Genomic DNA, 72,089 nt, shown 5'->3' with positions numbered 1-72,089 from the left:
TTGGTCTGGCAATATTTCTATCCAAATCCGGACAACAACTGTCTTGCCATATGTACCATATGTAAAGGTGAAATAAGTAGGGGTAGGGATGTTAACCACCTAGGAACATCCTCCCTTATACGTCACCTGCAGCACGTTCATAAAAAGTTACTGTCAAGTTCAGAAACTTTGGCTAAGACCATAAGCAGTCCAGGAACACTTAAATCCTTTTGTCCTGTTGTATCCAAGCACCTGCAAACCACACCGTCAACTCCCTCATGGTCAATTTCCTCCTTAGTCAGGATCGGAAGTAGTCCTGCAGGCCATGTCACTGGCATGACTGACTCTCCTATCCAGGTTTCCTCCGGAGGATCCTGCATTGCTATGCCTACTGCTGCTGTTGCTGCTTGGAGTCATTCATCATCCCAGAGAGAAAGTAGGAACACCACTACTTTTACTAAACAATTGACCCTCCAACAGTCCTTAGCGAGAAGGATGAAGTATGACAGCAGTCATCCTGAAGCAAAACGGATAAATGAGGCCTTGACTGCTATATTGGTGTTAGACGTGCATCCGTTATCCACCATTAGTGCAGTGGGATTTAGACAATTAATCAAGGTACTGTGTCCCCGGTACCAAATCCCATCTAGATTCCACTTCACTAGGCAGTCAATACCGAAACTGTACGGAAACATCAGAAAAAGTGTCCTCAGTGTCCTAAAAAATCCAGTTGTACCCAATGTCCACTTAACCACGGACATGTGGACAAGTGGAACAGGGCAGACTAAGGACTATATGACTGTGACAGCCCACTGGGTAGATGTATCACCTTACGCAGCAACAACAGCAGCGTCACCAGTAGCAGCATCTCAGAAACGCCAGCTTGTTCTAAGGCAGGCTACGATGTGTATCACTGGTTTCAGTAAGAGGCACACCGCCGACAACCTCTTAGAGAAACTGAGGGAAATCATCACCCAGTGGCTTACCCCACTTAGACTCTCCTGGGGATTTGTGATATCTGACAATGCCACCAATATTGTGCGGGCATTACATGTGGTCAAATTCCTGCACATCCCATGTTTTGCTCACACAATAAATTTGGCAGTACAGAATTTTCTGAAAAACAACAGGGGTGTGCAGGAGACGCTTTGGGTGGCCTGAAAAATGTCTGGCCACTTTCACCATTCAGCGACTGCATGCCGAAGACTGGAGCGCAAGCAAACACTCTTGAACCTGCCCCGCCATCACCTGAAGCAAGAGGTTGTGACGCGGTGGAACTCAACCCTCTATATGCTTCAGTGGATGGAGGAGCAGCAAAAGGCCATTCAAGCCTATACATCCACCTATGACATAGGCAAAGGAGGGAGTATGCACCTGACTCAAGCACAGTGGAGAATGATTTCCGTGTTGTGCAAGGTTCTCCAGGCCTTCACACTTGCCATACGTGAAGTCTGTTCAGAAACTGCCAGCCAGGTCATTCCCTTCATCAGGCTTTTGCAGAAGCAGCTGGAGAAAGTGAAGGAGGAGCTAAGATGGAGCGATTCTGCTCGGCATTTGGGACTTGTGGATGAAGCCCTTCATTTGCTTTGCCAGGATTCCAGGGTGGTCAAGGTGTTGAAATCAGACCACTACATTTTGGCCACCATGCTCGATCCTAGGTTTAAAGCCTCTCTCTCTTTCTGGCCAACACAAGCCTGCAGAGGTGCAAAGACCTGCTGGTGAAAACACTGTCAGCTGAAGCAGAATGTGACAAGTCAACAGCTCCTTCTTCATTTTCTCCCGCAACTGGGGTTGCCAGGAAACAACTTAGGTATCCTAAGCAACCTGCTGGTGGTGATGCAGGGCAGGCAGGACCAAGTATGGACATCTGGTCCGGACTGAAGGACCTGGCAACAATTTCTGACATGTCTACTGTCACTGCATATGATACTGTCACCATTGACAGAATGGTGGAGGATTACATCGGTGACAGCATCCAAATAGGCATGTCGGAAAGTCTGTACCTGTACTGGCAGGAAAAAGAGACAATTTGGAGGCCCCTGTACAAACTGGCTATATTTTACCTGGGTTGACCCCATCCAGTGTGTACTCCGAAAGAGTGTTTAGTGCAGCCGGGAACCTTGTCAGCGAAAGGCATAGGAGGTTGCTTCCACAAAATGTGGAGAAGATGATGTTCATAAAGATGAATTATCAACTCTTCCAGGGAGACCAGCCTCCTGAGCGTACAGAGGGACCTGTGGTGGTGGATTCCAGTGGGGATGAGTTAATACTCTGTGAGGATGTACACAACACTGAAGAGGGTGTGGAATCGGTGGATGAGGAGGATGAGGATGACAACTTGCCTCCGTAGAGCCAGTTTGTGCAGGGACAGATTAATTACCAGCTTGTTTTGTGGGGGCCCAAACGAACCAATCATTTCACCCACAGTTGTGTGGCAGACCCTTGTGCTGAAATGATTGGTTTGTTAAAGTGTGCATGTCCTGTTTATTCAACATAAGGGTGGATGGGAGGGCCCAAGGACAATTCCATCTTGCACCTCTTTTTTTTCTTTGTATTATGTACTGTTTGGGGCCTAGTTTTTTGAACTGCCATCCTGTCTGCCACTGCAGTGTCACTCCTAGATGGGCCACGTGTTTGTGCCGCCCACTTGTGTTGCTTAGCATAGTCATCCAGCTACCTCGGTGCAATCTTTTGGATTAAAAACATTATTGTGAGGTGTGAGGTGTTCAGATTAGACTGGAAATGAGTGGAAATTAATGTTATTGAGGTTAATTATAGCATAGGAGCAGAAAAACCCACAAATTCTGTGATTTTAGCTGTTTTTATGATTTAAAAAAAAAAAATACAGATCCAAAACACAAAACCCAGAACCCAAAAAACGGAAGGGTGGTTTTGGAAAAACCAATCCAGATCCAAAACACGAAGAAAGATCTAGATCCAAAACACAAAACATGAAAAGTGGCCGGTGCACACCCCTAGTCTGAATGAGCTCCTCAGATTGATCAATGGTGCGTACTGTGAAATGCCACGGCTGAGTTGTCTTTCGGGAAGTACCGTCCTTAGAGGACAGTAGTTATGTCCATGGGCAGGTACCAGCAGGCCCTTAATATCCCGGATGCTGGTACTTGTGGTTCTCGAAGTACCAGAAAGCAGGGGAGGCTTGCTTGGACCTCTAGTTTTCCTGTAAAAGACAATGTTATTTATAATATTTTTATACACAATTATCTCGCCACCCACAGACCAGGTGTGCTGAGGTTAGCCCCAGGCTATCATCCCAGGTCTGGGGTGTCCTGGAGGGGAGAACCCCTTTATTGGGGGATCCCTGTTTCCTCAGGTATCCCCAGCCTGGGCTCACTAGTGGTCAGGTAAAATGCTTTGGCTGGGGAAATGGTGAAAAGGTACCCCGGTTGTGGCATTACACCCCTGCCAGGCAGTGCTGGTTGTTCAAAATACAGGGGACCCCTATGTCTTTTGTCCCTAGTATTTTCACGACCAGGACTGGCTCAGGAAAGCCAGGTGCTGATTGTGCTGATTGTGCTTATATGGGGGGTCCCCCACATATTTTTTTTTGCAAAATGTAACACTTTGCCACGTTTTTGAACACAGAAGCATGCACGGATCTCACTGATCTGTGCATGCATCTGTATAATTCACACCTGCTCTTGATAAAATGAAACATGGATTCTATGTTCGATTTGAAGTTCGATTTGAAATTGAATATTAGTAAATCAGGGGTTACATGTTGGTCTATGTATGGGTTCTGTTTTATGCTAGATTTTCATTCAATTTTGCCTTTAGTACATCTCTAAATGCAAAATTAAATCAAAATCAAATTCAAATCGAATAGAAAATCACACAAAAAAATCAATATTGAACTTTGATAAGTATACCCCTTGCTGTCTTAGGAGCCTTCTCTTGTATCTGTCTCTCTTTACTGACTGTCTAGCTGCCAGTCTGCCAGCTGCCAGCTGCTGTCTTTTATACCAGACCTCACCAACTCAACTTTGTCATCTCCTCATTGTGTCCATGTAATAGATAATTATTGGCTTGCCTGATCCAGATACCAAAGTGTCATAAAACATGTCAGCTCACTCTACCCCAAGGTGGTAAGAAGGGAAAGTATTTAGGAATCATAAAATCTGGTACTTCTTTATTCATTGTGTGAATAGATCTGCTTTGCCTGGAGTCTTAGCATCAAGAGTAGTGACCCCTTGGTGGTACAGTAGCTAAATTGATCTCCTGTTATCATGGCACCTGGCATGCCCAATAACTGGACAAAAGATGAGCTAGTATATATTCACTAAAGGTATGCTCAATATAAGATTTTAATCTTTAATTATGTATCCTAACACACCACTGTGCATACCAGAATATGTTTGCATATTGTATGGCCTAAGTACAGTGACCTGATGACCCTATTTACAAGAGTCTGGGGGGTAAATTTACTCCAGTGCAGGTTTTTAAAAATGGAGATGTTGCCCATAGCAACTAATCAGATTCTACTTAACATTTATCCAGCACCTTCTAGAAGACAATAGCTAGAATCTGATTGGTTGCTATGGGCAACATCTCCACTTCTAAAAACCTGCACTTTAGTAAATTTACCCCTAATTATTTATTTATACTATAAAATCATGTGATTGACTATGGCTAAAATCACCTTTGGTATTTTGATTCAAACAATTTTCTTTAACCCTAATACTGTACCTACTAAATTATATTTTATTTAACTGGTTACCTACTGTATTTGGTTACAGCAGCTTTCTCAAATTTTTTGCCCATGAAGGAGAAAAAGTGATCTCTCATCTCTACTTTTCTGTGAAAGTTGTATTTATGTAAAGAGAATGATTTAAGGGCCTGATTCAGACCCGCTCGCAAGTGAACAGCAATCGCAAGCGGGTCGATGGTCTCCCACTGCGCATGCGTCGCCTCCGCCTGTCAGTAGTGGAGTTCCTGCTCTAATAGAGCAGGAAGTCCACACGGGCTTGCGGGAGCCAGCTAGTCCGCATGGAATCTGCTGAAAATGGCCATCCCAAAATGGCCGCCGCCAAGGAGGAGACAGACACTAGAGGTCCAGTAAGGACCTCTAGCATCTGTCTCCTCCATGGCGGTTGCAATTTTTGGATGGCCATTTTCTGAATATGCAGCCCCCAAGCCACTGTGAGTCAGCCCTTTTTCACCCCCTGTATTCTGGCACCCGGTGCACGTGCACCTCTAGCCCCCCCTGTTCCTGCAGATTGTGCTCTAATGAGTTAATGCCTCTGGTCATATCAAAGAAAGCAAGTCCCAATAAGTCTCCTTCAGAGTTGGCTACTTGAGGTTATTTTACTAAGGGCTCTATTAACTACAATCCGCATTTGTAATACAGATTGTAGTGTGATATTACTGACTGAATTTGCATTCAGGCAATATCACAGGGATTTACTACAAATCCCTTGCAGTGACAGAGCTTGAGATAAAGCTCTGTCCCTGCAAATCCCCTCCGGAGCCTTATCACGGTATTGTCACAAAAAATACTGTGACAAGTGCCCCGCGCATGCGCCGACCAGCTGCCGCTGCTACCCCCCGTCGCCAAGCCCCACCCCCATTGCTAAGCCCCATCCCCCACGATTGCAGCCCCCCCGTGACCACCCCTCCCTTAATTACACTTACTTGCAGTTATCGGGCCTCCGGTGATGTCCTCTGTCGCTCCGGTCAGGTGACATTCCATACTGCATTGGGATGCTGTCAGGTGACAACCGGGCCCCAGAGCACCATGAGAGACCAGATGACCGGAGGGAGGACATCACTGGAGCCCTGAACTCCGGTCCCTGGACTCAGGTAAGTTTAATTTTTTTTTTTTTACTTTTTTGTACAGTGAATCAGCGTGTGGTCTGTTTAGACCACACAGCTGATCACTGGGGCCAGCTCCGGGCTCTGCTCCTCCCGTTATAGCATAGCAGGAGTCCGTGAACTGGGGGAAACCCTGGATAACGCCAGTTATTATCACAGGGCTTTCCCCGGAATTTTTTCACCATTTATTTTTAGTAACTTTGGTCAGATCACATTTCCCATTACAATTATGGGAAATGCGACCTGATTACTAAAAATAAGTGATAATTAGGGGTTGGAGTAGAATTTTACAAATTCTACTCCAATTGCCCTTTAGTAACTGTAGGTGATACTAAAATAATGTGAAAAGGGTGTGAAAACACCCTTTTTCACATTATTTTGGTAAAAATAATGTTAATAAATAGAGTCCAAAGTCACTTAGTTATCTAAAGGTGGGTACACACTAAAGGTTAAAGGTGCAGCATTGGCCACCTTTGTGAGAGTCACACTCCGGAAGCTATTGGGAATAGAGGAGGAATATAAATATGTGATTGTTGAATTGGGATGTTGAATGTTGGAATTAACACAGGGTTAGTCCCTCTCCTAAGCCATCTGATACACGTCCTAGAGTAATCTTATTCAGGTGTCTAAACTACCTGCACAAATTAGCTATCTGGAAGGCATCTAGAAAACAGCAGGCAGTTCTATGGCAGGGGAAAAAGCTGCATGTTTGTCAAGACTTCTCTATTGAACTTACAAGAGCACGTAAAGCATTCTCTCCAATATGTATCCGCTTAGTCTTAGAGAAAGGAAAATTTGCATTGATTTATCCTGACAGATTATACCTGTTTGAAGGTGACTCCTTTGTTGATTTTACTTCACCAGCAGACACCAAGGCATATCTACAAGAAGTAAGTCAAAGCAATGCTAGAGACATATCTGATCCACTGCAATCCTCTTCTTAATTGTTCCTATGGTTCTCATTGCTGTGTCTTTAAATTGTTCCTCATGTGGGAATCTTCTGACCTAGGCCCTCATTCAGAGCCGCTCGTTAGCGGCAGTACGCTCGTTCCGAGCGATGTTCGCACATCTGCACATGCGTACGGTTTTTAGTACGCATGCGCGAACCACTCAGTGCGGCCGAAAATCGTTTGTACGCTATATAGCGAGTGCCTGCTATTTTGAGTGACAGAATGAGGCGTATGTGGGTGGTAACAGGGTAAGGTGCTTGAAAACGGGGGAGTGGAATTCGAACGCAGGCGTGCTTAAAGGTCAAAACGGGCGTTTTAAGGGTGTGCATAATTAATCCAGCAGCGTCATTGACCACGTCACTTGGTTTTGTTAAACTCAGAACTGTTCGCAAAATAGCGGTTGAAAAAACCAACCACAAGAATAGCGAGCAGTTCATACGCTGTACGATGTACTCGATTAATCTAATAAATAGCGGACATGACGTATGGTGCGAGCGGCCAGGGGGCGTTTTTATCAAATAAACGAGCGTATGTTTTGATCGCTCGTTCATACTTAGAGGTGTGAACAGACTGCAATGTGCGAACGGATCATTTGAATAGCCACCCCTTGTTTTTGAACGAACGACCGCAAATAGCGAACGGCTCTGAATGAGGGCCCTAATTTGTTATATAACGAGGGTTACCGCTTTCTTTTTTTGCTGAGATGGAAACGTTTGGCTCAGCCTATTAATTTTCTGTTTACTAATTTTATGGTTCGTAGTGTGTCTACATTTATGTTGTATACACTACATGTAAGTTTTCCAGAGTTTGATATGCCACACGTTTAATTATGATTATATGCATGCTGCAATATTTGTATACATTTGTCCTTGTACTAAGCCCAGGGCTACCACTATGTAGGAGTACTGGAGTGGTGATATGCTCCGGTCTATTTTTATGGGTCTTTTTTTTTTTTACAAAATTTTAAATGTTTGTATATCTACGGAAATCTGATTTAACCATAATGGGTTTTAGTATGTTGTATACCCTAAATGTAAGTTTTCCAGAGTTTGATATGCCACACGTTTAATTATGATTATATGCATGCTGCATTATTTGTTTACATTTGTCTTGTACTAAGCCCAGGGCTACCACTATGTAGGAGTACTGGAGTGGTAATATGCTCCGGTCTATTTTTATGGGTCTTTTTTTTGTACAAAATTTTAAATGTTCGTATATATTTCTACGGAAGTCTGATTTAACCATAATGGGTTTTAGTATGTTAAGCATACTACTTTATCTTGTGTCTATAAACTCATTTGTCCTTGTTACAGTATGTTTGTTTTCTTTCATTGGTGTCTGTATCCTAACTTTTCTGCAATGTATTTATGCCTTTTTCTTCCAAAAACTATTAGCGATTTTAAGATCGCTTAGTTCTCAATCTTAAATAGTTTGTGGAGTATTTAATCTGATTTCCCACCCTCACCTGGATAGATCTCGTACTACCCATATCCCTCCCCCATTCCCAAAGCCTGGGATCCCTGCATTTATAGTAAGCCTTCAACTGGTAGATGTTTGGAGGGCATTAAACCCGACTTTAAAAGAATACACATGCTAATCAGCAACGCACCATACATTTGCACGTATAGACTACCTATTTCTCTCAGCTATGCTTTTTCCACAGATTACTGAAACAAATATTAAACCGATCATAATATCTGATCATGCATTATTGTGGTTTTCACTGAAGACTTTAGCTGAACAATCTCCCCACACAGTATGGAGATTCCCTTTGTATTTAGTTAATTCTCCTAAATTTAAACAAAGATTAATAGCAACCTGGAAAGATTACAAACTGAACAATTGAACACACCGGGTTACTGACCCACCCCTATTCTGGTAGACAGCTAAATCAGTTTTGAGGGGAGCAGTGATATCCTATGTCTCAGACTTAAATAAAAAAATATTTTGAATCCTATCTTACTCTTCATTTTACCTTATGCAATACCTTATCATCTTAGATGATGGTCCCCTCTCCACAAAATAAGCCTTTTATTTACCAGGAGAAGGTACACTTTGATGAGTTATTGCAAATTATGGGTGATAAATATCTGTTCGCATCCAGTTATCATTTACATAAATATGGCAACAAAACTGGGAAACTCCTTATGAATATTTTAAATAGCATACGTGATCCTATGTTAGTTCAACCACTAGTAAAAAATGATGGGACCTCAACATCATCAAATAGTCAAGAAGCTTTAATAATGAAGGATTTCTATACATAGCTATATTCCTCACCACCCCCTTTGAAACCATCTATTCCTTCATCTACAATTCTGGAAAGTGCCAATATATGGTCACACATTACTTACCCGCAAATATTTGCTGATCTTGTGGATTCGTTGATTAGCCCAATTACACTGAAATAATGATCTAAGGCTGTAGTGTCCCTTAAACTGGCTAAAGCACCAGGGACATATGGATTTGGTGGAGAAACTTTTATCTACATATATTGGTGAGACCTTGTTCAATGTTTTCAATTCAGTATTGTCAATTAAAACTCTCCCCTTATACTTCAATGCAGCTATAGCTAAAGTTCTCCCCAAAAGTGGTAGAGATTTATTTAAACCAGAGTCTTATAGACCCATATCGCTCTTAAATTAAAATTATAAGTTGCTTTCAAAGATTTTGGCAGAGAGGATTAAAGTTCTTCTTCCACATATAATTTATCCCGATCAAACAGGTTTTATATGGGGACAAATTCGGTGCTCAACATCTGGAAAGTTTAAACAGTAATTAAACACCTGCATACCCAACCTTCTGACAATCTCTCCAGTGTACTATTATCGGTCAATGCTGAAAAAGCTTTTGACCTAGTACATTGGTCTCATCTGTTTACTACGATGGAAACAATTTGGCTTCCCTACTCTATTTATTACATTTTTAAAAACGTTATATACCAACCCTAAATCCCAAATATCCTGTAATGGCTTCTTATCGCCCCTTTTTCAATCCAGAGAGGAACTAGACAGGGATGTTCTCTATCCCCTCTCCTATCTGCAATCGCTATTGAACCTCTTGCGATAGCTTTGAGATCAGCTCCTAACTTTCATGGAGTTAAAATTGTTGACGCTGATCTGAGACTTGCACTGTTTGCGGATGATATGATTTTATTCATATCAGTCCTTGCTGAATCTATTCCGTACATTATGGAAACTATATCTTCTTTTAATATAAGGTTGGGTTATAAGATCAACGTCAGCAAATCTGAAATTCTACCATTTTGAGGTTCAATAGAATCTTTACACTCTATACCTGTTTTTTTCCCAGTTTAAATTAGTGTCCTCTCAGATTAAATATCTTGGGGTACTTTTTCTATCTCAAATCTGTATGCTGCCAACTTTTCCCCACTTTTTAGTAAACTTCTCACTCTCCTAGATGGCTGGCGATGCCTTCCCTTCAAATTATTGGGAAGAGTGACAGTATTGAAAGGTATATTTTCTCCAAAGATTTTCTATTTGATAAGGATGTTACCTGTCTCTATTTCCAAAATAGACATTCTCCGCTTAAGAATTTTTATGACATCTTTTTTATGGAATAGGGGGAGATCTAGGATGTAATTAACAAATTAATGCTGCCTCGCTGTTAGGGAGGTTTAGTTATCCCAGACTTTGCAGCTTATAACCTTGCTGTCCACTTCCATTATATAAGAGATTGGTTGCTAGAGAAAACTACTTACACAAACTATGAGTTATTTTTTCACCATTCCCATTGGGTAAAGTATTACACTCTGAGGCGAAGACAATTCCATCCCATATTTTAAGTAATAGATACTTACGCTGCCTGGCTCAGTCTAAATAAGAAATTACAAAGAAACTATTCATTCTCACCCTATATTCCTTTATGGGGTAACCCATTGTTCCCACATCATTAAATAATGCATCATTCTGTAAATGGCGCCATAAGGGATTAAATATTATTACGAAAGTCTTTGATCCAGGAGGTGAAGTTTACTCATTTACTGTATTACCAACTCCCTAATAACTACTTCTACATGTATCTGCAAGCACACCATTTCATTAACACACTACCTAAGGCGATGTCATTGATAGCAGACCCCATAGTCTCTCTGTTACATTCTTTAAAGGTGTTGAAATATAAATGTAAATTCTTTACATTCTTATAGTAAATATTTCCAGTCCAAACCTTCACAATTCTTTGATGAAGGCATGGCAGGAAGACATCCCTGAAATTATACACACCAACTTTTTATTCAAACATTTTTTCTTCTTATCTCCAAGAGGTACATTTTAAGATGCTCTACAGAATTTATATCACTCCTGCGCAATGCAAATACATGATCTTGATGGAGACAGGGGAATGTGTAAAATGTCATATGCACAATCCTTAAGTTTTACATTGCTGCTAGTCATGGTCCAAAATTAGGAAATTCTGGAATAAGGTGCTTATTTTCCTCAATAATTGTTGAAGTAAAATAATTGGTTATGATCGTTCGGAATTATTATCTGACAATCTAGTCATCTGTGGGCTGATAAAGAGTAGATTGGACGCTACTCTTCAATGGCGAAATCCTATTCGCACAAATACGTATATGTATATTTATATCTATGTAAGGTTTAGCCAGTGATGAAAAACAGGTTTTGGGTACATGTCTGTGACTAGTAATTAAAATACGCAAAGATACTATGAGATGTTTAGGAATATTTAAATTGCAAAGTTAGAGACAATTGTCAGAAGTTTGACTATCATTAACAATTGTATGCCTTGTGTTCAATGCTATTGTAGTTAAGAGGGACTGACATTTACATTCTAAATAAGCATAGGGAAGCCTTTATTGAGTTATCAGACTTCCTGACTCCTGCAAAGGCTTGCTATGTCACCTGTGAGCAGAACAACTTCATTGTATATGACACCTTGGAATTAGATTCTGACAGATATAATATTAAAAATGCCAGTTAATGGATAAGGATATATATATATATATATATATATATATTCATGACACATACAATGATGCACATTTGCACACACATATATACATGCATACACATAGACGATCACATGTGTATCCACATGCGTACACATACATGCTTACATGCCTACTCACATACATATACATAGTTGCTATTTCAATATACAGACGCACAACACATACTGATGAATTCCTGTAAATATCTCACATTCACTTATGCAAGCACATATATTAAAGGTTCCCTAGCATTGAGCATAATATTAGAGGTTTTGCTAGCAAATCATTATGGTGTAAAATGTATATATATGATATTTAAGGTATAGAACTTAGTAGACATATCGTGTTTGGTATCATACTGACACCCTGTTTAATTCCAGATATCCAAATCTATCGGTGAAGGAGTTGCATCTTGCGTTCGGTGGTTATGGATTATGGGGAATTATTGGTTAGAATGTGTACTCTGTATGTAGTGTCTTAATCAGTTTTGGAGGGATGGACCATATCCCTGTTGTCACCATATGAACTGTCCTATGGCCTGCATCGTACCAGAATGACAAGAATCAAGTACCAATTAAATCATGTATGCTTGTCTCTATTGTTGGTGTAACACTCTGGAAGGTATATGGGCTTGTGCTTTTGGGGCGAGATCTCAGTCATACCCATTTGATGACTGCACACATCAGGATTGAAGATTGGGACCTGGATCCGGGGTGTATGTGCATGTTTTGGCTGTACCTTTTGTATTTAATTGTCTTTGCGCTAATTGTGATAGATAAAAAAGCGTGTGACTTACTTTTTGTTGCAATAAGAACTTTTTATGCTTTGGAACCACAATAAAAGTCTGGAAAGCCATTATTTCTGTTTAGCGATATTGGGGTATTCATGTAAAATTCTTAATTTATGCTTGACCTTAGATCCAATGGTGTGTCTATGCTTACATTTTCTGAACTGGAATTTTGGAGATGGCAATACAAAAGTTGTACCTTTACTTACTATTGCCCTTACATTGGCTAAGAAATTAATTTTAACACACTGGACAAAAAAGTCGGCACCTAGTATCCAGGAACTTAAGTGTAAATTATTACAACTGGTATACTTTGACAGAAGGTCTACACAACCAAATATTGATAAGCAGGTTGAAAAAATTTCAGTCAAATGGAGTCTCTATATTGATAGTCTTGATGCAACACCCAATAACATATTTATAGAATATGATTCTTTGGATTGTTTTTCTTTTACAAAACATACACCACTTACTGGTTGATCTTGACTAAGTTCTACTAAGGGTCATTATATGATAATATATGGTCTAGCTAACAAGCTTTGTGTTTCATGAAAAAGCTAAGTCAAATATATTCCACTCTACACCTCTAATGACAGCATTAAGTACTTTTCTGATTGTGCTTCATTATATATGATGGTTAGGTCATTCACCCCCTCTGTCTTTTCCTATTGTGCTTCCCCTTGTTCAGTGTTCTATGTTCTCTTATGTTACTCCCTCCTATCTTTTTTTTCCATTGAGTTAACTCCTTTCTTCCACTAAATAAGAACAGATTCTATTTCACTAATGATTATACTGAGAATTATATTGAATTTGATACATATATGGAACTTTGTATTGTTTTTTTATCTTCATCTCAAGAGGATACTCGTGGTAGTTTACTGGACATTGCTGAATGCAGTTATTAATGGGATGACTAAATCCCCTCATCAATGAGATGTAATATCTATAGCAAATGTTATTGTCTATCGTATATATATGCTTATCTGTCAATATTTCTGCCTTCATTATAAGCATTTTGTTATGTATGTTTTCAAGAAATGCTAATATAATGTTTAAACAAAATAAATTAAACAGACTTATTATTATTATTATTATTATTATTATTATTATTATACAATAATCCAAACTAGATGTGAAGATCTGTAGGAGTATGGTGTTTATTGTAAGAGTAGAAGATATTGGTAAAACTGTAATGAAAATAAATAAATTACAATACAACATATTGCAATGCAAACAATTATAACAGGATCAAAATTTACAGCAGATCTAATGGTAGCAAATGTAAGAAAAAATTATTACCATCAATGCTGTGCTGAGGGAAGGAAAATGTATTGCACCTTTTAACTGAGACCATGTGAGAAATCTAAAATGGAGATCTCCACTATCTCCTAACCAGGGTGCATTGGGAGGCTTACTATGGTGGCCTGAAATGTTCAGTTTCAGTTGACAGTAGGTTAGCCACTAGGTGAAGCTTACATAAAACAAATGCATATGTTTAGAATTGCTGAAGGATTTTTAATGTTATTACTTTCCTTCATTAGCCACTTTCTGATAATAGATACTGTGCTATGTTTATTGTATGATAAGTTATAATCCTATAAATTAAATCATTACAATGCTGAGATGAATTAAATATTAACCCTTAACATTGTTTATATTTAAATGACTGCAGAATGAAATTGCACTGTGATTGTGGACTCTTCCAGGATAGTTCTTGAGTGATGGAAAACCTTACAAAAATCATCAATACTTTTATTATTGTAGGATTCCCAACTTCTCACCCTATTCAGATCCTCTTATTCTTCATTTTTCTCTTCATGTACATTTTGACCATTGTAGAAAACCTTCTTGTTATCATCATCATCTGGAAGAGCCCAAAGCTCCACAAACCAATGTATTTCTTTTTGGGTAACTTGTCCTTCCTTGAGACCTGGTATGTAACAGTCACTGTGCCCAAATTACTTTCCATATGTCTAACAAATAATAGGGGTATATCATATACTGCTTGCATGTCTCAGCTTTTTTTCTTCCTTTACTTGGGCTGTACTGAGTGTGTGTTATTAACTGTTATGGCATATGATAGATATGTAGCAATTTGTAATCCCTTGCATTATGTCACAATAATGAACCACCGTTTTTGCTTAATTCTGGCAATGTGCACCTGGCTCACTGGCTTCACCATATCATTTATAAAGATTTATTACATCTCTCAGCTCACTTTTTGTAATTCAAACCATGTAAATCACTTTTATTGTGATGTATCTCCCATACTCAATCTTGCCTGCACGGGCATGAAGGTAACTGAAGTTGTAGATTTCATCCTTGCACTGATTATCCTATTAGTACCACTCTTGCTTACATTTTTATCATATTTGTGCATTTTGGCTACAATCCTTAAAATCCCACATTCCAGTGGGCGCAAAAAGGCTTTTTCTACATGTGCCTCTCATTTGGTTGTTGTGGTCATACTCTATTCAACCACACTGTTCATGTATGCTAGGCCAAGCAGAGCTCAATCTGTTAATTATAACAAACTGGTGTCTGTTGTCTACACAGTGGTAACACCATTTCTCAATCCGATCATCTACTGCCTAAGGAACAAGGAAGTGAAGGATGCTATCTGTAAACTTGTCTATAGTAACTGATCTATAAAAAAAAAAAAAAGAAATACTGATGAAGCCTACACTTGCTTTAAAAAGCAAACACTGACAATCCAAAGCATTCATTATGCCTTTACTTTTAGGATCTAAATTTGCTAAAGGATTATAAATGAATAGATAGGACATTCATCGGCAGCAGAATTGATTTATATTTGCTAATCTAAAAAATATTACTTAAGAGTCCAGGAAAACTCTTACAAAATATGCACAAGGTTTATGTTACCAAAGCAAAGTCCCTGACTGTATCCCCTTTGATCCAGTCAATGTTAAAGGAACTGTGGCATGGTTGGCATTTTTTTCACATTTGGTGGGAGTGGCCTTTGATTCAACAGCTTCCATACATTACTCTTCTTGAATAGATCACTCCTATAACAGTTCCTGGTGATCCACTGGTTCTTCTATTTAATAGACTCATTCATTGAATAAACATAAAAACTGATTATGCATGTCTGCAATGTGATCAAATTGTTTATAGCCAGATGCTGGTAATCCCCCCCTTCCTCCAGTCGTACTGAACTTATCAATGCTATGGCTATATATCTTCAATGGAATACATTATTTGCTGATTAATACCATTCCCAAACACCACAAAGTATGAGAGCCATGGTTTGTGATGATGCATTACTCCGCACTCCCAGGAAGGACCTGAAATATATTTTTTACAAGTTTGTTTTTAATTTAACATTTTTATTTTCCCGATCATTTAATATTTCCAAGACAAAATACTGCAAGTTGGCAAAATGTTTACTCAGGTTTTTACTGTAAGAATTCCAGTTAGAGTGTAATCTGGGACCTTCAATCCATAACATAATGAACTTGTATATGCTTTCCCTAAGATCTATTTTTTTTCCAAATTTTTAGCTAAGATGTTAACTGGCTTTTATAGTATACTGTACATTGAATTAACTTTGACTGTCATTGTTGCAGTGTAAAATAAATGAAAAGCAAATGATTACTTTAAACCAAGAATGGAACTAAATAAATTAAATAATTTAATTATAGGAAAAGCAAAAAAATTGGATAAAAAAATGTAACTTAAGCTAGTACAAGCTGCTTATATTCCTCTTCCTTTGTTGTATGGATTTAAAGAATATTAGAATATGCATGAATACACAAAACTAGAAAAACAATAAGGTACCTTACCAATTAATTTTACCCCATGATGGGTCTTCTCAAGGCAGTAGTAACAGTGTGTGTCAGGCAGTCTGGTATTGATATTGGTAATAGCCAATCAGAGTAAAGTCTTCACATTATATAGTACTATACTATATAATTTCAAATAATATCAATGGACATACATAATGCTCATTTAAAGTATGCTTACATTAAATACAAAATAGTGGTTGCTCATATCAATTTAATTGTCTTTCACAGGTGGATTGGTTTACTCTAGACTAGAAAATAAAAATGTTCTCTCCAGCACATTGCAAAAGGCCAGCAATAAGAATCTATAATAATAGAAATGTAAAGATCTTTGTTACATATCTTTGCAAAGATATGTTTAAGCACTAGGCCGTGCCAAGCCGTTCTCTACCAGTGTCTCTAATGCTACATGATAATAGCACCAATCTGGGTCATATAATTGCATACTGTTGTTCCACATGATAATAGCACATACATTGATATATCTAAGTTGAGAGCCAACTCACCTGGAGGTACCCAAGAAACCTTCAAATAGCACTACAGGAACCAGCACACCCTCCCAATGCTGGTCCCATATATGCCTTTCAGAAGAGTAATACAAAATAGTGGTTACGCCAATCAACTTAATAGTCTTTCACAGGTGCTTATAAAGGGAGGGGTTTACTCTAGACTAGAAAAAAAAGACAAAAAGTAAAACAATGTTCCCTCCAGCACACTGCAAAAGGCCAGCAAAAAGATATGAATACAACATGATAATAGAAATTAGAGATCTTTGTTGCATACTTTTTAAGCACTTAAGCTTAAACATATCTTTGCAAATACACTATATGCAACAAAGATCTCTGAATTTCTATTATCATGTAGTATTCAAATCTTAGTGTTGGCCTTTTGAATTATGCTGGAGGGAACATTTTTTTCTTTGTTTTTTATTACATACATAAAACAAACTAATTTCTTTTAAAAAAACAGATGTAAATTTTCATCCAAATGGGATTGCCAGTACTCATGAAACAACGTCCGGTTACTATGCCTTTCAAATGTCTGTCCTGCCGTTATCAAAGGCAGTGCACCAAACCCAAACCTGTTTCTGTGACATGACGTTATCACTGCACACCTCAACAAGTTGGCAATAAATTTCAGATGCTGATGTGCCCTTTAGGTGCAGAAATCTGATCACACTACACACCTCATTGTTTAACCATGTTTCAACCAGCCTCAGCATCTTACAACTGATGTTGAGACAGTATGGCTGACATAGGGCACAGTCTACTGGCCATGAGGGGAAGCAGTGGTCTACCTGCTCTGGCCTAGCAGGAAATTAGAATGAAATAGAGAACATTACACAAGTGAGAGGTCTTGTTACCTTACTTATTGAACCACCCTCATAGTATATACAGTAATTAAGACAATATACAGTTGATCGCATCATAAAAAATGTCCATATATATAAACTTAAACAATATTTCAGGAACTTACAATGAGCATGTTATAAATATAATAAAACTACTATACCAAACAATGGATATAAACTGAACACAAGATGGCCCATGTATCACAGATAAAGGAACATGAATGTCATGTAAATAAAAAGAGGAATTAGGAAATGCATAAAAACCATTAAAAAGAATTTAAGACCCATGAAACAAATGTGAATGAGGTTAAAATTGTCATGTTTAATTTAGTTTATATATACAGTATAATTAAAGGAAGAAATATCCTTATTAGAAAAGGATTAAAGTTTGTGCACATGCAATAATATAGATAGAAAACAATTTTTAATGGATAATTTACAACACCAGAATTCAAACCTAAGGCTATTTTCCCCTCATGAATGGAAATTTTTGGAAACTTTTAGTTCCTTAGTTTAGGAAGGTTTGGATTAAAAAAAAGGAGAGGGCAGCTTTAAAAAACATACAGTCCAATGAGGTTCTGAAAATTAAACCCACAGACGAGGGTGGTAGGGTGGTTCTTAGTGATGATGAAAATTATGAGAATGAGGGCCTCAGAGACATAGATAACATAAAAATTTACAGGAAAATTAGGAGGGACCTCACAAAAAATATGTAAAACTTAAAGAAACTCAGAGAAGGAATCTAAATTCTTATTTAATCTCAATCCCATGATTCATGTCATACATGTGCTCCTTAAAATTCATACTGACCCACAATATTCCTAGAAGATCTATAATCTCCTGGGTGGATTCAGCCATGGCTAAAGTGCTAATAAATTACATTAAAATAATTAAGGAATTTATGACATTCAACTAAAAAAATGTCAACTATTCACATGTAACAAATTTTCAATTTGACAACATCAAAACCCCTTAAGACTCAAATAAGGGAGCAACTTCAAAACTCCAGCAATAGTCTTGAAAAACATTTACTTTAATACCCTTTAAAAAGAAACACAAATCTTTACCATTAGCTATTTAAAACCTCATGATGATAAAATTAGTTAAGGGTAATTGGTGATATAAAGATCCAGCAAGGCAGTTAGCTAAAACAGACATAAAGTGAATTTATTCTTTCAAAACCCTAACCCCAAAATATATTTAAAAAAAAATTTTTGAATTCTAAAATAAGGCAATTACAAAAAAAGAAAAATCACATCAACATTCAGTACAATAATACATAATCTCTAATACAATATTGAAAGTGATTCTCATACATTAAATTAAAAACAAACTCAAAGAATCATGGCTCATTGACTGTATAGTACAATACAGTAATCAAGGTGAGAAAAAAAATTGAAAAAATAACAGGCTCAACAAATTGCGGCATTTAATGATGAGTGGGGGGGCATAGGGGGGCCTTGGACAGGAGCAGGGGGGGAGGGAACCATACCCAGATGGTGATGATCTGAGCAGGAAATCTAAATAAAGATAAATGTCCATATAAATCGACAATTAGAGTTAAATGAGAATTTAAGGTTATACCTGTAGTGCGATAAACCACTGTATAGATACCATGTTGAGCTATCAAAAACTTTTATAATATACGCTTAAGTTGCAGGGTCCAAATGTTCTATGTATAGACCCTATCTACCATAACATTTTAAAACTCTTTTTTTCTATGTCTGGATAGAGAGATCGTCTCTTTTTCTCTTTTAGTAAAGAAGTTCTATTAAAGTAGATTGAACTTCAATTTAGGAAGGGGCCACAGATATAGTGCATTTTTGAAGGACAACTTTTTTGCCATAGTTAATATTACTGTCAGGAGTATAAATAATGATAAGGCATCTCACCCCTTAAGAATAGGGGCCCAAATATTAAAATTGCAGAAGAGCATATGAATAATATGAAAGGTTAAAGGCGATCAGTTTTAAGGTATTGTAATATTTAATTCCAAAAATGATTAATTCCTATGTACCTAAAGTAATGTTGGAATGTTGCCTCTGGCTGCACACATTTTATACAGCACCCCGACTCCTCAGGAACAAAATGCCTCCTCTGAGCAGGTGAGATATAAGACATATGAAGGAACTTTATGTGAACTACTTGTAACATAGAGCTAAACAAATATTTTTAAGTATTGGTGCAATAATTAAATAAAATATCACATGAGGGACACCCTAGGTGTAAATCATCCAAGACCTTATAAGGTTTGGAGTCAAGGGTCTGAAAGAAACCCAGCTATCAGATCCCAGTATAAATATTTAATTATATAGCGGGTTCGTCTCAGGAAAATTGAGTAAATGCTCCAGTGTATCAGAGGGGGGTAGGGTGAAGCTTGTTGTGGCAAATTATATTGCATAATGGCAGAGATGTAAATACATAAAGAATTGCAATCAAGATATCCCATATAAATCCTGTAATTGTTGGAAGAAATAGAGGACACCTCCAGGGTTGAAGACATAACACATTTTAGGTATTGCAGCCTCTCTCCAGTGCACAAAGATTGCAGTTTGCAAACTTGGCTAGAAATCCAAGTTTCTCCAAATGGTCATATATTTAGTGATATATTTTGTGGTAATTCATGGGCAGCCTATTTTCTTATTAATGGCAGACCAAGATTGGTAGGTATTTCAGAAGATTATTTTATGAAAAATGGTTGGAGGTACTTTAGACCTAGTCACTTGTAGTAGAGTGCCTGGAGAGTATGTGGCAAAAGTTCCTCCTCTAAAGCAAGGTTATGAAACGTAGGCCTATCTAGTTATCGACCGTTAATGAAGCAAAATAGGTTCACATGTTGGAATGCCATTATGTCACTGAAACTGATACCACCAAATGATTTACCTCTAATCCACATGTAGCCTATTCAAGGATTCCTGCCCTGCCACATGAGCCAAAAAAACACCTATGGATTCTAGCTAATCTGCTATACCAAATTGTCACTTAATAGTGTAATGAGTTGCCCAAGAAATAAATGCTTTCAGACTTTGAATGTGGTTCCAAAGCACAAAAAGAGATTATTCAATATAAAAACAGATGGTTACACTCTGTGATCTAATTACAATTAGCGCAAATAAATTTATACAATCACTAGGTACAGTTGATATATATATATATATATATATATATGCCTAAAACAGTGATTAAACTTCAAAATACAATCATACAATGAGAGAGAGAGAGATAAATGTCTGCTGAAAGCACATGTCCAAGATGGCTGGTGAGGGTGTGTGTGTGTGTGTGTGTGTGTGGGGGGGTTGGAATGACACATGCCCTATTGTCCAAACCACATGGTCTCTAGACAAACTCCATTTTGAAAACTCACATAATACACTCCATTTTGAAAGTAAGAAAACTCACATTATGTTGTAACTCTGTAAATCATATATCCATTAATGATCACAATTATAATAAATACAACAACCTATTTGTACTATACAACAACAAAAACTGGGTAAAAGTGTAACTATAATAACAAGACTATTAATTCACAACTTCCATGAATCAAGCACATGTTTCAATGGGGGGAGGGGAGTATCACATGTAATGCCATTGTCTAACCCACTTGCTGGTAACCATCTTTAACAAAAACTGCAGTCTCTATCTTACACACGGTTATTACTTATACCATTCAAAGCTGGTATTAATTAAACTTCCATGATATAACACTGATACCAGCCTATGATTACATTCATGATACTATATAAACTTATTTAGATAGTAAGCACCATATAGTAGCCAAAAAACCAGTACTCACAGTACACAATTCTATCATAACACTGAAATAACACCAAACCTATGCCAGTCTTATAGCCATGATCACACTACTAATAATTAATCAAGTACATGGTTCCAGGCCCTAACACAGCTCACCAGCGGATCTCAAACAATTATATCAACCAGCACCAATCATTACAAATACCATAGTTCTGTTTCACATATTACAAAAACTCCATAATCAATCCCTCTCCTGCATGCTGATAATACAACCAGTATAAACAGACAATTGTACACTGCAGTGTAGATGATAATCTTACAGGCTAGATCACACTATATCATCCACTGTATGCTAACACAGACTTATGAATTCCCTTACCAAACTACAAACTTATTACATACAATCTATATAAGCTAAGAACAGGTTAACACAAAACTAGCTACAGATACCCATATAGGCTAACTGCTGTACAGTTTAACAACAATATACTTAGCCATATTCCAGGAGTACTTAGTCCCATTTTTGGTTGTCTTGTGAGAGGAAGACCTCTCTCTTCCAGTTCCCTGCTCCAAGTGTGTCTGCTAGCATGTGTGTTCTCAGCCTATGTCTCTGTGAGTGTCCACAGTGTGAATGCCATACTCCTTCCCCCTCACCTGTGAGGTTGTTTCCTATACAATGGCAACCCAAACCTTATTGTGTTGTGTAGGATCTCAGGAAGTGGTCTCTATATGTGAACTGGAATAACCAGTTATCTGAGCTCTGGGATAACTGATTCAAATTAATATATATATTTTGATTCTAGTTGTGTAAGGAATTGTTTTTATTATATATTGGTCTTAATATATTCTATATTATATTGTGATATTGATATACACTCTGTACAAAATGCAAACAGGTAAACACAATCTCATTGGCTTTTGATAAGGGTCATAGTAGCATTCAACAGTTTCTTGGAGAATTAGTATGATGTCATTAGGGGTAGTTCTTGGTCTTCTGTTGCTGCTTTGTTCTTGGTTTTCCAGCTCTTGGTATGCTAATCTAAAGGGAAATACTACATACATAGTACATTTCTATCACCTAATATCTTCATAATCCATAACTTGCAAACGCATGTTGCGATCTTCTCACTGATGATACCGGAAATCTGTTGAGACACAGTGGATCAGTACAACACCAAACATGGTCTGCTTACCATGTACTAAACCTTAGATATCAAATAATCTTTATTTCACAACATTACTAAATAAACCTTTAATATTACACTTTAAAACTAGGGAACCTTTTATGTAAGTGTGGCAGTGTGTAAGTATTGGGGAATAGGGAAAAGACACTAGTTAGCGCTGTGCGACTATGTGTTTTGTGGAGTACATTATAGTATGTGTTATGCAGGCATAATCATTTTATATTTTAGTGACTGTCTGTATTTACATGGTGAGGACTTTTAATTTCTTTCTATTGCATGGGAATTGCACAATGCTAAATAATAGCATTGCCGTATGTACTTATACTGGCGAGTTTCACTAAATGGCCCTGGGCGGCCAGTTGCAAAATGGCATCTCATTGCCATTCGCAAAATGGCGTTGCGCAGATCTAATTTTATACCGATCCTGTCTCAGCCAATTATCTGGCTTCGACACACCTCAAACATTTGTGTGCATCAGTTGCTGTCTATTTAATTGGGAGCATCTGCATAATGTAAGTTAACTTCATAAACTGTATGGCTTTCATCACTGTATTCCTGCTTCATAAAGACATGGGAGATGTAGTCAGTTTAATATAATTTTCTCTATAGAAGCCAAAACTGTGGTGTAGTTAGCTGTATACAGGTTCTGAAGGGAACTAGTAAGATAGATCCCCAAATATTTAATTTTATCAGGCATAAATCTAAAGTTAGATGTACAGTAATAGCACTGCAGGAAGACAAGGGGGGTGTGTTTCCTATAGGCAGTGCTTCTGATTTATCACAATTGATTTTATAGCATGCAAATATGCCAAATTGATTTATTACACTCAAAATATTCAGAATAGAAGCTTCCGGGTTAACCCAATGTGTAACCCGGTAATGTAAGGGCAATTGTGCAATGTTGCAGTCAGAGAGTCAAGAGCAAGGACAAACAGTAAATGGTAAAGGGGGCAACCCTGTCTCATCCCCGTGCTCTCACTGAGTTCACGGGTTTGATCTCCACTATGGCCCTAACTGGGTGGAGGTGGTATATTATCCCTCTGCTTGTGTGGGTTTTCTCCACATGCTCTGGTTTCCTCCCACACTCTAAAAATTTACTGGTAGGTTTATTAGCTCCCAACAGAAAATGAACCCTAGTGTGTGAGTATGTGGTAGGGAATAGAGATTGTAAACTCCACCGTGGCAGGGATTGATGTGAATGGACAAATTTTCTCTGTAAAGTATTGAGAAATATGTGTGCACTAATTAAATAACTGGTAACAAAAATAAATGAACAGTTTTTTGTGAAGACTTTAACCTGATTGGCTATTACTGGTTTAAATATACCTGAACATATGAGCTTATTTTCTGCTGAGGCTTACTTGGGTTTACAACTTTGTTCCAGAACGATTTGTTTAAAAATTACTGCCATCTGACATCTGATACTGTAGTAGATTGTTTATATGATTTGTTTTCAAATGTATGTTGTCCTCTGCATTTTATTGCACACTATATTTAAAAAAAAAAAAATTACAGTATTACACTATCCAGTTTTGCTTCGAATTTTTGTGAATTCATGTTGCCTGGGCTCATGAGTATCGGGATACCCCATAATTTATGTGATGATGGAGGTAAATAAAGATTATTGATAAGCCCTGCTAAGCATATTTATAGTATGTGCACTACCTCATACCACAGGGAATGTGTTTTATTCAGAAAAAAACAAGACACAGTTTAGGACCTATCACCCATGCCCCTAGTGCATGTCAATTGAACACAAAGGGCCATTAAACGTATATGAACTTACTTAACTATACCCTGCTCTTGTTTTCTCTCCCTTCTTTGTTTTCTGAGGGCTCATAAACATCCAAGGAAGAAATTATTTTAAACACATGAGACAAATTACCTTTGTGTAAATGTAGGACATATTCTGCTGATATGCTTACGTGCTGGCACCAGTTTGGAATTTTCCATCATTACGTTGTTCTTCAATAGTGGGCATTGTGGATTTATGTGTGTAGTACTGTATTTTTGGATTATGTAAACCCTCACAGGCAGGGGCCTCCTTCCTCATGTTCATCCCTAGCACAAGTACTCCTTGTCTCTTGTGTCCTAGTCCACTTCAGCAACCTTGACCCTGTGTGGTCTCCCTTTATTGAATACATTCTCATTGAGTGCTCATCTGCCTTCCACTTCCTGTGACTCACCTTTATCTGCCCATCATGATACCATGATTTTTCCTGTCCTCACCTCATGTCCACATCCTGCCTAGTTTGTTGGTTTATTGCTCTGTGCTATTCCAAACATATTTTAACTTTTACATTTAATGTACCATTAACGTTTCATGTATTACTGTTACTTTGTATATGCCGTGCACATGATGCAGAATCTTTGTGGCATCGTAAATGGATAATAATAACAATAATAATAATAATAATAATAATAATAATAATAATAATTTGGTTGACTTACATTGTGTTTATATTTATTAAAAGCATCCCCACACAAGTCAGATAGCCAGGTTTACTTTATCCCACTACTACCCAACACTGATGCCACAATTTACCAGGAGGCTACAGGTACAGGGCTGGGTAATTGAGACATATACAGTGTATTTTGCTTACATTTTTGTTTTTTTAATAACTCTATACAACAAATTTTAAATTGAAATCTTTTTCCCAACTTTTTTATTTTATGACTTGTATCCAATGCTAATGGCAATGTACAGATATATCCACTCGCACCTGCGATCCATAGGCATGGCATACCGTGGCGCATGCAGCCACAGCAAATCACATGGCACGATGCATGCACACATTTGCCACGCAAGCGGCAAAGATGCAAGAGGACACATCTGTATTACTAGCACTTTGGTTAGTTGCTAATGTGAAGCAATAATCATTTTAATAAATGAAAATCCATAATAATGGTTAAATAATAAACAAATATTATAGTATTATTAGTAATAAATATTATTAATAATAAAGGTACAAAAATAAGTTGTTTGATTTAAATATTTTCTATACACCTTAAAAGTATATTTTATTTTTTATACTGTAATTTCCAACCTCTATTAGAGATTATTATGCAGAAACCAATTTTGTTCTTATATACAAGCTTCCTATAAGTGGCTACTGCTTAAAGGAAATTGCTGATGACTGAGGACATAGAGTTGCACCAAGCCCATAATATCTCCTCCTTTGTCCATTAAAAGTTAGACAAAGAGGACCAGTCTTTTTAAGTATTTTGCCCTTCTTTTGATTAGTTTTTTTTTCCCCACTGAGGAACCTAATTCCTAATGTAATAAATACAGTATGCAAACTCCTTTACATAATACTAAGAGGGAGATTGGAGAGAGATTAAATTGGAGACAAATTGCACCAACCAATCAGCTTCTAACTGTCATTTTTCAAACACAGCCTTTAAAAAGTGACAGGAGCTGATTGGTTGGTGCTATTTATCTCCAATTTTATCTTTCTCCAAGCTTTATTATTAGATTCTGATTTTTGACAGCAGAACCTTCATGGACATTCTTGCTGCTGCATTAAAAACATACCAGAGAATGGGAAGGGATATCCTAGGTGTTATATACACCAATGTAGGCATATGTTTCCATATTTGTTATTTTTTTAAATCTTTAAATGATATTGCGGTATATAGTAGCAGACAACTTTATCATGGTTTTCTTTATGTACAGTACATTAGGGATAACTTTGTATACTGGCACCATGCAGTTTTATTATGAGTTGTTCCCTTTATTAATGTGTGGTTGTGCTCTCATATGTTTTTATGGGCCTATTCAATTAACTGTCACTTTGAGTACATTTTCAAATACATTTTATTATTTTTGTAATATAGTATTTTAGTATGATATTAGAGATTTATTAAAAATATGGAAAACCAGATTAGTGGAATGTTCCAAACTATACCTTGGTAAAAGTGTATTTTTTCTATGTAAAAAGTTGCCAGTACTCATAAAATATATCTACTGGTACAGTACTTACCTAAAGCTACAAATTGATACAAGATATAATGTAGCTTCCAGTTATATTTCTCATATTACTTCATCCTGTTTTGGTATCTACTGTAGTTATACAAATTAAAAATGATGTATAAAAAGAGGAGCCGTTACTGTGTATCATTGAGAATGATCAGAAAAAAAAACACAGCTTGGAACATTTGCCAAATTCTGAATTTCTGCATGGATTTTTACATACAGTATTTCTCCAGCAGAATTTGGCCTTAAGTGTTTACCCATATCTTTTTGTTCCATTTGGAATTTTCTCCTATTAGACCCCAATATAGATCTACTTATAGACATTAAATTATGTGAAATGTTGAATGCAGAATTCACAAACACAGTGTGGATTGACATTCATCGAAATTGTGCAGCTACAGGAGAACTAGAAGATTGAAACATGACCTGTTCCACTGTGAAATAAAATTTGCATACTGTTTAGTTGTAACTTCACTCAACTCTTCAATAAAAAACCAAATCATCTTTGGCACAATATCTGCACTATTAATAAAAGTTGACCTAAGCAGTTGGTTGAGATAAAAAAGGGAATTTTCTTAAAGCTATATTGATCAACTAACAACCTCTGCTGTGTCGACTTAAATACAAAGCATATTTAAAAAATATATATATGCATAGTATATATATATACATATATATATATATATATATATAAAACAATGCACTAGAAGGGAGTCATTACTTTAAATTATGTTTATTCAATATCTCAATTATAAAATGCTATTAAAATTACAGAAATGGCTATATAGACAAGACATTCCAAAAAACAGCCAGCATTTTAATGTTCCAGTAGGTAAAGAGACATATAACCTCTGTTATCAAAATTGCAGATACATAAAGGATTGCATTTTACTACAATTACAAGTCAGTGTAACCAGGAGAAAGTTAGAGCTTACCTAGTGTATCATATGAACTCCCGTAGGTTTCTGAGCCCTGATTACTGTTACCCAGCTTTTATAATGTCCTCATTGGCTTTTCAATCCAGATAATGGTTTGCAGAAGCAGTTATACAGGTACACTGTTGTTAGCAGGAGAATTCATGGCTGTGACTGGTTTTCCAAATAAAGGGCCTGATTCTGATATTTACGCAATGACAATATTTACGCAGAATGAGCAATTGTTAGCCATAGTGCATGCGTGAAAGCCGTACTGTGCATGCGCAACGATTGGTTTGCGATTAAATTTGCACTGAGTATTCACTTGAAAAGTGATTGACAGACAGCATTTTGGGGAGCTAACTGAGATGGCTTATAGACATTAAATAAATAACTGAGATCTACTTATAGACATTAAATTATGTGAAATGTTGAATGCAGAATTCACAAACACAGTGTGGATTGACATTCATCGAAATTGTGCAGCTACAGGAGAACTAGAAGATTGAAACATGACCTGTTCCACTGTGAAATAAAATTTGCATACTGTTTAGTTGTAACTTCACTCAACTCTTCAATAAAAAACCAAATCATCTTTGGCACAATATCTGCACTATTAATAAAAGTTGACCTAAGCAGTTGGTTGAGATAAAAAAGGGAATTTTCTTAAAGCTATATTGATCAACTAACAACCTCTGCTGTGTCGACTTAAATACAAAGCATATTTAAAAAATATATATATGCATAGTATATATATATACATATATATATATATATATATAAAACAATGCACTAGAAGGGAGTCATTACTTTAAATTATGTTTATTCAATATCTCAATTATAAAATGCTATTAAAATTACAGAAATGGCTATATAGACAAGACATTCCAAAAAACAGCCAGCATTTTAATGTTCCAGTAGGTAAAGAGACATATAACCTCTGTTATCAAAATTGCAGATACATAAAGGATTGCATTTTACTACAATTACAAGTCAGTGTAACCAGGAGAAAGTTAGAGCTTACCTAGTGTATCATATGAACTCCCGTAGGTTTCTGAGCCCTGATTACTGTTACCCAGCTTTTATAATGTCCTCATTGGCTTTTCAATCCAGATAATGGTTTGCAGAAGCAGTTATACAGGTACACTGTTGTTAGCAGGAGAATTCATGGCTGTGACTGGTTTTCCAAATAAAGGGCCTGATTCTGATATTTACGCAATGACAATATTTACGCAGAATGAGCAATTGTTAGCCATAGTGCATGCGTGAAAGCCGTACTGTGCATGCGCAACGATTGGTTTGCGATTAAATTTGCACTGAGTATTCACTTGAAAAGTGATTGACAGACAGCATTTTGGGGAGCTAACTGAGATGGCTAGGTAAATGCCGGAATGTCAAACACAGTTTCATGAGCGTGCATAAATTAGCCATTGCAATCTCCTCCGCAGCATGAGAACTCTCAGCGAGTCAGGAGAGATGCAGTGTTTAAGGCAGGTCAGACTTCACTCAGAAGCTGTGTAGCTGTCTTATCTGCATCAATGTTCCCGATGTTTTTGCTGATGTACGTCTTCAGACAGATATAAGAAGTCAACAGTGGGCATACCTATGCTCAGGTAAATTTAGGAATACATTAGCATATTTTTGCTATTGCAAACCATATCTCAGTTGTGATTGCATTAGTGTAAATATCAGAATCAGGCCCAAAGTGCATCTGCTGTTCAGGTTTCAGTGATCAATGAAGGTAAGTGGGATGCAACACATTAGGTTCCTGATGCGTTTCTGTGTTGGAAACACTTTTTTCAAAGAACATTCCTGTTGAGATTGATGAGCTTGCACGAAACAACTGGCTAGAATAGGGTACTTATGACATTTGTTTGTAAAGTATCAGATGTATATTTAATTTGCCAGTCTCCGTATCTGTTTTCGTTTCTGTATGATATTAGATGACACAGATGTGTTCTCATACATTGCTGCTGCAGTCATGCCATACAGCCCCTCTTGGCGCTTCAGGTCCCTGCTTGTGCTGAGCATCTTTTTTGCATCTTTTCCATCCAAAGATGCATCTTAGTTACAATATGATGCTACTAAGATGCACCAAGTGACTGCTCTGATTAATTTGATATGCAGGATTTGTCTGAATCTGTATACAAAGTTCCGCTGCTTTTTTCCAACTTCCATTGTGCTTCATTTACAGACTCAGTTGCACACAGATATACAAGTGTCGCATATCAGTGCCACATGTGGGTCCATACCACCATACAGAGGGCAAATGACAAGACAGTACATGGTAACAAAGTACAATACATTAAGCAATAAAGTATACTAATAACACTACAAACTTCAGCATAGTTACTGATGTAAGTGGGGCAAGGAGAATAATTGTTACAAGCTCAAACCTGTACCCCATAGGCTAGGTGTCAGGACTGCGACTATTTTAGTACATGAAGATAGATACTTTTTCCAAAGTTCCTTTGTGGTCATTGGAGGAGCTATCATGCTTGCTGGCATTCTTCACATACAGGGAATAGAGAGTTAAAGTGATCATCTGTTTCCAAGGTATTGTCAAGTTGTGGGATTCCTACATTGCTCATTATTTCAAACCTGATTCAATTTGGGTCACATGTTCTGAACTTCCTATGGATCACAGACCTCTAGTATAAAGTCTGTTACTAACTGTGTCTCAGTGTCTGTGCAATGTTACTTTTAGGTCTTTCTTTGACTCCTGCCAGATCACTGGTGTGCCTGTGGGTTGCTGTGGACTTTGCTATATCTCCGCTCATGTTCCAGCTTAACTTCTGATGCCAGTTACAAGCCGCACTACAGAGCTCAGCATAGCCATTGCCTAAGTATTGCTTTCTGCTCCTCTGCTGTGGTTTCACCTTTTGCTGCACTATTTACTTTGCCTGTTGCCTCTCACTCCTGTGGACATCGAACCCATCTTCATTACAGTTGTCAACTGCACTGTTACAGTTATCATCACCGCATCACGGGGCTCAACCCCTTTCCGGATTCTAGTCACATTGCAGGGCTCAACCCTGTTCTGGAACTACACCACTTCACAGGGCTCAACCCTGCTTCAACTTTCATTGTATCGCAAGGCTCAACCCCGCTCCGGATTCTAGTTACACCGCAGGGCTCAACCCTGTTCCGGAACTACATTGCTTCACAAGGCTCAATCCTGCTCTGATCTCACTGCATCACAGGGCTCAACCCTGCTCCAATCTCATTGCATCACATGGCTCAACCCTGCTCTGATCTCACTGCATCACAGGGCTCAACCCTGCTCTGACCTCACCGCATCACAAGGCTCAACTCTGCTCCGATCTCACTGCATCACAGGGCTCAACCCTGCTCTGACCTTATCACATCACAGGGCTCAACCCTGCTCTGACCTCATCATATCACAGGGCTCAACCCTGCTCCGACCTCACCACATCACAGGGCACAACCCTGCTTCAACCTCACAGCATCACCAGGCTCAACCCTGCTCCATCTTTCACAGCATCACAGGCCCCACTCTGCTCTGGATCTCCATCACTACAGGGTTCCACCCAGGTGAAGCTCCTCTATACCATCCTGAGGTGTTAGCCTCATACTGGACTTGGGGTTCACTACCATATTAACATTTCAGTGTTAAAGACTATATGGGGGGTTTTCTGCTAAACTCATTATAGCTTATGTGTACCTCGGTGTTGTTGAGACTTTATGTGAGATGTTGCCATTATATTTCTCCTGTGAATAAATTCTATCTACTTTTATTCCGTTCTATCGATATTTCATGAAAAGGTAATTCCTAAAGCCACCCCAGTTTATTGTGCCTAGTAGGCCTGCCTCCTCCCAGGAGTCTCAAGTGTCAGCAGTCGTGACACTAGGACAGTGGTTCTCAAACTCAGACCCCACACAGTTCACATTTTCCAGGTTACCTAGCAAGTGGAGCTAATTATTTCACTTCTGTGAGGAGACTTGGAAAACATGTACTTTTTGGGTCATGAGGAACAAGTTTGAGAACCTTTGGGCTAGGGCACAACTAACAGGTTTGGACCCACTGCAAGAGGATATGAAGGAAAGACAAAAATTAAGTGGAGTCCCTGGCAGAAAGTCCAAGGAGAAGATAAATGAGTATAGCTGGTGAGCAAGAGTAGTAGATGATGAGACAGTAAGGAGGAAGGCCTTGTTCATAGGAACTTACATATTAAAGGGTCATGGAGACAAACAGATGACACAGGGAAGTTGAGAGCAGGTATTAAGAGTGGGAGAGATGTAAGATGAAAGAGGGTGAGTACATTATGTGGTAACATGGTTAAGCAGTGGGCTGGTATTCTTTTATGAACAGGTGGGTTTTCATCACCCATTTGAAGCTATGCAGGCTAGGGGATAGTCTAATAGAATAAGGGAGAACATTCCAGTAATGGGGGCAGAGAAATCTTGGATTCAGGAGTGAGAAGTAGTAACCAGAGGGGAGGAGAGCAATGAACATTGTCCGATAGTCCAACCAGAGTGGGTGGGAGGGAGTATGTAGGGAGATGAGGATAAATATGTTGTCAGAGAGATAGAAAGTGAGATGGTTTCATACAATCAACTTAAGTATTTTGGATGCAAAAAGGAGAAGAGAGATGGGACGGTGGTTAGAGAGTGAGGAGTCAAGGTTTTTTATTTTATTTTTAGAATAGATGAGACAGAGCATGTTTAAAGGAAGAGGGGAAATGCCAGAGAAGAGGGGTAGATTGAAGAGATGAGCATGGTAGGAGCAGGCAGAGACAAAAAAGGAGCGAAGGAGGCAGAAAGGGATGGGATTCAGGTGACAGGCAGAGGTTGGAGAGGATAAGATTAGGGAATGGTCTTCATCGTTCAATGTGGGGGGAAGGAGCACAGAAGGAGTGGCTGGGGGAAGTGGAGGATGGAGTGGTGTGGGAGGCAGAAAGATGGGAGGAGGATATTTTGTGATGGATGGCTTCAATTTTGTATGTGAAAAAGGATGCAAGTCAGTGGCAGTAAGAGGGAATGGGATGGGAGGATGGAGGTCATGGAGTGTGTTAAATGTGGCAAAGACTGTTTGGCTGTTCAGTCAGTTGGTGGACTGAAAGGAGATTAAAGACTTGAAGAAGGAGTGCTTATCAAGGGAGATGGCAGAACTGTAGGAAAAGAGTATACACTTAAAGTTCAAAAAGTCTGCCCAGGAGCGAGAATTTCTGGTGTTTGGTGGAGCTGGTGCATTTTTGAAGGAATCTGGTAAGATTGGAGTGTCAGGGTTGGATTTGGAGCTGCAAAGTGGGACCGAAGCAGTGTCAGAGCAGAGGACAGGATGAGGTTGTGGAAGGAGGCCATCTGATTGGGTCAGGTCAGGGTGGATAGGGGGGGAGAGTATCAAGTGAGTAAAACAGTATAGCAGGGTCAAGAACATTAAAATTACATCTGATGATTGTAGATTTGGGTGTGGGGAGTGGTACAAGAGAAGTGGAGAGAGTGAAGGAGAGCAGATGTTGGTCAGAGAGTGGGAAGGTAGAATTGGAAAAGTCAGAGATCACACATATGGGAGAAGACTAGGTCAAGAGAGTGGCTGAGGCAGTAGGTGGGGAAGGAGGTTCATTGAGAAAGCCCAAAGAGGAAGAAAGGTTGGGAAGTTTGGTAAAAGCAGTGTAAGTCGGATATCAATTGGGATGTCAAAGTCACCTAGGATAATGGAGGGGAGGTCAGAGGAGAGACAGTGATTAAGTGATGCAGCAAAGTTATCAAGAAATTTTGAAGTGGGGACAGTGGGATGGTAGATGACTGAGACATGGAGATGGATAGAATGGACTTAAAAGGAGGAAAAGAAAAGGGAGGGCTCTGCCTGGGCAGTCATCAGGTCTAACGGACTGGGTGACAAGGAGGCCCCCATAGGAGAGAGCAGTGAGGGAATTGGTATCAGTGGAAGAAAGCCAAATTTCAGTGATATAGAAGCAAACAAGTTGAGTTAGTTGGAGATGAGGAGGTCGTGGATACCAGGAAGTTTATTACAGATTGATCCAGAATTCTTAAATGCAGAGGGGAATGGGACACTGAACATGGCAGATGTAGATGAGTTTGGCTGGGTTGCTGGTGTGAGAGGATGGGCTTGCTCTGGGAGGGAAATGATGGCTGAAGGTCAAGATGAGTATGGGATGGGAGCGAGAAGTCATGCTGACCGACCAGGGGAGTATAGAGCAGAGAGTGGGGAGATTGAAGGCAGAGGTTGGTTTGGAGTTAGTAATGATTGGAAAAGAGGGGGTAGGTTGTAAACTTTTTGTTCAAACTACAGTAGATAGGCAATACTAACAGGAAAAACAAAAATACAGTCAGTAGTGAGACAGTAAGCACAGTATGTACTAAAGTAGTTTATAGACAATAAAATAAAAATAATCAAATGAATCAGTGCAGTTTCCTGGTGCATCATAGTTACATCACATTGCTAAAGTATTTAGACACATTTTTGGATGGAAAGAACTCTCAGTGCTAGCTGTGTCGCACAGGACCTGGTGGCTTATGTCCGGTGTCTCACGCCACATGGTGTATTGAGAATAAGTGCATGAGGACACATCTGTATAGTGGTTTACACACAGACAGCATTATTATGGGTTGTTCTGTATGCATTGAGGCTTAACTTTTAATCGTCAGATGACAGAAGATGCATAAACCAACCTAACTTAATTATCTATAAACTTATCTACAAATAATGACATGAGACAGTATGTTAGTGTTCAAAAATAATGGAAAGCATAATTTATTACAAAGGTATGGTGGCAGAAGAACATACAGCCAGATGCTATATGCAGTGTCTCAAGCTGGCCACAGACATAGCGATGTGCTTACGACCTGACATCGTGTACGATTTGTCGTGAGCTCTCCATGGGAGCTCCCCGGCAGTCGTGAGCATGATTTGGTCCAAAAACCTGCTAATTTGACTTCCAATCTCATGAACCATCGGATTGTCTGAATCGTGAGTTTCATCTTGACTATCCCAAAACAAGAGTAGAGGCTCTTCATGATTGGTGGGAAGTTTAAATAATAATAACAAAAGGAGGGGCTAGCCAGGGTTTATAAAAAGCAGCCACCATTTTAATTCTGTGCACATTCTGCTCTGATACTAGTGAGGCTTGATTTATGCCAGCTGAAACCTGTACATTGCTACTGTGCTCTGCTTTGTATTTGGCTTTTACCTTTTACATAGTGTGTTATCTACCTGTAAGTGTGCATTCTATCCTGTTTCTGAATTCTGTGCTGATGCATCCCTATCAGTATAAAGTGTTGGTCGCCCAAGCTGGGGTCCAGTTGATCCAGGAGAGGGCCCAGCGAAGGAGAAGAACATGCTGGACCAAAGAGTGGCTGCAGCAAAGGGATAGCCGCTCTCACATGTCCCTGCTGATGGAGATCAATGACTTATTTGTGTGCTATACGATTATGGGCCCCTCACTCACATGCACCTAACTGATCGGGATGCAAGGAGGAGTCAGACCAGCAGACAACTACGCTGGGTAAGTAAGTTTCCACTTACCTATCACCACAATAGAGAGTCGCAAGACATCCTGATACTGCATTTCCTTATTCTTGAGGTGGCGTTGCCTACAGAGGAGGAGGCACCTACAGCATACAGTTCCACTGCAACACCCAGCCTACAGTTTTTGTCCACCTGTATTGGTCAGTTATACTGACATTAACTAATTCAAGTGTACAAGGATACACGGTCTCAGTTTCTGGTACACATTAAGGCTACCATCACATCATTTTTTTTGTCTTATAACATCCAGCTGACAGTTTTTGCCCACCTGCTATAGCTAGATGGACTGATGGTTTCAATCACATAAGACATTGTGTGTTTTCACCTTGAGACTAATTCCCTGACCATCCTCAACTTCCAGCCTCAAGTTATTGCCCACCTGTTTCAATTCATTTATCCACATAAAAGACCACATATAGAATACCATCGCCATCAAAATATCAATAATTAGATCTTATACAGATTCAGCCACACATCCTCATACTTTAATACTCCCATACCATGGAGCGCTTTTCTCTCTTTTTCTTGTATTTATTGCTATTAGGGAAGGTTAGGACACTTCCCGAGTAAGCAGCTAGTGGTAACATCGCCCTTTTCTGTGAGCGCTGACTGCTATTTCTTTTCATTTAGAGGTTTTTTTATAGAGTATCTATTAGGTAGATATCTAGATAAATATAAAAGAATGTGTATAATGCATATTATAGCAATGCAAAATAATAATGTTTGATGTTTTATAATTTTTGTTCAGTATTTTCCATGGAAAAATATTTTAAAGGCTTCCAACCACCTTCCTTCTTCACTTTATCTCTGTTTTACCAACATTATAGCATAGTATCATAAAATACTGACTCCATGTTATTTTTTATGCTGTGGTTTATGATCCTTATCACTTTTGCTGTTGCAATGTTAGTCTTTTAGGGGCTGTAGGAGCCTTCTGGGATGTGTCTCCAACTCTACTTGTGAAACTACCCTTAGTGTTTCTGCCTTAGCATAGGTTAATGAGATGTTAGAGTGTAAGCACCAAGCATCCAGGGTCATTGAGACATTTGACAAGCACCGATGCTAGATAGTGGGTGTGATATAATGTAGAACATTGCTCCACCTTCCTTACTTTCTGAGCTGACCAGACAACCCAGGGGAATCTCTACCTGTACTACCACCCCTATCTGTGATACTGAAAGTATCATAGCTTCTACTACTTCAGTGGTTCACTTGCAAATAGTATAATGTTTGCAAACCATATTTTTTACAGCATTTTTTATTGTACAAATACAAGTAATTGTTGCAGACTATATTGTATTAAGCAGGTAAGTAAAATTGGTAAACTACATTTTTGTTTATGGTGGGAATGACATTTTAACCTCTAATAACTTCACTCACAAGATTATTTCTTATTTCATATCTGTCAATTCAGCTTGGTGCAGTTACGGTGAGAATAATAATAAATAATAATAAATAAAAATAATTTACTAAAAAAGATAAATAGATGTGTTGCTTATAGCAAACAATCAGATTATAGATTCAAAACAATATTCTAGAATGTACAAAATAATAACTGGAATCTGGTTCTGGTGGCAACGCCTCCACTTTTCCTTTTCAGATTTTTTTTTTTTAAATGTATTTTATTATATTTTTCCAAAAGACACAGAACTGGAGCTTGTAATGCCATCATCATCTCTTTGTTCCTCACAGTTGTTTTCAGAATATATAAAATCCCAGCCAAGTCATATTTTTTCTTGTCTGACCAAGTCTATCTTACTTAATATAAATCAATAAGGTGAGCATTCAAAACAGTGGTAACGGGTGTGGAATATTTTGTTTACATGAAATGTCTACATGATCATAATGTCATACAGTATATAATTTATGTTGATAATGTAAACATCGACATTCATCATGTCTATACTGATGAAATGTTGACATGAATAGACACCATTACTCAACCCTATAAGAACTTATTTTTTTCATCATCTAAATGTTAATAATATATCAAAATTACTAATCTGAAAATCACAAAAAAATATCAATAAAAATCATTAAATGATTTTTTGGGGTATTTTAATTTGATAGTAAGCATACATATATAATTATAACTAGCTTCAGTACCCAGCTCAGCTCAGGTGGAAGTTGGTGATCTGTCTCTCTCTAGGCAGCCAGCTCCTTCCCTCAGAGGGCTGCACTCTGGTCATCTCAGCCACTTAGACCAGCTCATTTGCACTGAGCCTCTCCTCCTGTACAGGAACCACCACTAGGGACTTGTACTGAGCAGGCCCCTCTGTTTTTTTACGTGACTGTCCTCTGGTATTTTTGTCAATGAAGACAGTGTGCAGCTTCCATTGATTGACAGGAAGCTCCACCGATCACTGCACATAATGGATCCCTGAACAGTAGGTACATCAGCGCTTGTGTAATGGGTCTCATCGAGTGGCAGCTGCCCTCTTTACTGCAGGCTTTGGACCCTTCTCACTGCTCACAGCAAAAGCTCATCTTCGGAGCATAGGGATGAAAATAATTTAGACTTGCTGAGAGCAGTGCTGAGGCCCGCTTCCCATGGAGCACCACCCACAGTCCCCTGACAATTTACCATGATAATCCTAAAACCTGGCTGGGAAAATTACCTACACAAAGGTGAAAACCTCATCACAATTGGTTTAGTGGTTGCAGAGTTTATTATAGTCAGACAAACAAATTGACATTCTCATTTATAAGATGTATAGAGAGATTATCTTTTACTTATATGGTGCCACAAAGTGTCTGTTGTGCTGTACAGGGAAAATTAAAGAATGTTTAAAAAGGCAGTTCAAAGGGAAACATCAAAGTGTGATTCAAAGACAGCTGTCCGTGGAGTCTCTCAGAACGTACTTTATATTTGTGTATATTTGTGGGTGGTTTTAGGGGATATCCCACAAATATTTAAGATTAATCTCCTTAAAATCTTAGGGGTTTATTTAATAAAGGTAAATTTTGTGTTTTTGGTTGATTTTCCTTTGATTTTGCAAACCGACCAAAACATGCAATTTACTAAAATCAAAACCAAAGGAAAACCTAACTTTAAACCACTTTAGAACATTGGACCAACAATCACTACCTGTAACATGGAGAAACCCTAGCAGATAGAGTATTTATGATTCCTATGTTTGTCCATAGGAACTTTTCCTATTAATGGCCACTGCACCTTTCAGAGCCCCTGTCCCTGGATGTGATTGTTGATACATTTGGGCAGTGCATAATTTCATATTACCATGAACAGGGGCAATAAGAAATTATAATTATTGGGTCTAAAACCTGATAATTGCTAAATATGCACCCTAATAAGTTCTCAGGAATATAGTTCCCAATGCCTCTTTCCAATTATACCATTGCCTTTACTGGTTTACAGTCAGACATCCAGAGCCCATGTCCCCATTGTGCTGATGGATAATCTATAATTATATGGCATAAATGATGCAAGTGCCCAAAATAGGAAGATGAAATAAAAGCAAACATTCTCCAATTGTGGGAAAAGTTGCTCAGTACTGGAGATGTGACTACTGTGTACTGTATCTTTTCAAAATGAAGTTAGGTTTATTAGCCAAATGTGTCTTCATCAGGATATAACCATGTTGAAATATAGTTAAATAGTTAATCGCTATGTGCTGTCTCTTAACTGTGTGTTATTCTGCATGCCTCATCAGTCTGTCTGAATTTTATTCAACAAACTTATAGTCCAGGCTGTCTAGACTCCAGGTGCAGGACTTGTTTACATGCCTTTATAAAAGTATCTGCATGTGCACTAGACTGTCACTGTGTTATTGGAGCCTCACAGTGCTGTACTGCTGTACAGTACTTAGCCCAAGAGAAATTTATTCTGTATAATTTTGACTGCTGTTTATCTTCTATCATGTCTATCATGTTATATTGGATAAAACCTACTCTGGTTTGGAATCAACATGTGGCCTAACTTCCTTGCTAACATCAGTTACATTCCTACCAACTTGAAGACATCTGCAAATAAACATCACTTGTTGAAAATATAAACTAAAATTTCATTCCTGGACTGCAGGTGATCCTATAAATCAGAATGGTCTGTACTGTGGAAGTGCAGATGTTTAGAACTTACAAAAATGTAGCAAGTAGAGTCTTCTAGCATGAATTGTATCGAAAAATTTCTCATGACATTTGTATAACTATTTTGTATACAGCATATAACACTACTAATCACTAATTTGCACAGGTGTAGGTGATTAATCTATACCAGTCAAAAAAGTTCAAACCACATATGACAATACATCTAAATGCTATGCATTTGTGTTTGGTACAGTACTGTTTGCCATTTTTGTCACAAGCAGCGTTAACAGTACTCACCACCATGAGTAAGAGTTTCTGTTAGGTGTCTACTGTCTTGGTTGTCTGCTCAGTCCCAGTGACTGGCTTGAGGCTACTACAGGGGCATTACTATGGGGTATATGGGCACTACTACAGGGGCATTACTATGGGGGCACTACAGGGGCATTAGTATGGGGGTATTACTACTGTATATGGGCACTACAGGGGCATTACTCTGGGGGCACTACTATAGGGGCATTACTATGGGGTATTACTACTGTATATGGGCACTACTACAGGGTCATTACTATGTATATATATATATATGTGTGTGTGTAGGGGTAGGGAGCACCAGTCAAAATTTTGCCTAGGGCACCAAATTGGCTAGGGCCAGCTCTGCTCACCTGGAGGACCAAACTGCAATCCAGTATGCTTAAATTTCTTTTCAATATAAGTTTGCATTTTGTAATGTCAAAACTTTTTTTGTTCAGTGTTCTTTTTCATCTGCCTAGATTTTATCCCAAAGGAATTTAAACAAATTTATCTAGCAGCCTAAGTTGCAGTCAACTCCCACTTGTCTGAATCTGCCTTTGTTAATAAATTGGAATAAATAGCGGTGTGGTTGGCATTAATGTGATTGTAATTTTGGTTTGCTTCTTTAGACAGTCAAGTCTTTGCATGGAAATTAAATGATTTTCTTGCTAAAAGTGAACATTCCCATGCTGTATCTAGGTTTTTTTTTCTGCTATGTTTAGAAAAGATGGCTGTTAATTAAAACACTAATATCATTTGAAGCCACCATAGGAGGTAAGGTAATTCATATGATTTACTTTTTTCAGAACATAGAACAAATAGAAATTCAATAGTACTATGCAGAATTACATTGGTTGATCAATCCGTTTGCAGTTACAGTTAGTGAAAATACATTTTGTATATGACAATTGTTCCAATATTTTCATTGACAAACTGTGCAATACCACTTATTCTGTGTTAGATGTCATTTTCTATATCTGCTCTTATTATACTGTATTTAATTATAACCTCAAATTAGTATATATATATAATAATAATAATAATAATAATAATAATAAAATCAAGTATTATTATATTTTTTAAGCATTGTACCATCATGTGCACTAGTAGGTATGCCATGCTGTGGTACATAATGTTCTATGTATATATGAGCCAACAAGAAGTGACCTTGGAAATTGATTAAAAATGCTGACAAGCATGCATCAAGATACTTGTGGTTTGTGAAATTAGAATTAGAATTTCATTGTGGATCATAACTGCAAAAAGGTGATCTGTAGAAATGCTTCAAATTGGTGGAAAGTGGCTCTGGATCTGGTTCTATATTTACAAATTAGAGCTAATTTAAAGCAGTGAGAACTGACCATGTGTGAGCCAATTTCAAAAATATTTCAGCTTTAATAGTTATTAGGGGGTAAATTTACTAAAATGAGAGTTTGTAGATGTGAGTTTTAATAGTGATGTTGCCCATAGCAACTAAACAGATTCTACTTAACATTTAACTAGCACCTTCTAGAAGATAATATAATCTGATTGGTTGCTATGGGCAACATCACTTTTAAAACTCACTTCTAAAAACTCTCACTTTAGTAAATATACCCCTAGGAGTGTATTCCAGAAAGTCAAGACCATTTGCGCATTCCCACCATGCAGGGCATTAACTCTCCTCAATTCATGGTTGGGCATTCTCCCTGACATGTTTTCTAAGTGCACTGTGAGTACAAGCTGTTATGGTTGTTGTTGGCAATGTGTGTGTTGTTATAATGAACCCTACAAAATCCCTCCAACTGTGTGTGGAATGTTATTCAAGTCTTGACTGTACAGAAAGTGAGAATTTCCAACTTTTTCCATCAAATAAAGCAAGTGTATGGTGATAGGAGGTGAGAAAGTGGTGTGAAATGTTCAATAATGGACAAACAAATGTACATGATGGAGATCGACCGTGACGATCCTTAGTTTTGGATGAGAGGTTTATGATCATGCACCCTCATAGTCCAGACCTTACTCCAATCATTTTTCTACATTTTGCTAAACTCAAAGAGTTCCTGGACAGAAAACATTTTCGAAGCTTGCGGTCAACAACTGGATAAATGGACAAGGGGATTCAAAAGCTTGTGTACAGCTATGATAAATGCTTAAATGAAGGAGGTGATTATATGGAGAAATAGGCAAAGGAACTCGGGTTGATGTAGGAAGCAGTGAAAAGAATAGAGAAGTGTGCCATTGGAGAAGTTGCACATGGCAACCAATCAGCTTTGAGGTTGCATTTATCAAGTACATTGTATAAAATAATAGGTAGGAGCTAATTGGTTGATATGGGTAACTTCTACACTGGCACACTTCTCTACTCTTTTCACTGCTTCATACATCTACTCTTCTGTGTCTAATAAAAAAATTAACAAAATGTATTTTATTTTTTTACAGACAAACTGTCTTTACTTTCTGCATTACGTTTGTATATATTAATTTTACATTTGTTTCATGCTAACACTGAATCTGAACCTAAACTTCAAACTTAAAATAATTTAACAGTGGTAAGGATAAACATACCATAAAGTGTAAGCTTGGATATGCAGAAAAGGCAACATATTCTGTTTATTTTAACAATTTTTAGTTACTGAGAATACAGCCATTGAAAGAGTGTGTGTTTTAGCTTTGTTTAATCTAAAAATGTATTTTGATATTTTTGAGAGGATCTCAAGTGTTCTGTATGCAGTGTAATGATAATGTTATAACAAATATCTTTCACAAAGAAACTATGCTTAGGGCAAATTAAATTTGCATGAGATAGTAAAATAAATAATAACAATACAGAAATCTATTGGTGAACAAAAGCATAATATATATTTTAGGATATAATATAGTTAAACTTATGTTTTAGATAACAATTTACAGACTAGGGCAGTGGTTCCCAAACTTTTTGAATCACGTCACCCTAGAGCATCAGCATTGTTTTCATGGCACCCCTAAGCCAAAAGTTTCTTATAGAGAAATTCAGAAAGAAATGTAGTAAAGTGAAGGAAATTGTGCTTAGCTGTCATCCATAGGTTCAGTTATGTGGTGGTGGGCAGGTTTGTGCTTCTGTTTGTCCACATATTTACATTACATTGACCATAAATAATTTGATTTGGGGTGCCACAGCGCACAGTTTGGGAACCACTGGACTAGGGGGTAGAAGATTGTGCACACCATACTGTCCTGAGGCTTTTATAAATATTAATGTTTTTAACTATTTATATATACCTTATAGTTTTTACTGCTCAATTACTGTGTTTAAGTTAAAATTTGTTGTTCACATTGGTATAATGTGAAAAGATCATACAGTAGCCTTTTAAAGCTGCTCATCCACTTGATGATTTTGACAGGCGATTGCACGATAACAACGTCGTTATCGTGCAATCGTTTGCAAATTGTCCGTAAATCGGGCACTTTAAAATTAGAAACAACCAGCGATGCGCGTGCCCACTGGTCATTTCCTACATCTATCATCGGGCAAACATGCTGGACAACCTGACAATATTGTCAGGTTCAGCATGTTGCCAGATGATTGATGATCCTGCACTGAACGTCTGCTCCTTCAGTGTAGGCTCATCACAGACGGAGAAACTACAGCAATGTCGTAATCATGGTCTTGTTTCGCCGTCTGATAGTGGGTGGGCACCTTAAGTTATTTAAATGTGTGTTAAATTGGCTCAAACATGGTCAAACTTGTTCTCTTTACTTTACTTTAGCTCCAATTTTGTAATTTCTTAAAGATTTTTGATCATTAGAACCAGTGGCAGCTCCAGAGGTGGGGATGCAGCGCAGTCCAAAATTCAAATAGGGGAGCCACACCAACTGCCCTTCCAGACACTGCCAAACATCGCCACATGGGATTTGCTGGCAGTTGGTTTGGCTCCCCTATTTGAATTTTGGATGAGCTGCAGCCCCACCTGTAGACACCATTGATTAGAACATATTCAAGAACCAATTTCCAACAATTTGAACTCATAATTTTGTAGATTATGTTCCACAATGAAATTCTGTGGGCACAAATCGCAGGTATTTAGCTGTATGCTTGACAACATTTGTAAGTAGTTTCCTACAGTAGTTCATTTTGTTCTGGTTAGTGTGCTTCACATCATATACAGTAGATAAGGGTAAAAACTAAAACTACTGTAGTAATCACTCAGAAAAGGGGTTAATACTAGTAGTAAGATGAAAATCGCACAAGACTCATACACAATAGGGCTGGGGAAATCAGATTTGCAAGTCACTGATTAAAAAACAGATGGAATAGACAAGTCTACAAACTAGATAAGGACTGTGACAGGGATGGTCAGATCCAATTATACAAAGCAGGGCTGGTCACCTCCAGCTATAGTCAGTGTATTTGCAGGCCTTATATTCACCTGGGTGCTGTTTTAAGTGGGCTACAAATGGCATACAATTACCACATTTGGGACAGACTGTTAGGAGAGTTATACCATAGAGACTATAGCCTAGAGCAGGGGTATTCAACATACAGTCTTCTAGCTGCTGTGGAACTACACATTCCATCATCTCCTGTCACAGTTTTACTATTAGGGCATATTAAAAGTGTGGCAGGGCATGCTGGAATGTGTAGTTCCACAGCAGTTGGAGGTCCGCATGCTGAATACCTCTAGCCTAGAGCATGAGGAACAGGGTCTGGAGTGCAGATATCCTGACCTTAATATCAATTAGAATATTACACCTTACAACCACTAATTTGCATTAGCTGTTCACAATTTTTATTATTTCTAGTTTTCAGAATTTTCTGGATAGTGGATCTTCAGAAAAAAAGAAATCCACATTTAGATAACTAAAATACTAAAAACTAAAATATATTTACATTTGCTGTCACTTGAATATAGAACAGATGATTCAAACAGGAAATCTGTTAAATATCAAAAATTACAAGTATCAAAATTGTAATTGCATAGTTTTCTAGCATGCAAGACTGATTGTTGTTTCTAAAATGATAGGAGCTCTCTTTCAGGATGGAAGAACGCTCCAACTTTACCAGTAGAATCAGTAGCTTTACCCTATTAGGATTCCCAACTTCTCGCTCAATTCAAATCCTGCTATTCATAATTTTCCTCTTCATTTATCTTTCAACCATTGTGGAAAACTTTCTTATCATTATAATAACCTGGATTAGTCCCAAACTGCACAAACCAATGTACTTCTTTTTGGGGCATTTGGCCTTCATAGAATCATGGTATGTCACTGTCATTGTGCCTAAACTACTTGCCATATTTGTAATGGAAAGCAGAGAAATCTCGTACAATGCATGTATGTTGCAACTTTATTTCTTCATTGCGTTGGTATGTACAGAGTGTGTCTTGCTGACCGTTATGGCCTTTGATCGTTATGTGGCTATTTGCAATCCCTTGCAGTATGTCAACATCATGAACTGGAATTTCTGTGTCCTCTTAGCTTTAGGGTCCTGGCTTAGTGGATTCATTATATCAATGATTAAAGTTTACTACATTTCCCGAGTAACATTTTGTCATTCTGGTGTTATAAATCACTTCTACTGTGACATATCTCCCATACTTAATCTTGCCTGTACTGACATGAGGTTGGCTGAACTTGTTGACTTTATACTTGCCTTAATAATTCTTCTTGTCCCTTTGTTGCTTACTTTTATATCTTACGCTTGCATTCTGGCCACCATTTTCTGTATACCAACATCCAGTGGGCGTAGGAAGGCCTTTTCCACTTGCACATCTCATTTGACTGTGGTTATTATATTCTATGCAGCCACTCTATTCATGTATGCCAGGCCAAGCAGGGCTAGGTCTGTTGATTATAATAAGCTAGTATCAGTTATCTATACAGTAATAACACCTTTACTCAACCCAATGATTTATTGTCTAAGGAACAAAGAAGTTCAAGAGATCATATGGAAATTGTTATATATTAAAAATTAAGAAATTTAAGTGGTAGTCACTGTCTGACATACTCACACTTATTAGATGCACAAATGAGAACCTTATTGTTACAATTGTAGCAAATATCTGCAAACTCAAATTAATTATTTGCATATTCACTAACAAGCTACTTCCATATCACAACAACAATGATAACCCTTGTTATGCTCAGATTATTCCCTACTCAATAGTGCAGACAGAGGAGCAGACTCAGAGTTGAAAGCAACTCATTTTTGTAAATAGCATAGCATATGTGAGTAAGGGGTATATTTACTAAAGTGCGGGTTTTTAGAAGTGGAGATGTTACCCATAGCAACCAAATTTTAGCAACTATAGAAGGTGCTAGATAAATGGTAAGTAGAATCTGATTGGTTTCTATGGGCAACATCTCCAATTCTAAAAACGTGCACTTTAGTAAATATACCCCTAAGTGATTTCAAGTAGTAAGTAATTCAGTTGCGTCTACACTATCGGCTGAATGGGTGTAATTGGGCGGAACATAGACTTATGGTGCATACACACGGTACGACTTTTATGAGCGATTTGAATGATGATAACGATATCGTTCATATCATTATCGTTCATATCGTTCACTTTTTAGCAGTCACCAACCTCACAACGACCAGCGATGCGCGTTCCCGCATGAACAAAAACGATATCTATGCTCGACCGTACATGCAGGCCAACTTTGACGATTTTGAAAAGATTTACATGTAAAGACATGGCTTCACTGAAATATCTACAATAGATATCTATCAGTGTGTACAACCAAAATCGTTTGCCCTGCACTACAGAAAGTTGGAGAGAAATCAGGGCCTGATTCAGAGCCGGTTGTAAGCGGCCGCTCGTTCGCTCTCAGCGATGTTTGCACAACTGCGCATGTGTATGGGTCGTAATGTGCATGCGCCAACCAGTCATTGCGGTCGGAAATCGTGCGCTCGCAAAACAGCGAGGGGCTGCTAATTTGATTGACAGAATGTACCATTTGTGGGTGGTAACAGGGAAAGGTGCTTGAAAACGGGGGAGTGGAGATCCGAACGCAGGCGTGCCAAACGGTTAAAAGGGCATTTAATGGGAGTGCATAATTAGTAAAGGAGCATCATCGACCACGTCACTTGGTTGTCTTTTAGCCTGAACTGCTCGCAGTGATAGCGGTAAGAAAAAGCTACCACAAGCACTGCAAGCAGTTCAGATGCCTTTCGATGTACCCGATTAATCTAATGAATACCGGAGATGACGTGTGATGTGAACGGCAAAGGGGCGACTTAACAAAATAGCGAGCGCATTTTTCGTTCGCTCGCTCAGACATAGAGGCATCAACGAACCGCAAAGAGCGAGCGCTCAATTTAAATAGACGGCCCCTTTTTTGGAACGACCGTCCGCAAATAGCGTCCGGGTCTGAATCAGGCCCTCTGTCATTGATATCTTTGGTTGTACAAGTTGTACCGTGTGTATGCACCATTAGTGTTTTAGTTGTGTAGGCAGAACTGTGGACTATGCAGAATTGATTGTATGCAAAGTTTCGTCTGATTTCAGGCAGATCCCTTGCACCAGTGATAGAGCTGGTGAAATTATGATATATTAATGACTGCTACTTCAGCAAGTGGATGGAGGGTGGTCAGGGTGACAGCATGGATATATGCAACTTTGCATACAAGCAAATATCACACTTACTTCCATTCACACAATGCAGTTGTGTCAGGCCCATAATGTTAATAGAGCACAAATAGAATCCATTCCTACACCAATATATACTGCATTTGAACAGACATGTTGATTGAGCCGCAGCGCTACTAGCTAAATATCTGCAGTACAAATACAGTTAGGGTTTTCCCAGGATCTCAAAAATAATTCTTGGGAGTTTCTTGATTAGGGTATGTGGCCTCACAGGGTACACTGAGAACATAATTTTTATATCATGTGTATCTTGTGCTGTGTATAACAGTTCTATTTTTGTCTATCAATGTTAGAATGAATATTGCAATGTTATATTACTCCAGTGCTCAACTATTATTTTTCAACTGGTTGTGTAAGTTGAATATTCACCTTTGGGGTTTGGAATGTATCTATGCCAAGCTCCACAATCAAACACATGAGTACAGTATAAAGTAGGGGTGAGCGGGTTCGGATTTTTGAAATCCGAACCCCCCCGAGCCCCCCTGATCCGAGGCCGATCCGAGTCAGGCTCGACTTTTCCCGCCTGACTCGGATCTGAAATCGAGGCAAAACGTCTTCCAGGGTCTCGCGGGTTTTGGATCCTATATAAGGTACCCGCGTCGGTGCCATTTTCTCACTCGGCTGTGGACAGTGAAGAGGGAGGGTGGGAGTTAGGGCTGGCTGGGCTGTGTAGTGTAGTGTAGTGTAGTGTAGTGTTGTGCTGTGCTGCGCTGTGCTGCTGTTGTCCATAGGAGCTGTGTCCACTCCTTTAAAGTCCATAGGGGCTGGCAGGACTGTGTTGTGCAGTCAGTTGTCCATAGGGGCTGTGTCCACTCCAAAGTCCTGTGCAGTGTCCCAGTCCTAAAGGGGTGCTGTAGTGTTGTCCAGGGGGTGCTCTGTCCATCAGGGGTGCTCCCCCCAAGTGCAAAAAAATATATATTTTTTCTGTGTTTGTGAATTGTGTGCACTGTGGCTGCACGTGCATCAACAAAGGAGCAGCGCCAAGCGTGCGCCTGTGTCCCATAAGTAAAAGGCCGGCTGGCTTGTCCGTTAAAGGGTGCTGTAATCCCCAAAGGGCACTCCAAACAAAATAAAAAAATATTTTTTTTGTGTTTGTGAATTGTGTGTGCAGTAGCCGCACGTGCATCAACAAAGTAGTGCCAAGCGTGCGCCTGTGTCCCATAAATAAAGGGCCAGCTGTATTGACCACTAAAAGGTGCTGTAACCCCCAAAGGGCACTCCAAACAAAATAAAAAAAAATATTTTTTTGTGTTTGTGAATTGTGTGTGCAGTAGCCGCACGTGCATCAACAAAGTAGTGCCAAGCGTGCGCCTATGTCCCATAAATAAAGGGCCAGCTGTATTGACCACTAAAAGGTGCTGTACCCCCAAAGGGCACTCCAAACAAAATAAAAAAATATATTTTTTTGTGTTTGTGAATTGTGTGCACTGTAGCCGCACGTGCATCAACAAAGTAGTGCCAAGCATGCGCCTGTGTCCCATAAGTAAAAGGCTGGCTGGCTTGTCCATTAAAGGGTGCTGTAACCCCCAAAGGGCACTCCAAACAAAATAAAATTTATTTTTTTTTGTGTTTGTGAATTGTGTGCGCAGAAGCCGCACGTGCATCAACAAAGTAGTGCCAAGCGTGCGCCTATGTCCCATAAATAAAGGGCCAGCTGTATTGACCACTAAAAGGTGCTGTAACCCCCAAAGGGCACTCCAAACAAAATAATTTTTTTTTTCTGTGTTTGTGAATTGTGTGCACTGTGGCTGCACGTGCATCAACAAAGGAGCAGCGCCAAGCGTGCGCCTGTGTCCCATAAGTAAAAGGCTGGCTGGCTTGTCCATTAAAGGGTGCTGTAACCCCCAAAGGGCACTCCAAACAAAATAAAAAAAATATTTTTTTTGTGTTTGTGAATTGTGTGCGCAGTAGCCGCATGTGCATCAACAAAGTAGTGCCAAGTGTGCGCCTGTGTCCCATAAGTAAAGGGCCGGCTGGCTCATTTCTTAAAGGGTGGTGTAACCCACAAAGTGCACTAGTCTCCAACAAAAATAAAAAATTATTTTCTGTGTTTGTGTGCGCCTTAGCCGCACGTATATATCAATATAACATAAATGGAGGACCAAACTTTCTCCGATAAAAATAAAATAGGGAAAGATCAAGAACCACTTCCTCCTAGTGCTGAAGCTGCTGTCACTAGTCATGGCATAGACGATAACATGCCATCAACATCGTCTGCCAAGGCCAATGCCCAATGTCATTGTAGAGGGCACATACAATCCCAAATGACAAAGTTCAGGAAAATGACCTTGAAAAAAACATTTAAATCATCTGAAGAGAAACGTAAACTTGCCAATATGCCATTTACGACACGGAGGAATGGCTAATGTCTTTCCCTATGTTCATGACTAGTGGTTCAGCTTCACATGACTATGGAAGCCCTCCTCCCACTAAAAAAATCAAATGAGTTAAGCTGGCAAAAGCACAGCAAAGAACTGTGCGTTCTAAGAAGATATCACAAATCCCCAAGGAGAGTCCAAGTGTGGTGGTGGTTGCGATGCCTGACCTTCCCAGCACTGGACGGGAAGAGGTGGCTCTTTCTACCATTTGCACGCCCCCTGCAAGTGCTGAAAGGAGCACCCACAGTCCACTTGCTGATATGCAAATTGAAGATGTCACTGTTGAAGTACAACAGGATGACGATACTGGTGTAGCTGGTGCTGAGGAGGAAGTTGGTGAGGAGGATTCTGATGGTGATGTGGTTTGTTTAAATCAGGCTCCAGGGGAGACAGTTGTTGTCCGTGGGATGAAAAAGCCCATCACGGTCATGCCTGGGCAGAAGACCAAACATTCCACCTCTTTGGTCTGGCAATATTTCTATCCAAATCCGGACAACAACTGTCTTGCCATATGTACCATATGTAAAGGTGAAATAAGTAGGGGTAGGGACGTTAACCACCTAGGAACATCCTCCCTTATACGGCACCTGCAGCGCATTCATAAAAGGTTACTGTCAAGTTCAGAAACTTTGGCTAAGACCGTAAGCAGTCCAGGGACACCTAAATCCCGTTGTCCTGTTGTATCCAAGCGCCTGCAAACCACACCGTCAACTCCCTCCTCGTCAATTTCCTCCTTAGTCAGGATCGGAAGTAGTCCTGCAGGCCATGTCACTGGCATGACTGACTCTCCTATCCGGGATTCCTCCGGAGGATCCTGCATTGCTACGCCTCCTGCTGCCACTGCTGCAGTTGCTGCTGCTGGGATTCCTTCATCATCCCAGAGAGGAAGTAGGAACACCACTACTTTTACTAAACAATTGACCCTCCAACAGTCCTTAGCGTGGAGGATGAAGTACGACAGCAGTCATCCTGAAGCAAAACGTATAACTGAGGCCTTGACTGCTATGTTGGTGTTAGACGTGCGTCCAGTATCCGCCATTAGTGCAGTGGGATTTAGACAATTGATGTAGGTAGTTCCAAATCCCGTCTAGATTCCACTTCACTAGGCAGGCGATACCGAGACTGTACAGAAACGTCAGAAAAAGTGTCCTCAGTGTCCTGAAAAATGCCGTTGTACCCAATGTCCACTTAACCATGGACATGTGGACAAGTGGAACAGGGCAGACTAAGGACTATATGACTGTGACAACCCACTGGGTAGATGTATCACCTTACGCAGCAACAGCAGCAGCGTCACCAGTAGCAGCATCTCAGAAACGCCAGCTCGTTCCAAGGCAGGCTACGCTGTGTATCACCGGTTTCAGTAAGAGGCACACCGCCGACAACCTCTTAGAGAAACTGAGGGAAATCATCGCCCAGTGGCTTACCCCACTTAGACTCTCCTGGGGATTTGTGATATCTGACAACACCACCAATATTGTGCGGGCATTACATCTGGGCAAATTCCAGCACGTTCCATGTTTTGCTCACACAATAAACTTGGTGGTGCAGAATTTTCTGAAAAGCGACAGGGGCGTGCAGGAGACGGTTTGGGTGGCCCGAAAAATTTCTGGCCACTTTCGCCATTCAGCGACTGCGTGCCGAAGACTGGAGCGCCAGCAAACACTCTTAAACCTGCCCCGCCATCATCTGAAGCAAGAGGTTGTGACGCGGTGGAACTCAACCCTCTATATGCTTCAGAGGATGGAGGAGCAGCAAAAGGCCATTCAAGCCTATACATCCACCTATGACATAGGCAAAGGAGGGGGAATGCACCTGACTCAAGCACAGTGGAGAATGATTTCCGTGTTGTGCAAGGTTCTCCAGCCCTTTGAACTTGCCACACGTGAAGTCAGTTCAGACACTGCCAGCTTGAGTCAGGTCATTCCCCTCATTAGGCTTTTGCAGAAGCAGCTGGAGAAAGTGAAGGAGGAGCTAAGACGGAGCGACTCCGCTTGGAATGTGGGACTTGTGGATGAAGCCCTTCATTCGCTTTGCCAGGATTCCAGGGTGGTCAATCTGTTGAAATCAGACCACTACATTTTGGCCACCGTGCTCGATCCTAGGTTTAAAGCCTATGTGGTGTCTCTCTTTCTGGCCGACACAAGCCTGCAGAGGTGCAAAGACCTGCTGGTGAAAACACTGTCAGCTGAAGCGGAACGTGACACGTCAACAGCTCCTTCTTCATTTTCTCCCGCAACTGGGGCTGCCAGGAAAAAACTTAGGTATCCTAAGCAACCCGCTGGTGGTGATGCAGGGCAGGCAGGACCAAGTTTGGACATCTGGTCCAGACTGAAGGACCTGGCAACAATTTCTGACATGTCTACTGTCACTGCATATGATACTGTCACCATTGACAGAATGGTGGAGGATTACATCGGTGACAGCATCCAAGTAGGCATGTCAGACAGTCTGTACCTGTACTGGCAGGAAAAAGAGGCAATTTGGAGGCCCCTGTACAAACTGGCTCTATTTTACCTGAGTTGCCCCCCTCCAGTGTGTACTCCGAAAGAGTGTTTTAGTGCAGCCGGGAACCTTGTCAGCGAAAGGCGTAGGAGGTTGCTTCTACAAAATGTGGAGAAGATGATGTTCATCAAAATTAATTATCAACTCTTCCAGGGAGACCAGCCTCCAGAATGTAGAGAGGGACCTTTGGTGGTGGATTCCAGCGAGGACGAATTAGTACTCTGTGAGGATGAGGATGTACACAAAACTGAAGAGGGTGAGGAATCGGTGGATGAGGAGGATGAGGATGACAACTTGCCTCCGTAGAGCCAGTTTGTGCAGGGACAGATTAATTGCCAGCTTGTTTTGTGGGGGCCCAAACGAACCAATCATTTCACCCACAGCCGTGTGGCAGACCCTGGTGCTGAAATGATTGGTTTGTTAAAGTGTGCATGTCCTGTTTATTCAACATAAGGGTGGGAGGGCCCAAGGACAATTCCATCTTGCACCTCTTTGTTTTCTTTGCATTTGCATTATGTACTGTTTGGGGCCTAGTTTTTCAAACTGCCATCCTGTCTGCCACTGCAGTGCCACTCCTAGATGGGCCACGTGTTTGTACCGCCCACTCGTATCGCTTAGCATAGTCATCCAGCTACCTCGGTGCAACCTTTTGGACATAAAAACACTATTGTGAGGTGTTCAGAATAGACTGGAAATGAGTGGAAATTAAGGTTATTGAGGTTAATAATAGCATAGGAGCAGAAAAACCCACAAATTCTGTGATTTAAAAAAAAAAAATACAGATCCAAAACACAAAACCCAGAACCCAAAACACGGAAGGGTGGTTTTGGCAAAACCAATCCAGATCCAAAATACGAAGAAAGATTCAGATCCAAAACCAAAACACGAAAAGTGGCCAGTGCACACCCCTAGTATAAAGATGTATGCACCTCATAATGCATGACAGCACATTTAAGCCTTATTCTGAGTTTCAAATAAAAGCGAATATACTGTAGCAGCATCTATTGGCGGTCAGTCATCTGCAACTTTATGCAAATGACATACAAACTCCTTCCCTTGTGTACATCCATGCAGCCAAATATGTAAGGACTGAGATACCCAATTTTAGCGTTTGTGCATGCTACTGTATAACACAGAATGGTGCATCCTTTTATGCCTCCATCGGTCACACCATCAAAAATTGCACAAGCCCTGGCAGAGGCAGTGTCTCTGTCTGACCACAGCCTCTTACACTTGAAGCTCTGCATCTGGAAACACAGATGCTTGTATTGACACGCCCGTAACATGCCCACAGATCGGCCCATTTTTGCATGCACTACTAGCCACCACCCAGTCACTGCCAAAAATACACATCACTTTACTGCCAACTTTCTGATACCATCTGTCCTGATTGCAACAGCACCTTTGTGCATACACTCTGTGGAACAGAATTGGTATGAATCACCTCCGAACCTAAGCCCGGGGGATGAAATACTGTCACCGGAAGGCTGAGAACTGAAGATCTCGACTAAGGTAAGTAACACCCTGAACCCTCCCCTTTTACCCCCTAAACCTCCCTTATGGGTGTCTAACCCTAACCTCCCCCCCTAGTGCCTAACCCTAACCTCCCCCCAGGGGTGCCTAAACTTAACCCCCTCCCCGCACCCTAAACCTAAACCTAGCCCTCCCGGGAGAGTGCCTGAACCTAACCTCCCCCGGTGGTGCCTGACCCTAACCCCTCTTCCCCAAGCCTAAACCTAACCCTCCGGAGGGGGGTGCCTAACCCTAAGTCCCACCGGGAGTCCCTAATCTTAACCCTCCCCTCTTCCGCAGCTAAGTCTTACCTACGATCAATATGCCGGACGTCCGGATTTTGTCATTGGGCTGATGATAGGCATCAGTATTTAGATGCCTATCATTAGTTCCATGCTGGGATTTCACAGTCGGGAAGGCGGCGGTCGGCATTTCGACCACCAGCTTCCTGACTACATCCCCTGTGAAACACATGCTTCCTAGGGGTTTTCCAAAATTTTTTCTCATGTGCAGTTGAAAATAATGGCTCAACTGAAGTGATTATTTGCATTACATGTGTATTGCATGCAGCTGTGAAACAGGTCTTTAAGCTCTCTAGGACATGGATTTGATTTTCTTAACATCCATCTCTAGAAAATGTCAAATTTTTCTTAAAATGTATGCAAACATACACACACAGACACACCTCATTGCACAGTGCTGATTACAGCTTTGGAGAAGAACAGAAGATCCTGGTAATGACTTAGACTGAGTGACAAATTTAAGTGATTGTGAGCGTCTTATGTTTACAGTATTGTGTTAGTTTATTTCTTGGCATATTCAAAGGTAACAGATATGTTGAACTAAACACCAATTGAAGTGATCAATTATTTTGTGTATACTGATAACCCAGGATACTTTAGCAGCTCTTTTTCTCTCAGAGCTAGATGTTATCATTGATACTATATTGCCCACAAGACTTCTACACACAGCTACTGGTGATTTAGGTGTACAGATTAAGAAAGCAGTAGAATGTAAAGTCAACCAAACCTGTGTCAGCAGTAAGATCACCCATGGCAGTATAAAAACATCAAGCACAGTAATGATTAAGGACCCAGCAAAAGTCATGGCTGGTGGATTTCACGCAAAGCAAAGGTTCAAGTTCAGAATATAGAGCACTCTGGTAAGAGAAGTTTATCTTGGTTGACATATACATGTAAGACCAACTGTATACCTAGAGCGCTCCATTTGGTGTGCAAGTGCAGATCATGTTACTGATTACTGCTGATAAATCTTCTGCCTCAAGTCATGTTCAACCACTAAGACACAATGCGGGGAATTCAAATGCAGACGAAGGATACGAATTGCAGTTGCCGCGTTGTTTAAACTCCGGCAATGGTAGCCCATCTTGCAACCTTTGCCTGGCCGACCAAATAACCCATTTGCACAGAAGTGCTTGCTTCCCTATGCACAAGACCCCGCTGCCGTAAAGAAAAGTGGCATCCATGCAGTTTCGGCCGGGCAAACGGATTCACCGTTAATTGAATTCCCCCCTATGTTCGCTGATGCATATAAATGGTCAAACAACTGGTTTACATATGCCTAAAAAGTCAGTGAATAGGTAACACCTTACAGTTGTATATGCGATCATTACATATAATTTTAAAATACATTTACTAAAAGTATGCATGGTTTATTTTCTCCTTATTATCTGTTTCATGATATTAGAGATTTTTAGTAACTCCTGCAACGTCACACAGCACTGCAATCTAGACTGACATCTGGGGTAGACAAATCACTGACACTTAACTCTCCTCTTTGACACTCTGGGCTTGATTCAGAGCCGGACGCTCTGAAAGAGCGCTCGCTCAGAATCAGGGCGTGTTTTTTTCTTTTTTGGACCGGCCTCCTGGCCGCTCACATAGCTGTGGGTGACCACCCACAGCTGTAGCGAGCGGCCATGATGATGGTCGTGATGGACAAGACCATAGCAACCATCGGGCTTGCAATGAGATGCTTGTGGTAGGGTCTCATTCATCGCAAGCCCCAGAGAGCTTTTGGCTCTAACAGAGCCGGAAGCTCTCCACTGACATCACTCGTGATATCAGTGGGGCCACCCCCAAATGGCAAGCATTCCCTCGGGAATGCCTCCATTTGGGCAGCCACCCCCCTGGCCTGCCCACCAAATGGGGTGAGCTGTCACTCAACATCGACAGCTCGCCCCCTTTGGTGCGAGACCCGGAGCGACAGATTGCCTGTCGCTAGCCGGGTCTCGTGCATGCACACGACGGAGTCGGGTCCATCATGCACATGCGCTGTGGGCCACCATCAACCCGGTTGCGAGTGCTCAGAGCTTGCGACCGGGTCTGAATCAGGCCCTCTGTGTCCTTCCTCAACTTCCCAGACCAGGAGGCTAACAAGACAGGGGCATGGATATTCTATTCTTGCCCTGCTACACTTCCTGGGTTTTGAGTTCTGAGTAGTCTATATCCTTCTCCATCTTTGAGGTTCACTCTGTAAGACTTTTTCTACCCAGTCCTTGTTCTGATCACAGTATTCTACACTCCACCTGGTCTTGTCTCCCAAATGTTTGATAACTTTGTTCCCCCATTTCTTATCCTAAGACATCCCAGCATCTTCCTGGTTGAATTCAATATCCCTTTTAATCTCACAGATGCTGTGGCTTCCAGCATCCCACCCAGTTTAATGGTCACTTACTTGAACTCATCTTCTACCGCATCATCTCTGACTCACTCTTCCAACTCCCCATTCACAATTTCCTTTCCTCAACCTTTTACTGCTTACTTCACCACTCTAACCTTCTAAATCTATGCTCACTAAGTGTCATTCTAATGCCCTCAAACGTGCCCGATTTGCGTCCTCACTTGAAGTATTCCTATTTACATTACCAGCCCTGACATACCTTAACTAGTGTCTCCCTTTACAACTGCACTGTAACATCTTCCCTCAATTAAGATGCCATGTCCAAATACTAACAATTGACCTTTAAGCTGCAAAAATATTCTTGCACTGCTAAAGTGCCCTAGTGGGCGGAAAACCCTCACACCACTTCAAATTCATTCTTACACCTCTTTCTTTCACTGCCCCATCTTTCAAGCACTCCTATTTTAAATATTTAATTTATCACCCATCTGTAAACCCAAATGTGCCTCATTCAACTTCCTCCTCTATCCTTCCGGCTAACATCCTGGGCCAAATGTAATAGGGTGAGAGTTTAGAAAATGTGAGAGTTTAGCAGTAAACTCTCACATTGGTCGAGATTTATATTCAAAATGGGAAATCATCTGAAAGAGAGTTTAAGTCATGAGAGATTTTTGAGTCTAAAGACATCCAGGTTTGCATGTTCCAAGACTTTTGGGCGGGTTTAAAATGTGTGAGAGTTTGCTGCTAAACTGTCATCCTCTCTGAGGACAAGTTCCCTGCTCTCCCACCATCTTTTCCCATTTCTAAAATCCCTCTGTAGAAGGTGTGATTTCAGTGCTTCCCCAACCTTGAACTTCATGGTATGTGAAGTGTATGACCGAGAAATTAAATATAAGAAATATAGTGAACACTGTATGTAACAGGAATTGAAGTTGAACAACCAATATAATATCTGCTCACTAGTTAGTTGCTGTAATCACACCTTAATTCTTCAGAAACCTCAAAGTGGCTGTATACCTTTCTTAGAATTCTCAGAAATGGTTACATAAGAATAAATATTGTGTCTACTGTGATGTCAGATAGGCGCACCTTTTTTAAAACTTTGCGGTTGGTAGTCACTCTTTAAAGGTAGAAACCACACATTAGACCATGTCTGGCCAACCTGTGGCTCTCCGGCTGTTGTGAAACTTCAAGGTATTAATTTTAGACCCCCGATGACCACTGTTGTGTGATGACAGGTAATAATGGATCTTACTACCCTAGGGTCTCATTCAGACCCGGTCGCAAGTGCTGAGCGCTCGCAACCGGATCGATGGTTAGGCCCTGCGCACGCTCAGCGGCCGCACTGCGCATGCGCAAGCCCTGGAGCAAGAGAGAAACTATCTCGCTCCGGAGCTCACTACAAAATGGCCGGCTATCGATGTTGATCGACAGTTCGGCCCGTTTTGTAGGCAGGGCGGGGAGGTGGTTTCCCAAACGGAGGCGTTCCTTAAGGAATGCCTACCATTTTGTGGGCGGCCGCAATGACATCAGCAGTGATGTCAGTGGGGAGCTTCCTACTCGATCAGAGCAGGAAGCTCCCTGGGGCTTGCGGCTGCCGAGACACAAACCTTAGGGTCTCGTCGCAAGCCCTGATGGTCGCGATGGTGTTGACCATCGCGACCATCACCCTGGTCGGTCACTAAGCTGTGGGTGGTAACCCACAGCTAAGCTAGCGACCAGGAGTCCGCACTTAAAAATGGAAGCGGCCGCCCTCATTCAGAACGAGGGCTCGCTAGTGTGTTACTATTAGATCTTATGCTTTTTATAGTGTCAATAAGGGATATTGGTGCCTGATTCAGAGATGGATTCAGTGTCGATGTTAGTGCAGTCTACTGAATATTTGCTACTGTACAATGTGCAAAAAGCTCTGGAAACCCCTTCGGCATAAGCATACAACTTAGTGTATGCAGAGACCACTGCTCCATATGAAATCACTTTAATTTGAGCTAAAGATGTGTGGTTCAGTTTACATGAAAACCGAACACACTCAAACTTAGGGGTTCCAAGTTGAACTGAGCCCCAGCTGTGTTGTGTGTTCTGGGCTAGGCACTGTGTTAATAAATAATATCATTAGGTTGCCATTACTAGGAGCACTGTGAGGCACTGTTTTAAAAATATAATTTTCATGGTGTCTTTACTAGGAGTGCTGTGAGGCACTGTGAAGTGTGTTCAGGCACTGGGTTAAAAAAATAAAATCTTTAGGGTGCTATTACTAGGAGTGCTATGAGGCACTGTGTTGTGTGTTCATGCCCTGTGTTAAAAAAATAAAATACAACTGTTGTGTGTTCAGACACTGTGTTAAAAAATAACATCAGTAGGGGGCCATTACTAGTATTGCTATGACGCACTGCTTTGGGTGCCATTACTAAGAACATTGTGAGGCACTGTGTTATGTGTTCAGGCACTGTATTTAAAAATAACATCATTAGGGTACCATTAATAGGAGCACTGTGTGGCACTGCGTTGTGCATTTAGGCACTCTGTTAAAAATATTAAAATGAAACTGTTGTGTGTTCAGGCATTTTATTTCATTTGTGGTTTGGATCTGGATTTGGTTTTGCCAAAACCGCCCTTGCGTGTTTTGGTTTTGGATCTGTATTTCCTTTAAAAAATCATAATAACAGCAGGGTTGTGTGTTCAGGTCCTGTGTTAAAAAATGTAAATAGAACTGTTGTGTGTTCAGACACTGTATTAAAAAATAACGTCATTAGGGTGCTATTACTAGGAGCACTGCGAGACACTGTTGTGTGTTCAGGCACTGTGTTAAAACTAGTGATGTGCGCTGAACCCCGTGTTTTGGTTTTGGATCTGTATTTCCTTTGTGTTTTGGATCTGGATTTGGTTTTGCTAAAACCGCCCTTGTGTGTTTTGGTTTTGGATCTGTATTTCTTCTAAAAAAAATTATAAAAACACCTGAAATCACATAATTTGGGCCTGTTTTTGTATCTACAGTATTATTAACCTCAATGACATTAATTTCCAGTCATTCCCAGTCAATTTTGATTACCTCACAGCTCACAATATTGATTTCATCCAGTTTAGGCCAAAAGGTTGCATCATGCCAGCTGGCTGGCTAAGCTAAGCGATAGCAGTGAGCGTCACAAACATGTAGCAGTTCAGCTTCCAACACGGCACATCTAGGAAACAGAGTGGCATTGTAGTGGCAGACAGGATAGCAGTTTAATAAGCTATATGGCCCCATAGGAACTTAAAACCAAAAATGTGTTTATTAATTAAGAACTAGGTCAGAGGCCGGACAGAGTTAGAGTATGTTTATGGAGTAGTTGAAGACAGGAAAGGAACGGAAGGATTGATTATTGTGTACATTTATTTATAGAAATTTTTTGATTCTGAAGAAAATTTATGAGGGAGGATCAATGTTGGATCAAGTTCTTCAATTCCTGAAAGACATCTTTAATCTAAAGGAGGTTCGGTATTCACACGTAGATAGTTTGTCAGAAGATATTATGCAGTGTCTCCACCATCACAGAGATTCTTGGGGCATATATGGGAGCAGGCTCACTGAAGACCACTTGTGTCCAAACCTATGTGAACCAACCTGATCACCTGAGTGATATCTATAGAGCACCTGTCACTAACACACAGTGAGGGCAGCCAATTTGTGCCACATTCTGATTGAATATTGATTCAGCCCATATACTGTACCATACTTGCCTACTTTTGAAAAGTAGTTTCAGGCAGATGATTTAGGATAGTAGCAAGCAAAGTGGTGCACCGTTAAGGGGCGTGGCCAACACTGCCCAAAAGGTTTGTCAAGATCCAGCTATGGGCATATCTATTGCCAATTGGGTGTGTTGTAGACCAAATTAAATTACAATGACTTTATGTAAACACTTGACATGTGACACTGTAAGTCACCAAAATATTCTGTATTGCTGACATGGAGGCAAATTGGTGTCAGTACATTTCCATATGGATACAGGGGCATAAGGGGGCCTTGCAACAGGAAATGTGGATAAAGTAAGAATATGCTCCTCCACAACCATTCTAAATAAAATGCTTCAACCTTCAATTTTGTAATATATAGATGACCGCACAGCATTTCAGATGACATTTGTTGTGATTACCTGCACAAATTATCATATGATAACTCATGTTACTATATGCTGACACCCCAGCCCCCCCACTGACATTAATATCTCTGCCCTGCCACACTGACATTAATATTAGATCTCCGACTGCCACATTCACATTAACAAATCCCCATTCACATTACTAGAACCCCTCAACACACATTCACATTAATAGAACTACGTCCCCACAAACACAGATTCACATTAATAGAACCCCCCACAGACACACACACAGATTCACATTAATAGAATGCCCCCACAGATTCACATTAAAGAACCCCTCCCCACACACACAGATTCACATCAATAGAACTCACACGCACACACAGGTGCACATTAATAGAACCCCCCCCACACACACAGATTCACATTAAAAGAACCCCCACCCCACACAGATGCACATTAATAGAAGCCCCCAAGCACACACAGATTCACATTAATAGAAACACCACCACTCCTAAACACACACACACAGATTCAAATTAACAGAACTCCCCCCACACTCATACATGATTCTCATTAATAGATCCCGTCACCTCTCCTCTCATGTGGCACTGACATCAATAGATCTCTCTGGAGCTACAGTGAGCTCTGAAACACTCACATAGCTCCTCAGTGAGTTCAGCATTGGCTCCTCTTCCATCTGTCTCGGTCATGGCTGGCCAGGGAATGCTGGGAGTCTCTCTCAGCAGTCTGTGTTTGGCCTGTTTATCAGTTCTGTGCAGGGGGCAGACCTGGGAGGCATCTCCAGGCTCCATAGCAAATGGACCCTGCCCCTGCATTTTCATGTATTCAAGCTTGGGCCCCACCTCCATTGCTCATGTGCAGTCCAGATTTTCTGTGGGGACAGTGGGGACAGCATGAGATTGCATATACTTTATGGGGTAGCTGGGGCTCCTATCTTTTTTCAGGAGGCTCCCACGGAATGCAGGAGAGTAGGCAAGCATACCATATACTCTATATATTTTTTACATCTAATCAAAATCTGGTGGCCTTGCCTGTGGAGGTTGTGCTAAATAGCACACACTGTAAACAGATGTTTACTTTGTGTTCAGGGAGGTTGTTGGGCATAATGGGACCAATACTTGCTGTTTACATCAGAGGAAAGCAGACTGTAGCTCTCCGGCTGAACTACAACTCCCAGCATTTGTGATGTTTGCCAGGCCTACTAGATGTTTGTCAACAATGGGTGGCATGCCTCAGATTACCTTGCCTGCTTTATGCATTGTATGTAACATGTAAATATGTATGTGACCAATATACACAACTAGTTAAACAATAAACATATTTGCACTTTATTGCACACATCCTGGCAGGAAGATGCTCTGTGCCGCTGCTCATATTTCTAGTCTCTTGCATGACACCCACCATCTACATTACCCAGTTATTCCTCTTAGAGTCACCTACATACAAAGGAGGCAGGTGTTTATTGAGCTGAACCATTATTTATAAAAACAGCTTATCAATTCAACAGGGTCCTGGGGAAGCCGGTTGGGGTTGGGGGGAGCAATTAAAAAAACTGGGTAAATTTGAAAATCTACCATGTTGTACACATCCCATCAACTTGGTTGTTCAGATATTTTTTTAAAAATAAAGGGGCACACATGAGATGCAGTCTGTGGCCATAATAATTTTCACAATTTTCTAGACATTTCTGGATTGCATCAACCACATGTAGAAGATTTCAGCAGCTGTGACAGTGTCAATTCCAACATGGCACATCAGGAAACAAATGTTTTCATTAATCAAGAGGCCTGAGGGAGATGGAATATGTATTTAGTTGAAGGCAGGGAAAGGAAGGGTTGATTCATAGTCAATTTAATATTTTGGATTCCAAAGCAAATTTATGAAGCGGAAGGGAATCATTTACAAGGAAAATTAACTCATTCACATCAGTCCTTGCCCCAGTTGAGCTCTTTGGTGGTCCCGCATGTTGTTTTAAAAAATGAAGGAGATGCTGGATGTGGCAGCACACAAAATGGAAGCTCTAAACAGGAAGTGGGCAGAGGGATTTCAAAGTTTGGTACTAAACATATCTTAATATCTTGTCATTGTGCTTCTTGGATAATGTGTGGGAAGACTGGGATGGGAGGAGGGAGAACATATCCAGATGCCATCACAAAATAGCTTCTCCATTTGTTGCTTCAATTGCATCTCACCGAACATGGCTTTTATTATCAAGGAAAGCCAAGCCCACTAGGTTGGTATCTACAAATCAAGGTTGAAAAATGGCATAAGAGTATTTTGCAAGTATACCTATTTGTGATATTAATAAATACAGTATGACACACAAAAAAGCAAGCATCAGAGCACTAGCACAAAAGCATGGCAATTTGAAAAAATATAGGACATCTATGAAATATTTGCCACACAGCAGTGTCAGACAGGATGGCTGTTTAATAAACTATAAAATTAAAAATGTCAGGTAGCAATACCCCAAGCAGCACATAATGCAAAGAACAGAGGTGCAGGATAGAATTGACTGCAAATTGTGGCTATTGGTTTGTTTGGGCCCCTACAAAACAAGCTACCAATGGGCAGCTGACATTGCTGGTAATGATCTCTCCATGTACAAACTGGCTTTACAGATTTAAAGCCAGTTTGTACACCAGACCAGCCTGCGCCGTACCATCGCTGGGATGTATAGTACACATTTACAGAGGCAAGATTTTGTTGCCATCATCATCCTATGCCTCATCAGTGTGTACATCATGTTCACACAATATTAATTTGTCCTCGCTGGAATACACCATTACAGGTGCCTCTATAATTATTGGATGTAATTGGTGGTAAAGGTCTTCTTCATGAAATTTGTAGTTCATTTGGATGAACATCATCTTTTCCACATATTGAGGAAGTAGCCTCCTACGCCAATCACTGACAAGGTTCCCGGCTGTGCTGAACACTCTTTCAGAGTACACACTGGAAGGTGGGCAGCTCATGTAAAGCAAATCCAGTTTGTGCAAGGACCTCCAAATTGCCTTTTTTTCCTGCCAGTAGTCAAAAGGACTGTCTGACATGCATATTTGGAAGCTATCATTAAAATAGTACTCAACCATTCTTTGAATGGTGACTGTATCAGATGTAGGCATGGTAGAGGTCTCATTAATTGTAGGTCATTTATTTAGACCTGACCAGATGTCAAAACTTGGTTGTGTTGACTTATCTGCATCATCAGTGATTCTTTTGGTAAAGTTTAGATTTTATTGTCAGCTGCACTTGCTGGCGAAACTGAAGGAGGAACCATCACTGCATCATGTGCTGGTTGAGCTGACAATTTGCTTACCAACAGCTCTTTGCATCTGTGTCTGATGGAAAGAATGACATGACATATGACTTAAACCTAGGATCGAGCATGGTCACTAAAATGCATTGATCTGATTGGTAGATCCTTAGAACCCTTGGATTCTGGTGAAGCAAATAAAGGACTTGATCTACAAGCAGAATCACTTTGTTTCAGCTCCTCCTTCAGTTTCTCAAGCTGCTTTTCCAACAGTATAATAAGGGGAATTACCTGACTCAAGCTGGCAATGTCTGAACTCACTTCATAGGTGGCTACTTTAAAGGGTTTCAGCACCTTGCACAACATGGAAAGTATTCTCCACTGACCTTGAGTAAGGTACATTCCCCCTCATCTTCCTATGTCATAGTTCATTGTGTGGCTTTGGATGGCTCTTTACTGTTCCTCCATCCGCTGAAGCATAGGGGTTCCACCTTGTAACTATCTATTGCTTCAGCTGATGGCAGGGTAAAGTCAACATTTCTCGCAGCTGCTGTAATCTTCTACATTCACCAGCTGAATGGCAAAAATGTCCACAAATTTTTTGTCCTATAGCGAACATCTCCTGAATGGCCCTGTCATGTTTTTTTTTACATTTTGCACCACCAAGTTGATTGTGTGTGCAAAACATGGGACGCATTGGAATTCACCCAGCTGTTTTTCTCTCACAATACTGGTGGCATTGTCAGAAATCACAAATCCTGAGGAGAGTCCATTCTTGCGTTTTCCCTGTTTTGCTTGTCCACATATCTGTGGTTAAGTGGACAGTTGGTACAACGGCATTTCGGAGGACACTAATTAAGATTTTTTAACTTCTCTGTACAGGCTGGGAATTGCTTTTTTAGAAAAGTGGAATCTAGGTGGGATTTGGTAGTGGGGACACAGGACCTCAATTAACTGTCTAAAACTCACTACATTAATGGCGGATATTGAACACATATCTAATACCAGCATAGATGTTATGGCATCAGTGATCTGCTGTGCAACTAGGTAACTTGCTCCCCCTTGCAAAGGATTGTTTAACAATCAAGTGTTTTCTTAAACTATTTGTGATTAAAGTTTGTTTTTAATAAGACAATATGCACTATTATTCTATTCTCTTTATTTGTTCCCTATGCCTATGGTGTGAACCAGTGCAAAAAGGATTAATAGTTATAAATCCCTGAACTGTACCAGTGGAGCTTAGGAACTGGAATTCTGAATCCTGAAGCTGCATGGGAATTATTTGAACTTCCCTATTTTGTGAATATTGTTCTTATCCTTGTGTGAACACACATTGGTGTTTTTCATGTACATGTTTAGTAGGGAGCACTTTCATATCATTGCACATTCTGATTCTATGTATGCTATTGAGTATTGTTTTGGGTATATACTTGTGTGTAGTTATTAAGCTGCACCCCTACTTTTTATTGTGCATTTTTTCCTTCCCCTTTTTTTCTACTCTTAAACTACTACTAGTAGTCTTCCTGGTCCCATTCTGGGATCAATATCCACTCCCAGCAGCAGCAACAGCAGCAGGTATAGCAATCAAGGATTCTTCTTAAGAATCCTGGATAAGGGATGACTGAGTTAGCCTTATCAAATTGGATGCAGGACTACTAAGATCATGATTGAGGATATTGTTGATGAAGGTGTTGGTGATTAAGATGGCTGGTGCTTGGATCTAGCAGAGAGAAGGAAGCTATCTTATGCTGGTCTGCTTGTTGTTACTTTTTTAGCCAAAGTTTCTGAATTTTGCAAACATTTTTGATGGATGCGCTGCAGATGACATAACAGGGAGGATGTTCCTAGATGGTCAAGGTCCCTTAGTCTGGCTTTACAAAGGGTACAGATGGCTTGACAATTGTTGTCTGGGTTTGGGTAGAAATAATTCCACACATAAGAAATTTGAGATTTTAGAAGTGGAGATGTTGTCCATAGCAACCAATCAGATTCTTCTTAACATTTAACTCTAACCTTCTAGAAGATAATAGATAGAATCTAATTGGTTGCTATGGGCAACATCTCCACTTCTAAAAACTCTCACTTTAGTAAATTTACCTCCGAGACCCTCCTCAGGGATTTGTGACATTCTGAGCACACTGTTGGCTTCTGTGCCTTAATGATGTTAATTTTTTTTTAAACTTCTACAGGGAGAAGGGCTTACATCATCAAAAGAAGCAGAACCACCAGTCATAAATAAAGGCCAAGGCCTTAGCCTTTACTTGCCACTTCATGTGTTGAAAGCATATTGCCAATTTTATGTCTTTCTGCAGCTAACTTTCCCTTTCAGATTTTTTCTTTAGCATTGTAAAAATTGGTTCTTTGATTTTAGATGCCCTAAATTAAGCCCTCTGTGCCCTTGGGCATTGGCTTTAGTAGATGACGTTGACGGACTACTATTGGCATGACTGGTGGCAGCAGCTCCAGCAATAGTATGTGGTTCCTGCTCTCCCCTCAACTGATAATTCTTCATATCAACAAACACGAATGAAGTGAGGTAAAGTACACACCACAATTTGTACCAAAAAAGTTTATTTTTAACTTTAACTTTATTTTAAATTTTGTTCACACCGCTTATGTGAATGCACTGGGGTAGAACCTATAGCATCAAATACTTGTATGAATATTGCAACGCGGTATGAATGACATACAGCATCACAATACTTGTATGAATATTACACTGTGGTATGAATGACCTACATCATCACAATACTTGTATGAATTTTACACTGCGGTATGAATGACTTGCAGCGTCATAATACTTTTATGAATATTAAACTGCGGTATGAATAATCTGCAGCATCACATTACTTTTATGAATATTACATTGTGGAATGAATGACCTATAGCATCACAATACTTTTATGAATATTACACTGCGGTCTGAATGAAGTACAGCGTCACAATACTTGTATGAATAATACACTGCGGCATGAATGACCTTCAGTGTCACAATACTTGTATTAATGTTATAATGTGATATGAATGACCTACAGTATCACAATACTTGTATGAATGTTATAATTCTGTATGAATGACCTACAGCATCACAATACTTGTATGAATATTACAATGCGGTATAAATTAATGACCTACAGTGTCACAATACTTGTATGAATAATACACTGTGGTATGAATAACCTGCAGCATCGCAATACTTTTATGAATTGTGACAAGGTCACTGGCAACATAGAGGAAGGCAGATATGCAGTCAGGTGCATAAATATTGGGACATTGACAGAATTTTCATATTTTGGCCTCTATTCACCACCACAATGGCTTTGAAATGAAACAAACAAGATGTGCTTTAACTGCAGACTTCAAGATTTAATTTGAGGGTAATTATATCCAAATCAGGTGAACGGTGAAGGAATTACAATGGTTTCTATATGTGCCTCCAACTTTTTAAGGGGCCAAAAGTAATGGGACTATCAACTCAGAAGCTTTTTCATGGACAGGTGTGGGCTATTCCCTCGTTATTTCATTATCAATTAAGCAGGTAAAAGGTCTGGAGTTGATTCCAGGTGTGACATTTGGATTTTATAATCAGTTGCTGTCAACTCTCAATATGAGTTCCAAAGAGCTGTCACTATCAGTGAAGCAAGCCATCATTAGGCTGAAAAATCAAAACAAACCCATCAGAGAGATAGCAAAAACATTAGGTGTGGCCAAATCAACTGTTTGTAACATTTTTTAAAAGAAAGAATGCACCGGAGAGCTCAGCAACACCAAAAGACCCGGAAGACCACGGAAAACAACTGTGGTGGATGACAGAAGAATTATTTCCCTGGTGAAGAAAAACCCCTTCACAACAGTTGGCCAAATCAAGAACACTCTCCAGGAGGTAGGTGTATATATGTCAAAGTCAACAATCAAGACAAGACTTCACAAGAGTGAATATAGAGGGTTCACCACAAGATGTAAACCATTGGTGAGCTACAAAAACAGGAAGACCAGATTAGAGTTTGCCAAACAACATCTACAAAAGCCATTACAGTTCTGGAACAACATCCTATGGACATATGAGACAAAGATCAACTTGTACCAGAGTGATGGGAAGAGAAAAGTATGGAGAAGGAAAGGAACTGCTCATGATCCAAAACATACCACCTCATCAGTGAAGCATGGTGGTGGTAGTGTCATGGCATGGGCATGTATGGCTGCCAATGGAACTGGTTCCCTTGTATTTATTGATGATGTGACTGCTGACAAAAGCAGCAGAATCAATTCTGAAGTGTTTCGGGCAATATTATATGCTCATATTCAGGCAAATGCTTCAGAACTCATTGGATGGTGCTTCACAGTGCAGATGGACAATGACCCGAAGCATACTGCAAAAGCAACCAAAGAGTTTTTTAAGGCTAAAAAGTGGAATGTTATGCAATGGCTAAGTCAATCCCCTGAACTGAATCTGATTGAGCATGCATTTCACTTGATGAAGACAAAACTGAAGGGAAAATGCCCCAAGAACAAGCAGGAACTGAAGACATTTGCAGTAGAGGCCTGGCAGAGCATCACCAGGGATGAAACCCAGCATCTGGTGATGTCTATGCGTTCCAGACTTCAGGCTGTAATTGCCTTGAAAAGATTTTCAACAAAGTATTAAAAAGTCAAAGTTAGATTTAGGATCGTTTAATTTGTCCCATTACTTTTGGCCCCTTAAAAAGTGGGAGGCACATATAGAAACCATTGTAATTCCTACACCGTTCACCTGATTTGGATGTAATTACCCTCAAATTAAATCTGAAAGTCTGCAGTTAAAGCACATCTTGTTTGTTTCATTTCAAAGCCATTGTGGTGGTGAATAGAGGCCAAAATATGAAAATTCTGTCAATGTTCCAATATTTATGCACCTGACTGTATTTGCCCTAGATTCCAAACCTATGTATTTTGAAACCTCAAGAAGATGTTTGTGTTAGGAGTGTTAGTTTTGGGTTGTTAGCTTCACAGGAGGCTAATTAGGGCTTTCAGCTATGTGGCTGTGTTTTAAGGCTGGCAGGCTGATCATTATGGAGATACACTACCTGGGGAAAGCAGCTATGGTGTCTCCATGAGAGAAGATATGCTGCCAGGAACTATGTGAACTATGCCTGGTAAAACTTCCTGTATTATGAGTGAGTTAGGAATGTTCTGTGTTTAGGTAGTGCTGGAGGGCAAGGTGTTTATTTTGTTATTTTGTTTAACTGGGTCTTAATAAGGCCTCTACCTATGGTATATCCCAAGTATTGAACCTCTTTCATTGCTAAGCAACATTTCTTAGAGTTGGCTGTAAGGGGCCGTCCTTCCTAATTGAGTCCAGTAGTACCTGTACTCTGATTTATACCTCTTTTCCACCAAAAACCTGGGTCCGACCTGGGTTTTCAGACATGATTCCAACCCAGGTCAGACACCGTTTACACAGCACCATCAATCTGGGTTATTCTCAGGTCAGCCCCATTCACACTAAACCTGGGTCTGCCCTGCTAAACTTGTGAGGTCATAAAAACTTGTGAGGTCTTCCTGTGGGAGGTGACTGCTCCACAACCATCAATCAGCTAATTTTAGGCATGACCCAGGTTGGATAACCCAGGTTGCACCATTTACACTGCATCATTACCCAGGTCCATCATGGGTCCGACCCTGGTAGCTACCTGGGTTGCATTGCCGGGTCACTTGATCCGGGATATTTTTCAGGGACCCTTTTACACTAAGCTGCGACCTGGGTAGACCCAGCAAAAACCCAGTTTTTGCTGTGGTGTAAAAGTGGTATAAGTGGACTTTGGATTACCACATCATCCAGATAGGCCGCTGCATACTGTCTGTGGGGTTTCAAAATTATATCCATTGTATGCTGAATGGCTGCTGGGGCCCCATGCAACCAAAAACCAAAATCTTATACTGGAATAGCTCTTCTGGAACAGTAAAAGCGTTTTTCTCTTTTGCTCTGTCAGTTAATGGTATTTGCCAATAACCCATTGTCAGGTCCAATGTGGTGATATATCTGGCTGTCCCTAGCCTCTCTATCAACTCATCCACACGAGACATGGGATATGCATAAAATTTGGAAACTGCATTTAATTTATGAAAATCGTTACAGAAGCGTAGGCTGCCATCAGGCTTTGGAATCAGAACTATGGGACTGGACCACTCACTATTAGACTCACCGATAACACCAAGCTCTAACATATTCTTAATCTCTTTAGAGACAGCATCATGCTGTGCTTCAGGAATTCTATAGGACTTCAGATTGACCTTACCCCCTGGTTCTGTAATGATATCATGCTTTATTATGGCCATTCGGCCAGGCAGTGCTGAAAACAAATCTCTGTTCCTAATAAGGAACTCCTTAGCCTCATTCTTTTGAGCAGCTGATGGTTTCAGACACTTTTACTTCTGGAATCAAAGGGACTGAAGCTGCTGGTGGGCTAGGTTCAGCTAACAGAGCTAACCTAGCCTTCTAGGGTTTTATTAGGTTAACATGGTAAATTTGTTCAGACTTCCTCTTGTCTGGTTGGTATACTTTATAGTTAACTGCACTCACTTTCTCTCTGATTTCATACGGACCTTGCCATTTAGCCAAAAACTTGCTTTCCACTGTGAGTATCAAAACAAGCATTATGGAGACACATTACCGGTGGAAAGAGCTATGGTGTCTCCATGAGAGAGGAAATGCTGCCGGGAACTATGTGAACTATGCCTGGTAAAACTTCCTGTATTATTAGTGAGTTAGGAATGTTCTGTGTTTAGGTAGTGCTGGACGGCAAGGTGTTTATTCTGTTATTTTGTTTTTGCTTTATAAGAAAACTGGCTGAGATCAGTTGCACCAGACCAATGGACTTTGTGTGATATCTCAGCTGCTGCATATTGCCATCTACCAATTCCCCAGCCCTGTTACATAATATAACACTGTGATATGACATAACAGTGGTTATATGGATGCACTTGGAGGGTAAGGCATACAGTGTCACAGTGCTTATATGTATACACTGGGGTACAGCACAATAAAAAATATTTTTTAAAATTCTTTCCTGTTTTTTAAATTTATTACTATTTTTTTAACTTTTAGTTACTTTTTTTTACATCCCATGGATGGAAAGCAGACCCTTGGATTGGACACACACAGCCACCCCCCCTGGGTGGAGCACAGCACACCCCTGGATGGGAAACTGAGACCCCCTGGACAGAGCACAGCATACCCTTGTTTTGGACAACAGCCCCCTGGACAGAGCAAAGTGATTGCAGAACCCAGGATTGGACAACAGCCACTGACCTGGACACATAGTTCCCCCCTAGAGTGGAGGGAGCATGGTACACAGAGCACAATGAGAGCAGCAGTGCAACTGCCAAAAAAATGCAAATTTGCCAACATGTCATACACCACACACAGTTGCAAGGAAAGGCTCAGGCCATGGCCTTTCCATGTGAGTGGTGGTCCTGCTACTGCTGTTCCATGCACTAGAAAGCCTATTGCGGAAGCCAGTGCCAAATAGTGTGTTGTGCAGAGTGCTGAAACCCTTTGAAGTAGTCACTTGTGAAGTGAGTTCAGACACTGCCAACTTGAGTCAGGTAATTCCCCTCATTAGACTGTTGGAAAAGCAGCTTAAGAAACTGAAGGAGGAGATGATACAAAGCAAATCCGCCAAGCATGTCGTACTTGTAGAACAAGTCCTTTATTTGCTTCGCCAGTATCCAAAAGTTGTCAGGATATTCTAATCAGAGAAATACATTTTGACGACCGTGCTCAATCCTAGATTTAAGTAATACATTGTGTTTTTCTCCCCAACAGACACAGACAAGAGTTGCAAAGAGCTGTTGGTAAGCAAATTGTCAGCTCAAGCGGCATGTGATACAGTGATTGCTCCTCCTTCAGTTTCTCCAGCAAGTGCAACTGCCATGAAAAAAAACAATTTTTTCCAAAAAAAGATCCACTCGTGATGCGAATGAGTCAACACAACCAAGTTTTGACATCTGGTCGGGTCTAAAATAATTACCTATAATTAATGAGGCCTCTACCGTGACTCCATCTGATACAGTCACCATTCAAAGAATGGTTGAGGACTATTTTAATGATAGATCCCAAATGGGCAGGTCAGACAGTCCATTTCACTACTGGCAGGAAGAAACGGCAATTTCGAGGCCCTTGCAAAAACTGGCTTTGCTTTACTTGAGCTGCCTACCCTCCAGTGTGTACTCAGAAAGAGTTTTTAGCACAGCTGGGAACCTTGTCAGTGATCGGTATAGGAGGCTACTTCTTCAGAATGTGGAAAAGATGATGTTCATCCAACTGAACAACAAATTTCATGAAGAAGACCTTAATCACCAATTACATCCAAAAATTATTGAGGCACCTGAGGCTGATGATGATGGTGACAACATCTGTAAAGCCAGTTTGTGTATGGAGAGATCATTGCAAGTAATGTCAGCTGCCCGTTGGTAGCTTGTGATTGGTTTGTTAAACTGTGCATGTCCTATATACAACATAAAAGTGGGTGTAAGGACCCATGGACAATTCCATTTTGCATCTCTTTTCTTTGCATTATGTGCTGTTTGGGGCATTGCTGTCTGACATTTTAAATTTTATAGTTTATGAAACTGCCATCCTGTCTGCCACTGCTGTATTGCAAAAGTTTAATAGATATCCTATATTTGTTTAAACTGCCATGCTTTTGTGCCGCTGCTCTGATGCACACTTTATTTTTTATAGTTTCA

The 72,089-nt window shown here is 39.9% G+C and overlaps 2 protein-coding genes across 2 annotated transcripts; both read left to right on the top strand.

Moving 5' to 3' along the window:
• Positions 1-14,241: 14,241 nt before the first annotated feature.
• Positions 14,242-15,165, top strand: LOC148526500 (olfactory receptor 6B1-like). The gene has a single exon (XM_088470159.1). The coding sequence runs from the start codon at positions 14,242-14,244 to the stop codon at positions 15,163-15,165; it is 924 nt and encodes a 307-aa protein (XP_088326285.1).
• Positions 15,166-44,352: 29,187 nt separating this feature from the next.
• Positions 44,353-56,165, top strand: LOC148526499 (olfactory receptor 6B1-like). Its single transcript, XM_088470158.1, has 3 exons — positions 44,353-45,274; positions 51,246-51,263; positions 55,894-56,165. The coding sequence occupies exons 1-3, from the start codon at positions 44,353-44,355 to the stop codon at positions 56,163-56,165; spliced, it is 1,212 nt and encodes a 403-aa protein (XP_088326284.1).
• Positions 56,166-72,089: the final 15,924 nt, after the last annotated feature.

Source organism: Taudactylus pleione, unplaced genomic scaffold (assembly GCF_031769625.1).
Source record: "Taudactylus pleione unplaced genomic scaffold, aTauple2 ptg000095l, whole genome shotgun sequence".
Taxonomy (NCBI): Eukaryota; Metazoa; Chordata; class Amphibia; order Anura; family Myobatrachidae; genus Taudactylus; species Taudactylus pleione.
This window is presented reverse-complemented; position numbering and strand designations above follow the sequence as displayed.

What these genes read in the sequence shown, in the direction of transcription:
- LOC148526499 (XM_088470158.1), top strand. Translation starts at nt 44,353, where the DNA reads ATGGAAGAACGCTCCAACTTTACCAGTAGAATCAGTAGCTTTACCCTA.
- LOC148526500 (XM_088470159.1), top strand. Translation starts at nt 14,242, where the DNA reads ATGGAAAACCTTACAAAAATCATCAATACTTTTATTATTGTAGGATTC.